Source organism: Bos grunniens, chromosome 9 (genome assembly GCF_055505025.1).
Source record: "Bos grunniens cultivar Pamir isolate PY7600 chromosome 9, Bosgru_T2T1.0, whole genome shotgun sequence".
Classification (NCBI taxonomy): Eukaryota; Metazoa; Chordata; class Mammalia; order Artiodactyla; family Bovidae; genus Bos; species Bos grunniens.
The window spans coordinates 51,505,456-51,577,544 of record NC_141173.1 but is presented as its reverse complement, the minus strand read 5'-3'; the positions used below and the strand labels follow the sequence as shown (position 1 = coordinate 51,577,544).

Sequence of the window (72,089 nt, the reverse complement as noted above, 5' to 3'; positions counted from 1 at the left end):
TATCTCCTTTAACCAGCACAGTCTCCCTGTGAGGTTGGTTTTGTTTTTAATCCCTATTTAACGGTTGAGGAAACAGGAGCCCAAAACAGTTCAATAGCTTGCTTCTGTCTGCCTCCAGAGCCTATAATCTTTTCACTAAATTGTGCTTGATTCCACCCTCGATCTGAAAGACAAATGCTGTAGGTAAGATTTCACTAGGAAGCATTTCAAGATCTCAGAAGTTAAGAGGCCAGGTCCTTGACTGGCAATAAATGCTCAGGAGAAAACCCCTTTCAAAGAGAGCTTTTCTTTTGTAAATTAAAAATCTTCTGAAAAATAATGAGTCCTGCCAAACCTACAAAGAGAGTCATTTCACCCAAAATTCACCTGAGTCTGTATTTCTATTTCAACAAATGATGGAAAATCAAAGATTCATATGAGATATGCTACATCACACCAACTAAAATTTGGAGTCTGAATTTCCCCTGGAGATGTGACGTGAATCTTTCCTCTGCCCCAAGTTTCCAGAATGACCCCAAGGAAAAGGGTGGCTGCTCTGAAGTGTGAGGGACAGCTTGGGTTGGTTCCACAGCTGACAGATGTCAAATCCCCCTCAAGAGATTGAGAAAAATCCACACAAATGTAAAGAAATAGAAATTGAACTCTTTGCATGCCTGGTTATAATGACTGATGCCTGGGGACTCTTTGACAAGGAAATTAAAAATCGTCTACGTTTCATGGTTTAGTGAAAGGAGCACTAACTTTTGAATTAAGGGTTGGCTGTGTGACCTTGAACAATCTGCTTAACCTCTCTGTGCTTCCGTATTTTCACTGACATTTCTCTTACTTGACGATATATAAGGATGCAGGTGGAAGGGCCTGGGATGTATGTTGCTCTCCCCGCCCGCGCAAATTCCTTATTCTCTCCTCTCAGAATAGCTTCCCCAGAGTCCTCTAAACCAGTTTTTCCCAAACACCAGTATGCAAAGAATCACTCAGAATGCTTTTTAAAGCAAACATTCCCTTGCTCTGCTGCAGTTGGTCAGAGGTGAGACTGAGACGCCTGCAGTCCCACAACTGGCCAACTGCTAAAACCCCACACTGAGGAACACTGCCCAAGTATCACCCATCCTGTGGCCAAAACACACTCAAATTGTACATCCCCAAATTAAATACATGACCCAACATTTCCTCCTTTGCAAATACAATCGATGCTACCTTTCAGCAGGTTCCACATCCAAAGACTCAACCAACCATGGATCGAATATACTCAGGGGGGAGAAAATTTCCAGAAAGTTCCAAGAAGCAAAACTAGAATTTGCTGTACACAGACAGCTATTTACATAACATTTACATTGTATTTACCATTATTTGCATAGCATTTATGTTGTATTAGGTATAATAACTAATCTAGAGATGATTTAAAATATACTGGAGGATGTGTGTAGGTTATATATAAATGCTATGCCACTTTATATAAGGGATTTGGGCATCTGAGGAATTCAGTATTAGGGTGGTCCTGCAACCAGTGCCCCCTGATGGATACCGAGGGATGACTCTCTACCTGTCTGCGTTGGTCAGGATACCCAGTAGTCCCTGTGTGCTTCATTCTGAAGAGTTTCCTGTGACATTCAGGCACACTGGCTGGCAGAATGTACTGCCAGTTCCATAGCACCCTCCCTGTCTGGCCAGATTTATGCCACCATCAGCTGCTTCCAAAAACTTAAATCATGCTTCAGACAGTCTGAGTAAAGGGGACCTTGAGGCAGAAAAAGTTAAGTGAGAAGTGGAAACATTTCATGACAATTAAAGTGTTTTGAAATGACTTTCACTTCTCCTAAGTATTTTAAAGAAATATTATTACCCACCTCAATGCCTGGGATGTTTTGCTGATATTGCTATTTAGGGAATATACATATAGCTGTTAGTGAAAGCCTAGCGTTATCTGGATCATCAAATTCCGTATCCAAAATGTGTGTTTCATTTTGGCCAAAGATGGTTGTGGTTATTTGCTTTACAAAAACAGCTGGTAAATTAACATAGTCAACCTCATGGACCTCCTCTTTCTTCCATTTCCCTCCTAACTGGCGAGAATGAAAATAAATAGTAGCAAGTCCACTACAAGCCCAGGAAGATGAGGCAGAAGAAGGGAGAGAATGTAGAATAGATTCCTCCTTATTACAAAAGCAACACGTATGGTGTTTCCGTGTGTGCAGCTGCAGAACAGGTACCAGTTACTTATATTTCCAGATCCTCATCTTGACTGGGGATTAAATCAGTACACTGAAACCAGCAGCATAAACCAAAAGGGACCATGTAAAATCTTGGCCATGGGTACCAGCACTTAAACCACTCACTTGTCCGCTGTTGAGCAATGCCCTCCATCGTTGATTGTTCTCAACTCCAAGAGATGTATAGGTCAGCAGATCAGCTGCTATGTGATGATTAACCTAGGACTCTAATCAGTGTCTCTGACAAGGAAATGCAGTGGTCCCATCATTGAAAACAAATAACCCTTGAAAGACTCTAAGCCACATAGAATCTGTCTCATAACTTACGATTTCTCCTCCTCTCTCCTCCCTCTTTCTCCTCTTTCTGCCCCCTTTTCTGTTTTTCTTCTTTTTCACACACACACTACTTTTCCAACAGAAATTCGTCTTGTTCCAAAATCAACACAACTACTTCTCTTTGTGTTCAACCCCAGTGCATTCTCATAGCCATTCCTGAAATAATATCCTAAAACGACAACTTGCTGCTGTAGGACAAAGGCACAGCATAAAAAGAAAATGAGGACTGAGCGCTCTTGAAAATTTCAGATGTCTGCTGAAGTAAGCCATCTATGCATCTTAGTCAAGCGCAGAGCTCCCCCTAATGGCCAGACCAGGAAGCGGGGGTGGGGGAAGGGAGCACCGGAAGTTTTATACTGTCCTGTATTTCGTTCAAAACAAAACAAGCCACTTCTCAAATGCTAATCTTGTTCAGGATAATCTTGCCTTCCTTTTACTCTTTCACCTCTACCCACACACCCCTACACCTTGCCCAGCAGGCTTGATCGGCGTTATAATCTCACTTGTCAAGGTCACCTGGCAATGACCGGGTGCCCCCCACCTCCCCTACTCCCCATCCCCCTTACCCCCACACCCCGTCCACCAATAAGGCTAGTGCCTGGGGCGCCGTGAAGAGCTTTCACATCGAACCAGGCTCTGAAGGCGGCTCCTTGTCATAAGTGCCAGACTGTCACGGTGGACTCTGGGGACCTGTTTGAAAAATTATGTTTTTGGTCCTGAATTAAAGGATTGCATTTCTCCTGAAGGCCAGCTGTTGGCTGACTCCAGTGCCAAGGAGACACTCTTCGAAGTGTCCTCCTGTGTTCCTTTAAACCGGTGCTAATCCTCTGGTTGAGAAGCAGCCAGCAAGTCTCTCACAGGGGTTTGCTTGCTCACTGATAGGGAGGACCCTGGTATCTGCTCTGCTCAGGAACACCTTGAGAACCTGGAACACGCAGAGCTCTCCCAACCCGGGACGATGGCTGTTTCCACATCAAAGGAAAATGAGTGTCATTTACTGAAGATGACAGAAGCCTCCGAGTCACTCAAAGTCTCATCCCAAGCAGAAGAAATGAGGCTATGGCCCCCAGCCAACCCTTCTTGGCCTTCATCCTCCTTTAGACTTGACTCCAGTCAGGTCTGAGGGACCTGAGTCCTGCCCCAGCAACCCCACATCCCGTGCTCCGTGACTGGGTGTTATCCACAAGCCCCTTCTCCACTCAGCTCCTCATAGAACATTTAAAACAGTCACCTGCTTCCAGACTCGCCTCCAGTATACAACACCAGGAAGGCACAAATCCTGAGGTACAAACTAGAGGCCAATGAGCCTGACCACATCAGGTTGGCCAGGAAGGCCATGCCGTGTTTCCAGAAATTCTGAAAGAATGATCAACATTTTAAAAATCAGGATATTTCAGACATTGAATGTGAAAGTGATAGTTGCTCAGTCACGTCGGACTCTTTGCAACCCCATGGACTGTAACCTGCCAGGCTCCTCTGTCCATGGAATTCTCCAGGCAAGAATACCGGAGTGGGTAGCCATTCCCTTCTCCAGGGTATCTTCTGGACCCAGGGATCAAACCCTGGTCTTCTGCATTGGAGACAGATTCTTTACTGTCTGAGCCACCATTAATCTTTCTTAAAAGGAAGGCAAATGGCTGCCTGGACCCCAGGCCTACGCACTCACAGGTGCCAAGCCTCAGCTGGGTACCTGCTCCTGTCCAGCCCTCCCCAGTCAGCAGTCCATTCACAAGCTACTGGTCTGGCCCCTGAGGCATTGTGTTTGCAACTATGAATTAATCAGATATATAACACATTAACACAGATTAGTTTATTTGGCATCTCTCCCAGGTAATATCTTAACCCAGCTAAAATGCCTAAGAAGTGGTTCTAATGAAATCTGATCATGGGAGGGTCAAGGCGGGTGGAAATATCCTGGCTTCACAAGGCTTTTCAGCACGCTTCCAGTTTCTCAGTGACAGTTGCATGTATGCCACAGCTCCAGCATAGGATCCACTTTGTACTATCTGGTTGATTTGCTCAAATTAGTTCCACAGGAGAACAAATAATAGAGAGCATAGAGTAACCTTACATCTCTTTTGGAACAAAGCAGTCCATGCATAAATAAATACAAATTTTTGAGATGGGCCTGAAAATAAACTCAGGTACAGGTCCTAAAAGAAATCCAAATAATTCATTCGTGTCTTTTTTTGTGTTTTCCTTCCAATTGGTTTTTAAAGGAATTCATATTCATGGAATAAACTCAAAGATGTTGTCTTCAGGCAAATGCTGTGCTTTCAGCTAAGAAAAAGAATCTGGGCAGGCCAGGAGTTAACAGAATGTCAGTCACTGGGTTCAAGGACAGACAGCCAAGTTAAAATTTTCAGAGTAAGAAGAATTTTGAAAATTATGTTGGAAGAGAAACTGCAAGACTACTGTTCTATGTTTTGGGTTTTTTTAAATAAGGGTTTGGTTGGGTGGATTTATTTACTCAGTCAATAGAAATAAAGAGGTAAATACAGACATAGATATGTACTGTGTAGGAAATATAAGTCCTACTTAAGAAGCTATGGCCTGTGGAATCTACCAAAATGTATCGTATCCCTATAAGTCTCCAGCCCAGAACTCAGCACCCTAGGGATCAGCTTAAATACTCAATGCCTGACTGTGTCCATGAAGCCAGGCTTCTCAGCCTATTATTAGTCTACAGCTTGCCCTATTTTACCTGAAGGACTTTTCCAATTAGAATGTTGTAATCGGAAGTTAATCAGGCAGAACATTCATAATACTGTCTATAATTTTACCAGAAAAAAATATATTTATTCTAGATATTAGATTTTTTTCAGTCTCTCTACTTTTCACAGCTTTATAGCACTGAGTTTTGAGTTTTTAAGTTAAATTCAAATTTTTAAAATAGTAAAATGCTATAAAATATTTTTTCATAAAAAATACTAGAAAGGCATTTTTTATTTTTTAAATACTTTTTTTGAATCCTCATCTTAGGTAAAACCTTCATTTTATCAGAATATTTTTTGTAATTTTATCCAAAATAGGTGAAAACACTAAAAATTGTTCATTAGAAATGTAATTTTTTAAAAGGTTGAATAATTCAGCTTCTACACTTTCCAAGACAGTTACGGCATATATAATGAGCACTCATAGTTATAAAAGAAATCTTAAAAACACTTAAAGAGAGTAAAATCTTTGACAATACCAGAAACTTACAATGAGTGTCTACTCAACACTCATTTCACAGATGAAGAAGCTGAAGCAGTGTATGCTAGAGTGAATTGTCTAAAAAGTTACTCCTTTTCTTAGAAGTAAAACCAGGGATAATTTCCGGTCTGTGATGCCCATCATTCCAGGCATCCTTCTTTGATTAGTGAGTGAAGATTCAACCATGTTGAATGTTCTACACTAAGTTAAGGTGACCAGGAGAGTTAATAAAGCAAATATGCCCCCCCCCCCCCGACAATGAACCCTGGTCCTTCTTATAATAAGAATTCACTGACCAAACCCAACATCATTCTAGAAACAGGAACACTTGTTTACCCAACTGATATTTATTGCCATACTTACCAGCATGCACAGGGCCCTTGACTAGGATCTGAAAGAATGACCAAAAAATGTAAAATTCTTCCCTCTCCTCCTGAAGCTTACAATCCTTAAAGCTTACTTCTCATTAAAGGAAATAAGAAGTAATGTGCTAAATAATTAGTAAACATTGCAAAAAATCACAACGAAGCACAGGTAGGACAAAGTGTCACAGACTTAACTAAAGAATAAGGCCAAATGAAGATAGGGTGGATCAGAAATGCCCTTCAGCCAAGGGGGAGCTTGCCTTAGATGCTATTAAACCCTGAAGGTGACACCAGTTGGGTCATATGGACCCTCACTGGGGCCCTAGCCTGGACAGAGACCCTCTTTTTCAGCCAGGGAGTTTCTTTTCAACCTTCTGAGTCAAACAGCCAAAAAATGAAACCAAAGCTAAGATCAAGCAGGGCAAGATTTATTCAAGGACCAGAGCATAGAGAAGCGGGAACTTAGTTCAGAAAATCAAGTTCTCAGCCAGAGTGCAATTAAGGCAAGGTTTTAAAGGCAAGGTTAATGAAAGGGAGGCAAATGTATTGGATTTCTGGGAATAGGCACAGTTCTTCCTGAAACTGGGGTGCCACCTCTTTTCTGCCTTTGTATGGTCCTTTGGCATCTGGGTCAGGAGTGGGTCAAACCCTCATGGCATGGCGGGGAGAGATCTTACTATTACAGTGAGATGGTAATGGGCTGCAGGGCAACCTCTGTCCTGCTTCTGAAGCTGAACCCAGCTTGCACCAACTTTCTTCTGGTTAGATTCTCTGATTCTTGTGCTGTGAACAGGATGGAGGATCTGGCTAGTTGTGGTTTTCTGCAAGTTTCCCCAGGGGGAGGGGCAGGGGTACAGTTTGGGGGCAATAGCCTTGGTCACAAAGGGATGCCAGGGTGAGAGGGAGCAGGAATAAGAAGGGAGGGAAAAGCAGACCTTCAAAAGGCACCCCTGTGCCATAAAAATATCTTTGATGAATCTGCTTTATCCCTTAAATTCACCGCTGTAAACAACTGCAGGCTCTTAACAGAATCATAAAACAACTCCTAACCTTGACCCTTAGCGGTCTCTGGTCTTCTTGTCACCTCTCCTCCCTTGCATACACAGAAAGCAGTGCCCTCATAGCCCCATTAGGTACCAGTCAGGCCTCTGAGTATTAACAGAGCATAGAACTGTGAGACTGGTAGCATGTTTTCTGGTACAGTTTAGTGCTCAGATCCAAATTAGTGTTCCTGGTTATAGACAACTGTCCAGTTACCCTTGGGGGCTGGGGGAGAGGCTTGATTTATAGGAGAGCCCCTCCCTTGGAAAGCCGCTTTGGTCCCTCTGCACTGGCATAGAGGAACCTGTGGAACCTCCACTGTGGTGTCTGGGTCCCCCTGGGCCAACTCCACAGCCCCTTGCAAAGAAAATGGCACCATTCAGTGATACCTGACCATGTGACAGGCCCTGCGTCTATACAAGCTCACTTAATCCTCAAAGCAACACTGCAAGGTGAATCTCATCCTCTTTGTTTACCACCTACAGAAACAAGGCTCTTGGATATATACACTACCATGTGTAAAATAGACAGCTACTGGGAAGCTGCTGTACAGCATGGGGAACTCAGCTTGGTGCTCTGTGATGACCTAGAAGGGTGGGATGGGGCAGGGGGTGGAAGGGAGGTTCAAAGAGGGAGGTGATATATGTATATAGCTGAGTCACTTCATTGTATAACAGAAACTAACACAACATTGTAAAGCAATTATACACCAATCTTAAAAATAATTTTAAAATGAAAATTGAAAAAATAAACAAGTCTCTCAGAGCTAATCAGCCCAGTGTTGCACCAGAAGTGAGTGTTAAGGCTGGAATGTAAGGTCAGGTGGCCCTGAGCACCAAGGCCCAGGCTTTGCACAAGCATCACAGTCTCCCTGGGGATCCCTCAAGGTGGAAAGGCAGCTAGAGCAGCCCCTTTATGTCAGAGCTCGGCCCTTCACTAAAAGGGAAGGGGACTGGTGTCAGTGAGTGGCTGAGTGATTTAGGAGTTGAGATTCCTGCTGATTCCAGTGACAGCTGGACCCAGACCAGGCCTGACACACTGTGAAGTCTTGAAGGTGAGACCTATGTCATTGTTCAGCCCCCTGTGGCACTTGGGGCGGACATTTCTGGTCCATTTACCAACTTCAGTAGTTGTACAAGATAATGACTCATCTCCCAAAATGTATTTTTTTGTATACTTATATATTACATAATCCTTTCAACTTGCCTTTTTCTTGTTTCTCTTTTTTTACTGGAATGGGACAAAATGAAAGCATTAGTTGTTCAGTCATATCCAACTCTTTGCAACCACATGGACTGTAGCCTGCCAGGCTCCTCTGTCCATAGAATTCTCCAGATAAAAATTCTAGTGCGGGTAGGCATTACCTTCCGGACCCAGGGATCCAACTCGGATCTCCTACATTGAAGGCAAATTCTTCACCATCTGAGTCACCAGTGATGGAATGGGACAAGATGATGGTAACTGGCTGAAATCTGACTTCAAGACCACTGTCCAGAAGGTCGCATCTGGTGTTACAGGTGCTGTAAACAAGTAGTGCCTGGCAATTTCTGGCGTAATAGAGCTGTGTGGTAGAAGGCAGGGCACATCGGTCATTTATAGAGTCTGTCCTGAGCAGAACGTTCTTTCTTTCCTTGGGATGGATCTGTAAATTCAATATGGCTTCTGGTTCAAGCTTTCCTGGCCACTCCTCACTGTCACCAGGCAGATGCTGTGGACACCAGCGCACAGTCTGATATCAGAGCAATCTCATGGTAAAGGGGAAACTGCCATCACAACAGAACTTTCCTTGTTCTGTGTACTTTTAGATCAGTTTCTTCCTTTCTCCCAAATCCATCACAAAGGAAATGAAAGTCCATGTATTATGAAAGAGATAACAACAATATTCTACAGATTAAAAACTAATTAAAAAAAATGATGACAAACTAGTTACAGCTTAACTTTCCTCACAGAGATACATGTGAAAACTTACAAAGTCTGACCCTCAACTGTGCCCCCTTTATGTTTCTAATATCCTACTCATAAAAATCTCTGAAGACCGAGACCCCATGTAGGTATAGTTACTGCTATTTCAGATACAACCTGTAATAAAGTTAATCAGGCACACATTTAACAACATACATGTGGTGATTGTTATGGCACTGCATCGTAATTGGACATTAAGACTAAATGGTTCACATAAATTATAGAAAAATGGAAAAGTCACATTACTCCTTCCTCAATACCACTGGTTCCTAAATGCCTGGGTGCAGACCACCTGTGTCCACATCACAGGGGAGGGCTTTTGAAATTATAAATCCCTGATCCCCCACCCTACCCCCAGAGAGTGGGTACATTCAGCACATTTGGCCTACAGAGAAGCTCTTCACCACACCAAGACTGTCAAGTTCAAATGTCTCCACAAACAAGGCAAGTAAATTTGTGTACAGGACCATGTCCTTTAACCAAAGCAGTTGTGTGTCTGCTAAGTATTTCTTCCCAAAGGCATTTCCATTAAGAACATCTGTAGTACTCTGAGCCACCTCTGCCATCCCTCCTTCACTTCTCACCCCCTAGAAAACAAGTCTGTGTACTGAATTGAAGCTGACAGTTTGCATCCTCCATGGACTATACCACAGTGCCCGTATCTTAAGAATTTACTCTTCTTGGTACATGAAGCAGAGATGATATACACGAAAAGGATCTTCTGCTATATATGCCCATGCCCTTCACTTGCTGCAGCTAATTCTAAATCATTGTTAACTACACACATTCATTCATTTCTTCATTCAGTAAGTTCTTACTGGGCATCTAATATATTTCAGGCACCTGCCTCAACACTGGAAACACAAAAATTAAAGAAGACAAGTAGCTCACAGTTTGGAGGGCTAGATTTCAGAGTGATTCTAATGGTCACAATGGCATGAAAATATTCCTTTAAATCCAAGTGCAAGAACTGATTTCTCACCGTCCAAAAGCTGAGGATACAGATCTCTCAGAGAACCTATTTTGAAGGGTCTCCCTGCCACACTCCCATTCCCCACCTCCCGCAACCCCATCTCCCACATCCCAACGTCGACAGAGGACAGGCTGACATCTGAAGCTCCGTGGCTCTCTGAAGCAGACATTACCTCATGCTACATGGCTCTCTTGTTCACAGTGGCACTAGGAGAAATGGGGCTTCCAGGACATTCCATCCTGCCAGCCATCTGATGATGTATTTGAAATGCCTGTTTCTGGGCTGTCTAATGAATGACATTTATAAGGTGTCCTTCTCTTCCCCGAATCAAAAGATACTGAAATTTCTTTTATCTTGTGCTCTCCCAGCCCGTGTTCAGTGTTTATATGGCCGAAATCTTGAGCAAGTCACTCAATTCCATTTCTGTGCTCACTGTTTCGCTACAGAAATGCAAACTCCCCTGGGTAATTCCAAGCAGTTTCTTTACCCAGAGATCATCTCTGGCCACAGAGCAGCTCAGCTGCAACCTGCGTTGTGTGCACTGCATAATACTGTAACATTTTCAGAGTCAGGGAAGATTTATTCAGTGATCAACTGCCTCAGCATCCTGAATCACTCCAGAGACAGTCTGTTAAAGAGGGGACCAAGAGGGAGCTGAAAATGTAAGCAAGAAGTGAAATAATCCTCTCTCCCTTTTAACCCCTTAAGCCCTGATAAGGAAATAACATTCATTTTTTTATATGCATAGTGGAAAATTTCTAAAAGTAAATACCTCAAATTATGGAATGCTTCCCTGGAGGAGAGCATGTCAACCCCACTCCAGTATTCTTGCCTGGAGAATCCCACAGACAGAGGAGCCTGGCAGGCTACAGTTCATGGGGTCACAAAGAGTCGAAAACAACTGAAGTGACTTAGCATGCATGCATTCATGGAGTGCTTATCTGTAGAAGGTAAAATTAAAGGTGATATTTATTGTCTTCTTTTTTCATAATATATACTCTCTACAATAAACTTTAATTCTATAGTAAGAAAAATATTTTAAGGTACATACACTATTCTTCAAAAAGATCTTCCAAGAGAAAAAAAAAACAAAACACATCATTAGCTATCTTAGGAACTAGGTCAGAATTTGGAAGACTAGTACACTATTTACCAAAACAATTAGAGTGATTACATATAACCAAACAGTAAAGGCTTCCAGAGCTTTTAATATTTGAAATCAATATAAGCCAGGAATTGCTAATAATTTTTATTTAACACTACACACTAGACAAAAGCTGCTTCAACTTTTTTTTCCCAATTTGCTTAGAAATTCAGAATGAAAGACGTCCTCAGAGGGTGAAAAAAACTAAAGTGTCATGTCCATAACTCTAATACCCTTCAAAGTGAATATCTAATCTGCCCTGCGAACTCTATGACAGGGATGAGCAAAAGTGGCCTGGTTGCTAATTGAATGAAAGCCAAAAGGGCAGATGATGGAATTCTCCACCTATCCCAGTCTATCTACTTTTTGGATCACACAGGTTTGCTGAAGGAAAGAGCGAGCCACAACTTGAATGATCTTTGAACTCAAGATCAAGGTGAAATAGATCTCTTAGAAGTACGGGCACATCTTCCTTCTGATGGCCTACAGTCAGTCTGTACTGTGCACAACTACTTCTACAGAATTCAGTTTGTTAAAGAAAGCAAATTTACTTGGTAGGTCAGCTGGGGCATTTGCTTACGTAATGGCAGGATTTTTCACTTTTTTGTCATTTGACCTCACATGCACACAGCCAAGACCAAAATGAAGCTTAGAATGAACACCAGAAAAGACAGCTACTAATGGACCAGGCTGGGCAAAGAGCAAGCAAAGGGCATTCTGAATAAAGACCACCAACTGACTAAAAGGAAGAGGGTGGATTTCAGATGGTGATAAATCCTTTAAATGAACAGATATCGTCAGACAAACAAACATATATGAAAAGCCATTACAATAACACTCATCATAACATCCATGCTAGAAAACAATCATTCACAAATGGCAGATATTGTTCAAACTTGTAATATGAAGGATAATCATTTGTTACTTAAAATTTAAAAAAAAATCTCACTATAAAAAAACAGAAAGAAAGAAAAAAGAACCACTGAATGAGCCTGGGTCCTTATTGTCAACTATAATAGAAATTAAATTTAAACCTATCTATGGATTTCAAATTAATTATTTTCACCAGAGTCATAATAGCAGAAATAACTGACTAGCTTTTATATAGAATAAAACGCACTCTGTTTAATTAATTTGCCATTGGTTTTTACCAGGTAGGTATTAGCCGGTGTTTGGTCTTTAATCATGATGTACATACATCAACTTACTCGGAAAGTTCAAAACATCAAAGTCAAGGTTTAAATTTTTTTCCTGGCAGTTGTTACAAAAAATAAAAATAAAAAAGAGTTGAAAATTTGTTTAAAAATACACACACACACACAATGCAGGTCAACGGGAGAAATCTTCATTTCCAGAGAATTATTTTATTTTGACTGAATATATTCTTTCATCAGTGCAATTTTCTCTTTAACCATCCTGGGAAACACCCTTCCCACGATGAACAAACTGCAGTATCTCCCGATCTCGACAGCCGCGCCAAGGCCGACACTCAAAAACCATCGTGCCCTCTGAAAAAGGGTTCAGTGAAGATGTGAAAGTTAGATTTGTACATTCACGTGGTTTTAGATTTTTTTTTAATCCCTTTAAAGGTATGTTTCACCCATGTTATCAGATTAACATTATTTTATGTTTTTCTAATCATATCCCATGATGAATTTGAGCACCAATTCAAGATTTAAAAAAAAAAAAAAACTTTTATTAAAGAAAAAACAGGAAAAAATAGAAAGAGAGAAGGAAGGTATTGCTTAAGAAAAACTCACAGAGGGTCCAGCCTCCCTAGCATTTCAAATTCTATCAAATGGTAACATGGAAATGTTTGCCAGAACAATCCACATCCTTCTCTGAAATCATAGGAGGCTGTCACTGATGACAAAAAGGTCCCTCTCTCCCCACCCCTCTCTCTCTCACACACGAAACAAATGAGAGATGTCACCATGAACAATCCCAACGGCTATGCATTTATTCATTTCTAAATGCTATATAATTTCATTTTAAGGACAATTAAATATGCATTTGCATTAATGAATATGTGCTCTTGTGTGATGCGTACAAGCCAGGAACACTGCAGAGGTTTGCCACCAAATGTACTATCAAATCAGATCAAATTTACGCCTGCAAAGACAGTCTTGATTTTTCTAGATCTTCCTTAGAAATTCCTACTCCATCAAGGTGTAGATGTGGTGTTTTCTTGTGTATTTTCTAATTCTTGTCCAAAGCAAGCTAATTTGGGCACACTTCCTTCTTCTGTTTGCTCAGTTGTGATTCTAACTTCCCTGTAAGCCTGTTAATAAATAATACATTGTCTTGTCAGCTTTAGCAAATATGTGTAGGTTAAAATGTTTCCTCTTCTTTCCATTAGCCCATCTGGCCACCATCTCATCCAGCAACAACACACAGCACTGTGAAACGGCTCTGAGCAGGGTCCTCAACAGAGAGGCACTGCGGCCTTTCACTGTTGGGATGGCAGCATTGGCTGACCCGTGGCATCGCCCTCAGTGAAGTGAAAACCATTTCACTAGCTGTCTTTTCAACTGTGACAGGCCTTAGTCAAAAAACCAGTGAGTGTGACCTGCCAATCACAGGAGTGAGAGGCCCAAGGGCCATATGTCACCCGATTCTGCAGCCCCTTCTGACTCTCGGTCTAAGTAATTCCCAGTCAGCCGGCTCCTCTCACCCAAGAACTGCAGAAACCAGAGTTTTTCCATCTACACTTGTAACATGTTTAGTCACGGACTTGGGTGACTTAAAATGTGAAAATTATTTCCCTTGCAGTATCTGTCATTGGTTGAGACATGTGGTTATTGGTCTGCTAGATCCACAATTCCCCAGAAAAGGGTGTAGATCCAAATCTGAGAGAGGAGCAGAATCTGTGTGGTATTGGTGGTAATTTGCCCATTGGTGGTGCTAGGGGTAAAGAATCTGCTTGCCAATGCAGAAGATGAAGAGATGTGGATTTCATCCCTGGGTTGGGAAGATCTCCTAGAGAAGGGCATGGTAACCCACTCCACTATTCTTGTCTGGAGAATCGCATGGACAGAGGAGCCTGGCGGGCTACAGTCCATGGCGTAGCACAGGGCTGGACATGATGAGCACACACATGCACACTCCAGGGACTGTGGCCTGGGAGCTGGACCACGTGCCTCCGTGCCCGGAAATCAGCCTGTTAGGATGCTAGGCCCCCACTCAGAGTATCAAAGCCTCTCATCACTATTCCAGCTCCAAGCCTCAAATGAGAAAATGAAGTAAAAATACAAAAATGTAAAAAGCAATACACTCACATTATTACTGCTTTTACAACCAACAATAATAACCTCAGACTCCACTTTTGCAAGGCAGTACCTGCCTGGCATGCTTTTTGCAAACTGAAAGACAATGCCTGGGTTTAAAGAAAACTTGGGCCTTGATCACCAAAGGGATTTTGACAGCTGCTCCCCACACATATTATCCTGCTCCTCAGATTCACCCCTCAATCTGACACCCTAAAACTGTCCACCAAAATCACCTGGAAAGTTTATCAAAATACAGATCGCTAGGCCCCCACCTAAGGAGTTTCTGAATCAGCCGACCCAGGGTCAGACCTGAGAACTGCATTTCTAACAAATTCCTAAGTGATATTGGCCTTGCTGGTCTGGAGACCACTCTTCAAGAATCATGTCTATAAAGAAAAAGAATTAAATTTAGACTTTTAAAAAGAGGTATGGGACATATAAAAATAAGTGAGTTATATGAAGGAAATGTTGGTGATGGGAAGAAGGGAATCCCAAATGATTATATTAAAGAATTACCAGCCTGCTGTCATATATATATATATATATATATATATATATATATGACAATATGACAGATATATACAGATCCAGCGATTTTAATCTCATTCAGGGATGAGCTCACACAGAGGCTCTAAGTGATTCAGTTATTGGCCCAGTGTCATGGGGCTTGTTCAGCACTAACAGACTAGAACTGAAATTCAGTTCTGCTCCATTCTATGCTTTCCAGTGCAAAACATTGTCAGCAGTTAGGATCTTCACTGTTTTCGACACAGAAAGACATTTCACATTTGATCTCTTTAAGGAAAAGTGGTGCTCAGGTAGCCCACTGTAGTCACTTATGTTCAAATGGGAAGACAGAAGAGGAAGCCTCAAGAGATAAAATATGATCCAGAGATGTGCACATAGGTTTTCACAGAACAGCTAATTTATTAACCAGGTTAGGTGACTTAGTAGTCGGCCTGGCATTGATATTTAAAATCTTTCTTCGCTGTTTTGACTCCACCATCCAGGAGGTTCTGGAGGAACTTGATTCCCTATTTGATTTTCAGCAGCATCTGCCTTCACCACACGTTCCAGTTTGACTTGTCCTGGCAGAGATGAAGTCTGCATTTGCCCTGGAAGCCCGAGCCAGTTCCCAGGACAGCATGGAAACTACCATTCTCTTTTTAGGAACATCTCCACTTTAGGACTGCCTGGTAAACTGACCAGCTGCCACCTACTGCTGTTAAATCCCCTCTATTCTGGCCTAAGAGCACAGATCCTTTCCTCTCCCATTCATTGTGAAGATTTTGAAGAAGAGGGAAGAGGGGAGACCATTGTAACTGGGAGCTTGCGGATGGAGCCCTTCAGATGGAGGATGAAGGAAATAGACGCACATGAATTTGTTTTGAATTTAAAAACAATTAGAGGACAGGGGGCTCTTCCTAATATTATTCATTTAGTTGAGATCTTATTGTCCCGTGCCTTAATAGGCCCTTGATAAGTGTATTTTGAATTGGCTGAATTTTAATGACATATTCAGTTTGGATATTACTTCATTTCCTCGTCTGAAAGGAGAGGGTAAGAATCCACAGACATAAATGGAGATGTGGTGAATTTATTCAGGAGTCTGAATGAATTCCTTTCTGGCAGCGTACATAGATATGTATTGTGAAATATCATCTATATTAGTAGGGAGACAGTTCTAGAAAGATCTAGAAATAAGCATTTCTATGTATCTCCAATTAAGTCATTGCTACGGGTACCAGTAATGAAAACAACAATGCTGTCAGACTACTGTTTGGTTAGTAGAGATTTGCTATAGAATTGTTTACCTTTGTCTCACTGGACAGTTCCAGCTATAGAAGTACTGAGTTTTAAGCTTTTTTTAAATTCACCCTTTGGTCTTAGGAAAGATAGGAAGGTAAGGACGGGAGCCATCATGTGCTGGTAAATGTTGAACAACCAGCTCTCTGGGGATGGAGGTCGGGGGGCCTGACTTGTCATGTTTGCCAATTTCTGTGGTGTAAACAGTCTGCCATGGTCAGTTCAAAGCTGCCAGCAATTTAACAACTGACTTGCAAAATCCCTGACAAAAGTGGCTCTCAAGTGTGACACCACCACCACAGGGAGGAAACCACAGGTAGCAAAAGTGTCAGGATCTTCCGAAAAAATGTTGGGGTGAGAAGGGGGAAAAACTGTTCTATGAGTCAGGTAACCTGAATTACAGTTATTTGCAAACAGCCAGATAGGTAAACAGATCTGTTACACACAGAGCCAACTGAAAATGACACAGTGGACTGGACACGGAAAAAGTCCCTGGCGATTAGTTCACAAAGACTGAAGAGATGTCTCAGTTGTCCACGATCCTACCATAACATTGGCATGGATTGGTCGAAAGGTCAGGGTCTTCCAATCCCATGATTGCACAAATTCCACTCGTACACCGGTTTATCTCACCAAGCACTGTATGATTCAGGCACCTATGCTACCAAGACCTAAAGGGACAGTGTGGTATGATAAAAAGCACTAACCTAGGCTGAAAAGTCGGAAAGACCCAAATATGGTCTCTGTTACTCATTGAATGACTTTGGGAAAATCATGTTAACTTTTTTAAATTCCATTTGGCCAAATCTATAAAGTAAATAATTCCCTAAAGTTCCTTACAGCTCTAAGATCCTAGGCTTCCAAATGGAATTTTTTTTGTTGAGTTTGAAACTATGCCCACTGCAAAGTAGTGGTGGACATTAAAAACCTGCTTGAACTACAACCCAAGTGTCATTAGGGCTTTAGCACTGGATCTGAGCACACGATTTTGACACAACTCTGAGAACCCAAGTCAGGGACAGTGCATGAAGAGCTCTCCATATCAGCTCCTTGCCTTTTAATAATTTCAGTAATAGAGAAATTAGATTTGTCTCTGAACATCACACCCACCTGCTGCAGCTCCTGTTAGTGGCCTGAACCACAGACCATACAAATGCAATGCCTCTCCAGAGTCCACTTCACATGTCTAGGGCTTCCTTGCTACTTAGGATCCACGTGGGTTCTTTATCGGTGCAGACAACAGTCTTCTGCGGCATGACATGCTGATTTTATAAGATCAGCTGGAACAGCATTTTGTTACTCCAATTAAAAATTAAAATTGTTAAATATTCTGTACATATTGCAAATAACACTGTTCCACTCAATAAGTGATCCTTTCTTAAAACTGCTGTGAAGTTTTCCAGAAACTTCTATCTAATGAATTTTGTGTATATGTGTGTGAGAGAGAGACATACTAACAGAGATTCAGTTGTTGGGGATTGGAAAGCAGGTAGAAATAGGGTGTGAAGAGCGAGGTATGTGAGCCTGTGAGTCTATGTGTATATAGATACAGTCACAGAAAAGTGACCAACAAATGATTTTCAAAGAGGATTTGAGTCAGAATTCTAGCTTGCTCTGAACATTCAAACCCAGAGCCTTGATCTAGAGTTTCTCAGGTACTATTAATTTGCGATTTAAAACTGTAATTATTGAAGATTGATGGAGTATCTGGACCTTCCTGATTCAACATCAAACAAATCTCAAATTGATACTACTGAAAAAAATGAATGTAGACACCACATAGTGCATAATGATCAAGATTATGCTCCAACTAGCTAAGAAAAACCACAGAATGAGACAGGATACAAGAACACATAGGCGCTTGCCCGGTGGCTCAGTGGTAAAGAATCTCCCTGCAATGCAGGAGCCACAGAAGACATGGGTTCGATCCCTGGGTCAGGAAGATTCCCTGGAGAGGGCATGGCAATGCACTCTAATATTATTGCCTGGGAAATCCCATGGACAGAAGAGCCTCTTGGCCCATAGGGTCACAAAGAGTCAGGCACCACTGAAGCAGCTTAGCAGGCACAGCACGCACAAGAAAGCATGAGTGAGCGGAGTTGTAGGAAGGTGATATGGCCTCCATATAAAAGAACAGATTGCAAACTAAAATGCCGACTTCGGGGACTGTGTGCCATGTTTGACTTTCCTGGACCAACAACAGCAGGAAAAAAAAAAAAAACTCTAGCTTTGAGTCTTTGCGATTATTAATTTTTTTAAGAAAAAGAACTGCATTTAAATCAGGCCCTGAGCAGGTTGGCTGGACGCGCGGAAGCCTCGCTCAGCCCACAGATGTCCGTCGGCGCTGCCACATGGCAGGATCCGGCCGTGGGGGTCTCCGGAGCCCAGCACAGGACCCAGAACTTCTGATTTTGGTGCTGGATCCAAAACTCCCCATCCCTTTCCAGTTCATTTCAAACGCCTATTGTTTGCCATATTTATCTGCCATCACTGCTGTTTGTTAGCAAATGGAGAGAGAACTGCCAGGACTAAATTTCTGCCTGCCCTCAGAATAGTGCAAAGGCGCTACAGGAATTGCACGACAGATGGTCTTTGAATGATATACGGAACCTCTGCCCTTGGGCCCGCTTTGGAGGAGCCGTTTTGGATTGTTGCTCAGAAGAGTGAGAGGCTGTTGTGTGATATGTGATTATTCCATAATAATTTTAATTATTTTGCCTGTTTTCAAACAATAGTCTCAGCCTTTTTTAATTTTTACACTCACTGAGTTGTGACACGAGCATTCTTTTCTCTATGTTAGCAGGGATTAAAATCAAGCCCTGTATCCCTTCCCGTTTTTCAAATAATCCATGTTTAAATAAATTACCTCGGTCTGGAAAACCAAGTTACGTGGCGTCCTCCTGGCATACACACAAGCAAGGAAAAAAAAAAAAAAATTCCTTATTGTGGTGTCTGGTTTGAGATTGTCGCGGTAACAAGTTTCAAGAAAAGCTTGCTCTTTGCCTCTTTGGAGCAAGGCTCGGGCTAAGGGAGCTTCATTGACATGCGTGTGGGGATCCCATCGGATCTGCTCAAAGGTGCAGTCCGAAGCAGTCAGACGGCATCCGATGTGCATGTAAATGAAGCTCCCCAAGTGGGGTGTAGGCTTCTGGAGATGTGGAAAATACGCCATCTCCATCTCTTCCAAATCCAATAGAAACTTCCGAATGTTTTTCTGAAGCAGCAGGAGCCAACAAGAAGCAGATGCTAAACTTTCAAGGCATCTGAATGTATTTCTCTTTACTGGATAGATTTGTTGGCTGTGCACTGGCAGACGGGGTTCGGGGTTAGAACCCAGGCTTTTGGTTTCTCAGCTCAGTGGACAGGCGGCTGTCACCCTGCACATCCCAATGGTTCTGGCACTGGCCTCCAGCATTTACCTAAAGGAGAACGTCACTCTGGTAAATGCCAAGGCTGCCAGGGGCTGTCTCGAAGGATAAAATCCACAGTGACTGTAAACCACAGTTGAATCTGGGAATGAGTTAATATTCATAAGGTGGCCTTTTTACCCAACATAAGAATGTGTGACTTTACCTGGAGGTCGTCGCTTACTTAGGAAATTTTCCCCTCCAGCTGAATTCCATGTCCCCTAATAGGTAGTCCCACCCCTCAGCTGAGAGTCAAATCAAGCTTTGGATTATTTCCAAGCTGATTGTTCTGGCACCTTGGTAATAAGAAAGAAATTCTGCATTGTCCCCTTGGTCTCCAGCTAAGTGATACTGTTACCTCCAAAACAGGAATCTCTGGTGAGTGGGGTTACTAGAAAAGAGAAAACCCAAAACTCTGACCCTGCTGTTTGATAGAGAAATCCCCCATGGAGTCTTCAGTGCTTCCCAACAACTGTTGTTTTAATCCAATAACAGCAGCTCCTCTAACAGAGAGAAACTCAACTTCACTTAATACCCAAATGAAATTCAGATAACTCCCACTATGTTGACAAAAAGGATTGGGGAAACGAAATGTCCTCTGCTCTTTCCCAAGGAAGGCATGCCTTTGGTGAGACTCAGACAGCCCACCCTCCCAGAGAACAGCCTTCTTGCTTTCTCCCCGGCAAGGCAGGTGTGCAGAGACGTGCAGTTGTACGGAGCACACATTCTCAGAAAACAAACAAACAAAAAAAGTAAGTTAATGTTTGCCACCTCGAGGAGCCACAACTAGTCTTTTAAGACACGGAGTCTAACAAGGACTTCTCCAGCTTCTAGGGTGTGACTCCTTTTGTAAGAATGCTGTTGCTGACAATTTTCATCACGGATGTGTGATTGAAAGAAGGGCTCTGACAATACCAGCAATCATAGACAATATCCATCTGTGTTCTCTGCCTGTTTGAAATTGCAAAACTCCACTTCAAATGTATTTTTATGTTATCTTCAGTCATTAAGGTCAGGCCCTAGGCAGTGCAGTGTACATGTGTGCTCCTGTGTGAGCAGTTGTGTCTGACTCGTTGTGATCCCATGGACTGTAGCCCACCAGGTTCCTCTGTCCATGGAATTTTCCAGACAAGAATACTGCAGTGGGTTGTATTTTCCTACTCCAGGGGATCTTCCCGACCCAAGGATCAAACAAACATCTCTTGTGTCTCCCGCTTTGGTTGGCAGATTCTTTACCACCGTGCCACCTGTGAAGCATATACATTATCTCTAACACTTATAACAACCAGGAAGGTATTTATTGTCCTCTGGATATAATTCAGATGGAAAAAGTGTCTCATGTTGATCGAATGACTTAACAAAGGTAACTCAAAATAAGTAGCCAAGTCAAAATTTGAAATCACTATTTAATTCCAAGGACAATATTCTTTTCATTGATGTATGTATGTCACATATGTGCCATATCACACATGGTAAATAGCCTTGTGAGATGTAAATATCACCATATTTTGGATTCCTGAGGGAGGAAGTTATGTATACCCTTAGTACCTGACATGCTATGAATTCTAAACAAATACTTAGTCACTGGACTATTCCTTTATAGAAATACAATTCAAAACAAATGTTAGTCTTAATCATTTAGGCTTTATCTGCTATTTCTTTTTGGTCATTTCACATGATATTTACCCTGTGTGTGCTAAGTTACTTAAGGTATATGACACTATCACAAAGCTAGGAATGTGTGTGTGTGTGTGTGTGTGTGTGTGTGTGTGTGTGTGTGCGTATTTGCATGAGTGAGTCGCTTCAGTCATGTCTGACTCTTTCTGACCCTATGGACTTTAGCCCTCCAGGCTCCTCCGTCGATGGGATTCTCTAGGCAAGAATACTTGAGTGGGTTGCCATGCCCTCCCTCCAGGAGATCATCTCGACCCAGGGGTCTAGCCCACGTCTCTTACGTCTCTTGCACTGGCAGGCAGGTTCTTTACCACTAGGATGTTTACCCAGGATGGACCTAATTTCTGGAAAGTTTCCCTGGTTGAGCCAAAAGGATTCAACCAATCCAGGTTGACATGGAACAATTCCACGCAAGAGCAACTATCAGTACCTATTCCTGAAATAAAATCAACAAAAATCTAACAAACATCCACAACCAACTCAGTTCTTCTGACAAAGAAATATGGTAAATAAATAAATAAAAACATTGTTCTTAAATATGGAGAGTTCTAATAATTTGATTGATAAAAAAAAAAAAAGAGAGAGACGCTTTATTTGTTGACTCTGCAGGAGAATAAGGGGCAAATGATTCTACCTTCAAATCCCCAACTGCATCTTCTGCATCTTGTTCTTTGTAAGTAAATTTCCGTGTTTTTGTATCTAGCTCACCTGATTTATAAAATGCTATTTTAATATAAACACACATAATAAATATGATTATTTGCTTCAACCAACCACTTGAAGATTCCATTCAAGATCAAAAAATAAATAGGCTATTTATCAATAGCAATCACTGAAAGATTCCATTCAAGATCAAAAAATAAATAGGCTATTTATCAATAGTAAGATGACTATAACTGAAATATACATATATAATTTAAAAGAACAGCTATTCAAATATTAGCCATTTTGCCACGTTTCCTGAGAGCTTTTTTTTTAACATTAGCAGTCAAAAGAGTGACAGTCTGTCGGGACCCCAAGACCTCTATGGATGGCAAACTTAACAGTTAAAAGATTGCACAGAGTGCTTTTATTCTGACCCACATGAGAATTAGGCTCAAGCATAAAGGAAAAATAAATGGGAATTAGAGGGCAACTCACAGAGGCATTTCAGTTGGGGAAAAAATACCACCATTAAGTCCCAAATGCAATTTATGAATACAGCATTTGAATTTTTTAATTGTTTTTACCAAAAAAAAAAAAAATGAGGTTAATGGAATTACATTGGAACCAGCCATTCGATCATGTACAATTTAGCTGACTAACATCTCTGTACATCCAGTCCTGAGCTCCTGATCATATCTGTAATCTTGCCAAACTTTGAGTCCAATAAGAGAAATCTTTTTCCTTTCTGTTTTTTCTCCCCCTGGGTAGGAATGGAAGAGGCTGGTGATTTCAAGTACTCCATGTTTCACGGTCAAACAGGATCAATTTGATACAGCTGCCAGGGACATATGAAGCAGAAAGGGGGCCCTGGAGGTCATCTGTGCTGGTAGTTTTCAAATCAACTAGAGCCACTTTGAAACTATCACCACATTTGTCTACTCTTCTCTCTCCAATGGCTTAATATGCATTCCACAGGGAACCAGAGAAGAGGAAGTCTTCTTGGATAAGATGCCAGACAAGTGAGGCTACATATCTCTGAAACAGATAATAAAAGATTATTATTACTATTTCCAATAATAAAATTATTATTTTATATCAGAAACCCATGAACACATACTTCTGTAGGACAATTTTTAATGTTTGCAATAGACAATCAAAGTAGACCTCCCAAAGGCTTTCGCCTGAGACCAAATACCCATGCCCAATCTGTTTTCAAAGTTCTACACATACAGCATTCCTAAGAGTGAAAGAAATTAGATCCATAGGATGAAAAGGGTCATTCATTTTTTCATTCATTCATTCATCACATGTTAAATTTCAGATACGTCGAGCAGTGGGAATTCAGTGTCTATCCTCAAAAACAAATACTATCTAGTGAAGAGAAAAAAATGTGATAACAGTTATGGTTCAAAACAAGAGTGGATATGTAACAAAATTTCTGCTGGTTTGACCATCTGTCTGCTTCATCACCGAAACTCCCCACACTGAGCCTCCAAACATTTCCTCTCCTATCAGACACGGCTGTTTTTGCCACTCCCCCAGTGGAACAAAGGTGTCCCCTGCCACTCTGCCAGAGCTACTTCTGTGACCAAAGCAGAGCACACTGCTCCTCCATATTGTTATTATCTTTGCCATTTTTCCCTTGTCCAAAGTCTCCTTGGTCAAGGCTGGCCTATAGTCTTGCAGATTAAGAAGATACAACCCACTCCTGTTTGTGTTTCACCATGTCATAGACCCTCGGAGAAGGCAATGGCACCCCACTCCAGTACTCTTGCCTGGAAAATCCCATGGATGGAGGAGCTTGGAGGGCTGCAGTCCATGGGGTCGCTAAGAGTCCGACACGACTGAGCGACTTCACTTTCACTTTTCACTTTCATGCATTGGAGAAGGAAATGGCAACCCACTCCAGTGTTCTTGCCTGGAGAATCCCAGGGATGGGGGAGCCTGGTGGCTGCCGTCTATGGGGTCACACAGAGTCGGACACGACTGAAGTGACTTAGCAGCAGCATGTCATAGACCCTAAAGAAATTTTACAGAACTTAGTGAAGTAGCACTTGCAGACCTGTAGGGTTCAGACCCATCAGAATGAAGCCAGCATGAGTTTGGCCAGGAGACAAATCCAAGCCTCCAAGAGGCTCCTTGACCTTGCTGGAAGGCCTTGAGCCAGGCTACCTCTCTGGCTGTGCAGACATCACCAGACCTGCCTGAATCTTGAGAAAGGACAGAGTGTGACTTCTTTTCCCAAAAGTTTCCTTAGCCTTAATGGCAGCACATTTCTATGGGGTTTCTCCCAGCAGATCACAGATACATCTTGACAAGTGTGACTCCTACTTGGGCTCTAGTGAGGATAACACCAGTGGAGATGTGGAGGAATGGAGCCCTGAGCTGCAGAGCCCAGGAAGGGCAGCTGGATCTGAAAAGGTCACTGAGGAGATCACATTTGAAAGATGTGCTGTACTCCATTAGTCAGACCATCATTGTGTACATTGGAGGATGGAATCTCAGGAAAGTAAAGGAACAAACAATTCAAAGGCTTAAAGGAATGAAAAAAGTACAGTGTGGATGAAAAAATAATACATGCTTGCTTGCTGAAGTACAATATTTGGTGTTAGGAGGAAAGAAGCAAGACAGGAGCCTGGAAACCAGGAAGGGTTTGATCACAGAGTTTTATATGCTACATGAAAGAATCTGTTTTATCCTCTCTTGGGTTTTGTGGGTTTTGTTTTGTTTTTTTTGGCAAACCTTTGAAGACCTGAGCTGGATAATTATTTGATCATATTTACCCAGCGGAAAGATCACTGTGTTAATAGTGTAGAAGGTGGTGTTGATGCTAGCTGAAACTACAATACTTTGGCCACCTAATGTAAAGAGCCAACTCATTGGAAAATACCTTGATGCTGGGAAAGACTGGGGGCAGGAGGAGAAGAGGGTGACAGAGGATGAGATGGTTGGATGACATCACCAACTCAATGGACATGAGTTTGAGCAAACTCCAAGAGATAGGGAAGGACAGGGAAGCCTGGCATGCTGCAGTCCATGAGGTCGCAAAGAGTCAGACATGACTGAGTGACTAAACAACAACAAGACTAGAATAAAAAGAGTCAGGAAGGTCTATTTGGAAGAGGCTCTAATTTTCAGGCAGGAGGCCATGAGATATTGTAGCAGACAGACTACTAAGATGGCCCCAAGATTCCTACCCAAAGGTACCCATGAAACCCCCTTCCCTTGAGTGTGAGAGAGGACTAAAAATATGATGGGTATCACTTTTGTGATATGCCAAAGGTGAAAGAATCATACAGATGTGATTGAAGTCCCTAATCAGTTGACTGTGAGTCAATCAAAGGAGACACTATCCTGCAGGGAACCAATCTAACCAGGTGAGCCCTCAAAAGAGCATTTAGAGGTCAGAGACTGGAACCATCAGGGATATCCACTTGCTGGCCTTGAGGAAACAAGCCACTCTATTCTGAGCAGGCCTATGAAAGGATCACATGGTGAGGATCTGGAGGAGCCCCTAGGAGATAGGAGGCAGCAAGATAAAATCCTGACCCATATAAACTATGAGATAATAAATGTGTGTTGTCTTTATTGTCTTAATCATCTAAACATGTGGCAATTTTGTGTAGCAATATGAAAAAAAAATACAGATATAGATATCAGGAGGCAAATAAGTAATATATTCAGAAGAAAGACCTGAAAGGAAGTAGAGTGTGAGCCGATGTGAGTGAAAGAATAACTCAGAAGTTGCTAACTGGGATGGTAGGCAACCAGTTTTATTTTGAACATGTTGAGCTTTCTATAGCTTGCTATAGGGCATTCAGGCAGCCAGGTCTAGAATTCAGTTGTATAAAAGGCCCTAATGCCAAAGGAAAGTCAAGGGTTAAGCCCGGTAAATAGACCACATCTGAAGGGTGGTAGCCAAAGTCTGGAGCCCAGGGAGGCAGAGTAACCATGGTGACCAACGAACATGGAGGCTGGGAGCAGGCAGGTGGAAGGGGCCAGAGGAAGCTGCCTGCAGGTCTCTCAGGGACTCCACATACTCACGTGACTGCTCCAGGGGGTCTTGTTCTATGTTGCTGTCATCATCATTTTTAAGAAACAAATCAAATCAGGCAGGGCCATGGTTAGATTGTGATCACCAGGGCACATGTAAGGAGAAAGGAAAGAAGACTTAAGATGAAGCGCTCTCAGATGCATTGATGTTCAGATGACAGGAAGGGGATGGGGAGCTGGCCATGAGACTCAGAAGGAGGGGCCGGGGATGGAGGAGGAGAAGGAAGAGAAACAGCTTTTCCTGAAAAAAAAAAAAAAAAACAGGAAAGGGGAAAGATCGTAATGGCCATGCTCAGCAGTCTTGAAAGCCACCGTACAAGAGGAGGCCTGAGGACACCCAAGGGGAAACAGTATGAATGAAATTTAATGTGAGCAGAGGTTTAAATTTGAGTCCAGTGGCCACTCTATGGCCAGCTTCTTACTCTCCTCATCTGTAAAATGAGTAAAATACCTGTCGGGCTTCCTGCACAGGGTTAGGAATTCTCCCCCCCCTTCCATTCTGGCTCATAAAGGCTTGAATGTAAAGAAGCCAGTCCTTCCCACCTCTTCCAGCCTGAGGAGACTGGACCTCAATTTCCAACTGCCCTGAACTGCTCTGTCAGGTTCAAGCTAATTCCTTTCTGAAAGGAGAGACATGGAGACAAATATGCTTGTGGACCATCTCTAATTGCCAACAAGCACAAGAAGTCAAATTGTAGACAAAGGGAACTTCACTTCTCTTTATTATTTTTTTAATTTGCATTGGAGTAGAGTAGATTTACAATGATGTGTTAGTTTCAGATGTACAACAAACTGAATCAGCTATACATAACCATATATCCACTCCTCTTTAGATTCTTTTCCCATATAGGCCATTAGGAGTACTGAGGAGAGGGAACCTCACTCCCCTTTAAGGACATAATGCCTATTTGTTTACTTGGCACTTGCTTTATTGGAAAACAGCTGAGAATCCAGGCACACAAAAAAAGACCTCTTACAGCCACCATCTACACCATAGAACCCACCCTCATTAGCTAGCTTTATCAGAAAGGATTTCCTAGGGTTCTTACTTGAGGCCTACTTTTCTTATTTGGAAATTCTAACAGGCTTGGTGATATGGTCCCTAAATAAGCAGCCCAATAAGACCAGAAAATTAAAAGAAGACTGGAAGAGACACATCGATAACAGTAACAAGTGACGGCTGATGGCTTAACAGCAAGAATGGAAACATGGGGGAAATAACTACAGAAAGCAAACGAAAGAAGTAAAAATCACAGCAGTTTAGGATCATTTAGTGCAGAACAAAAACATTCCACATAATACAACAGATCCTGGAGGGCATTGGAGCTCAGCATGGTATAAGCCATCATTAAAAAAAGTTAAATTATACTTGCTAAAGTCTAAAAGGCAGAGACATTCATAATATACAATAAGAGGAGACTTATGGCCTGATCCATTTATTCTTTAGATGTCATTTCTTGAGGAGCAGCTATGTTCCCAGCAATATGCCAGGCACAGAAACATAAAGGAGCAGGAATGAGGTGGTGGCTGGCTTGAGTGGCCCACAGTTACCTGGGAAGCTCAGCTATTCTGAGAAAAATCAGTCTCTGCAAGGTGTCCTTTCCAGAGCCCTTGGAACATTTATTAAAATATCAAGGTTTTTGGAAAACCTGAACAATTCACACTTACCTCATTGGCAAAACCAAGTATGCTTTATCTAAAATGAATTGACTACTTTTGTTGAAAAACAAGAAGAAAATCTGAATATGATTCTCCTAGTCTAATGGCTACCTACCCTATGGTTGTATATAAAAAACATCTTCGGGAGCTGTGATAGTTTTTAACAATAGTCAGGCAGGAGTGCTTTTGTTCACTCAGAGTGCATGTTATTTGTTTTATGTCATTAATGCAAACCCCAAAAGTGTTGATGCTAAAACCAAGAGGTAGCTTAGACCCAGGGTGAAAGAACCTGGCTCTTTCTGATCAGTATCTTGTTCTGGTTTTTGGAATCCCACAAAATAAAATCTAAACCAATGTTTCCAAACTATAGGCAGACCAGTTGTATTAGAATTCCAGACTTCTGGGCCCCACCACAGATCTAGTGGGATAGAATCTCCGTATTTTTTGAAACCTCTCTGGGTAACACTGACATGCAGCCAAAACCTCCTATAGCTTTAATAGTCTATTGTTTTCAGTGTGTCTTACACCAAATTAATAAAAGACAATTTCCCCATAAATACTGTAGTCCAAATTCAATGAAAAGAAAATCCCAAATGTTCTACATTAGACTTTAATCTTATAGGTGAACAGAAAAGAAAAAATTAACAAGAGAAGTTAAATTCATGGTATTTTTTTGTAATTTTGAGGTTTACAGTTTAGAAAAGTGAGGATCTAAGCTAAAAAGTTTCAAATACAATTATATTTTGGCTACATCATCTTTCTATTATCATGCATGTGCCCTCAGGGTATTAATAATAAAGTCAAAGGGAAACTGAAACTCTTGCTGGAAAAATAGAATTTCAAAAAAAGCTTGTCAGTCTTTAGAAATAATACCAAGACTGTCTTTGGTGCTGTTTAAGTTTTCTGCCTTTGCAAGCCCAGATATAATATGAGGATGAAACAAGAAACATGTAGAAACCAGAGATAGTCTCATTACATAGAGTTTAGTTACCCTGTGGAATGAAACTGGTTAGGGAGAGTGACATTATATGTAATTAAGATGTCCAGGGTTCATTGGAGCCCCAGGAAACAGATGCAAAATATATAACTATTAATAACAATGATTAAATAACAACAATAGATGTCCTTGTGTTATTAAATACCAGAGATGTGGTTTTTTTATGCTAAGTCACTGGAACTTGAAAATCTCCTGGGACCAAATGTTTACCTCCAAGCTGGATGGTCAAATGATTCCGCATATGCTTTCTGCCTCTGTCAAGGGGGAAAAAAAGTCTTCCCTACTCTCCTTTCTCATCAGGAACAAATTGAAAGACTTAAAGGCTTAGGATGGAGAAGGAAATGGCAACCCACTGCAGTATTCTTGCTTGGGAAATCCCATGAACAGAGGAGCCTATTGGGCTACAGTCCATGGGGTCCCAAAGAGTCGGATACAACTTAACGACTAAACCACTACCACCATAGACAGGAAGCTGTGGTAACCAGGGTACACACTGGTTTTTGGCAGCCAGAAAATCTAGACTGTCCTTTCCTGGCTTGGTATAAATTTTGTAGAAGCTCTCCCTGGGCATTTAGTGTGATGAACTAATTGGCAAATCCACATGTACCCTCTATACACAGAACATTGTTTGGGGAGCCAAGGGAGATAGATATTTTAACACTACACGAGCCAGGATTCTGTCCTCAAGGAAATCAAAATATAGCTGGGGAAAAAAATCCACAAACATCAATTAGGGGATTGTATGCCATAATTCATGATTAAGTAATAAATTAATGTCATAGCTGTTCAAAAAAGGAAAATTAAAATGAGAATAAGTGGAAAGACTTCATGGAATTCGTGCACTTGGGCTTTGAAGGATGCTACCAGAACTAATCTCAGGTGGTTATGCAAGGAGAAGAATGGGCACTTGTACATAGAATTACATGTATGTAAAATGACCTCTGGGAGAAGGCAATGGCACTCCACTCCAGTACTCTTGCCTGGAAAATCCCATGGACAGAGGAGCCTGGTGGGCTGCAGTCCATGGGGTCGCTAAGAGTCGGACACGACTGAGCGACTTCACTTTCATTTTTCACTTTCATGCATTGGAGAAGCAAATGGCAACCCACTCCAGTGTTCTTGCCTGGAGAATCCCAGGGATGGGGGAGCCTGGTGGGCTGCCATCTATGGGGTCGCACTGACTGAAGCGACTTAGCAGCAGCAGCAGCAGCAAAATGACCTCTATGGTTTTCTTTTTCCCTCTTTTTATTTTTCTTTATTAATTAAAAAAGGGAAACTTTTTGTCCATGGCCATGAGCTCAAAATGTATATAAAATGGAAATTGATGATTTAACAAATTTAGTGACATGTTCTTTAGAAAATCTTCAGTTCTTCCTAGATTTTGAGAAAAAAGCAAATTTGAAATAGTAAGTAGGAAAAAAGTGGGAGACTTAACCATACTCTCCCCATCCCCTCCACCCAAATTACCCCAGAATGCATCCATCATGGTTCCTAGAATGTAATTTACTGATCCTAATCTCCTATTTTAAGAAGGAAAAAAGGAAGAAAAGTTAAAAGAGGGGAAATTACCAGGGGAAAAGTTCATTTTATTCATTCATTTGTTTATTTGAGAATTTTTTATCGAGCAACTACAACTGCCTTAGGTACTAGAGACACAGCTGTGAATGAAAGAAATAAAATTTCTACAATTTTGGGCTTTTGTGCCAATGGGGAAAAAAATTCGCCATTTTATGATTTTTAAAGAGAATGAGATGAACAAAGCTTTGAATATAGCTTAGGTCCAACTCCCCATGGATTAGTGAAAGTCAAACTAGGTTTTCTTTTTTTAATCTATGCCATAGGTCACCTCTCTGACAATGAGTATCCATATGTAGCCTTCATCTGCTCCTTCTTTTTCAGGCACACCCCTCCTTGTGCTTCTACTAACAGTTAGCAATCTCTCTTCTGCTCTCTGGAACTGGCCTTCTGCAGCTCCTTCTCCATCTCTCTCACCTGGGATAGTTTTCTTTTCCTCGGTTTCCTCAAACTCCAAAAGCTCATACACCTAGGCAACTATGAAACCCGTAAGTCAGTTATGTGATTTTTTTCCTTCAGACCAAGGGTCTGAGGAACTAAGAACTAAGGTTCTTGTTTGCCACTCAGGACCAGCTCCCACCCTGGGCAGGAGTCACAAATGACATTGCTGACTCATGGCCTAGGGGACCTTCGGGGACTAGAAACAGGTATTCTGGTTTGTGAGCTTGTTCTTTTAAAAGAGAAACAGAAAACCCTTTTCTTTTCCTTAATGAATTATTCTAGTTTTGCTCTGAGACCGCAGCTCTGTTTTATTTTCAGTTGTCTTTTTCCATAACTCCTTTTAGAAATAAAAATGGGAAACGTTATCTAGCCCCTAGGAAGAAATATGTACATACATTCAAAAAGCAGTTTCATGCAACCTTAATAACCTGAATTCTATTTCCCTTTCCGTACATGATGGATGAAATTACTTTGATTATGCTGGCTTTCCAATTACTCATTCATGCCAAGAAAGCTAGCCCTTGAAACCTAGTCACCTTGTTTATTTCTTTCCCACCTTGCCCTTCACAATCAGAAAATCAAAGAGCACTGGAGCCGGAAGGAGCTTCGTGATCCCCAAAGGAAGGATTAAACTTAAAAGTCATACATATTGATTGACCTGAGTTTTCTAAAATTAAACCTAAGTAACTATTTCAATACCAATTTTTAAGCTGTAAAAACTGACTTGGAGTTAGAGTTTTGAGTCATATGAAAGGCTTTGTAAATATATAACCTGGTTGCCAAAGGGTTTCTACTTAATATACCAGGAAAAGATTTATTCCCCTGTGTTCACTTTATTCCTTAATCCAAATCAGTGATTTTCAAATTGTGCTCATTTGAAGTCTGAGGGTCTCTTCCACATGAAAGTGAAGGGAGACCAGTTTCGGAAGTTCTATGCACTCTGCCCTGCTATGCCCAGAGACCCTCCCCTTTTTCGCTCTTAGAGTTGGGTTCAAAAGTACAGGTTCATGTAAATAACACTTTCTGCTACTAACCAAAAAGGAAAATAATTTTTTAATGTTTATTTTAATTTCTTTTTTTATTTATTTGGCTGCGTCCAGTCTTAGGTGTGGCATGCAGGATCTTTCCATCTTTGTTGTGGGATCTTTTTTTTTTTTTTAATTGTTGTTGGTTGTTGTTTAGTCCCTCGGTTGTGTCTGCCTCTTTACAACCCCATGGACTGCAGCATGCCAGGCTTCCCTGTCCATCACCATCTCCCAGAGCTTCCTCAAACTCATGTCCATCGAGTCGGTGATGCCATCCAACCATCTCAACCTCTGTCATCCCCTTCTCCTCCTGCCTTCAATCTTTCCCAGCATCAGGGTCTTTTCCAACGAGTCAGCTTTTCACATTCGGTGGCCAAAGTATTGGAGTTTTGTTTTTTTTAATTGTGGCACATGAACTCTTTAGTTGCAGCATGTGAATCCAGTTCCCTGACCAGCGATTGAACTCGGGCCCCCTGCGTTGGGAGCATGGAGCTTAGCCACGGGACTACCAGGTAAGTCCCCAAGCAAAATAAATTTTAAAAATAAATGAACTTCCATAAGTAATGGTACACAAATAAATACAAAAAGTCAACCATAATTATTTTCTCACAGACACTTAGACGTGCTAGCAATTGGTCCTGGAGTCAGCAGTGGGCTGGCCTTCTAGTATATGATTCTAGTATATGACTAGATCTTCACTACCATGAACCAGGGCTCCCCACCAAGTGCCCCAGGAGTCAACTCCAAAGCCACAGGCATCCTGGATACTTAGATACAGCTCTGCTAATATGCTTGTAGTTTATAGTTGCTAGTACAATTATTCATTCAACAAACACATAAGGAAGGACTCAAACACAGAGCCATGATGCCCAGAAGCAACACATTTTTAGTCCCACAGGAAGACAGATAAGCAAAATTTATAATTAACTTATAGTATGTAAAAACAGGATATAAAAAGCAAAATTTATAATTATAGTGCATAAAAACAGGATGTAAAAAGCAAAATTTATAATTAACTTATAGTACGTAAAAACAGGATGACCATTATTTTATTTATTTGGCTGTACTGGGTCTTAGTTGCAGCAGGTGGTGCGTTAGCTGTGACATGTGGGATCTAGTTCCCTGACCAGGGATTGATCACAGCTCCCCCTGCATTGGCAGCACAGAGTCTTAGCCACTGGACCACCAGGGAAATCCCTGACCATTATTTTAATAGGGGAAGTACAAGGTGTGTGAAAGCTAAGAGCCACACCCTAGAGATCAGGGTGAAGCCTGGCAGCATGTCAGGTGACAGCACAAAATACGAAGCAGGGAGGGGGAAGATTTGGCTGGATAGGCAAGCAAGAGCCACATGAAGGGTCATGCCACTCGGAGGATTTCATTGATCTATCCTGTAGGAAATGGAAAGCCAGTAAGCCATTCACCTCACTTTATTGAACAATAGATAATTTCTTCATTTGCCTAGCCATTCTTTCTTTTTTTTTTCTCTCCTTTATCCCATTCATGTCAACAAATATTATCTGAGTCCCAACTCTGGGCCAATCACTGCTCCAGCCATAAAGAAACTTCGGAGTCATCTGAATCCTCTGAGACTCCAGGTCTGCTGCCACACACCCCCAGTCAGGCTTTTCGGGCTCAGCCACCCCTTGGGTGTCTGCTCCAACTGCCCAGTCATTCCTTTGGCATTTCGTATGGGGATTTTCCACCTAGAATCAGCAATGGAATTTTTTAAACTGCAGAACTAGATAACATAAGTAAGGAAAAGAGTTAAAAAGGAGGCTCTTGAAAACATTTAAAATAGCTGCTCAGCATTGAAAATCAGCTTACGGGATGGCAAATGCAAATGTGAGCTCAGACAGGCCCAGCTCAGTTCTGCAAATCCTTTGGTAATGAAAATAGATCCGTACTTTAATTTTTCAAACCATAAACCTCCCCGAAGCAAGTAAGAAAAGAGAGAGAACATAAGGGAAATGTTCTACAAAGAAAGTGGATTTTGCATTTGATGTGTGGATGGAACTCAGTCAGGACAGAAGTCCCAGACACTGTGCAGCAGGCTCAGTCATGGCTGGTACCCTAGGGTCCAGTTCCAATTGGAACCATCTCTTTCCAAAGTCCAGGATCATCTTATCTCCCTCCCACCCCCACCTATCACATCAAACCCTGCTATCTGGCAAGGAGACAGGACCTTCATGAACACTAAGGTATAAATGATTGATAACAGCTTTAAAATGCCATTTCTTCTATAGGGCATTTGCATTTTAACAGAGTCCAAAGTCTCAAGCCAAAGGGAAACTCCTCTGAGTGTGAACATATGAAAATAGTTTGCGATGGTTTTGGGGTTTTTTTTGTTTTTTTTTTTTTTTTGGCTCTTTCTCCACAGACTCAAAAGTTACCTGGCAGAAAGTAGATGCTTGATCATTCAACAAGGGAGAAATTGAGATTTATAAGCCACTGAGTTCATACCTAGTGCATTTTCTTGGCAGAAAAATAAAACAAGGGGCAGTGCACGTGGCGTGTCCGGTGCGGGACTCCTGCCCAGCCCCCAGTGGCCCCTTAGCGGGCTTCACAGTGAGTCTTGAAGTGCCGCACCTCGTTGTGGATCCTTTCTCTTGAATTCCAAAAGGATTTCCCACACACTCTGACGACATATCTCAGCAGCGGCTCTGCATCCACTGAGCCCTCACCAAGGAGTCTTGAACTCAGCACCTGCCCCGACTCCCCGCGGAGGGGTGAAGTGGGAGGGGTTTTTCCTGAGTTGGTCTCTCTCTCAGCCCTACAAGAAGGGTGATAATCGTTCTGGTTTCTGCTCCCCTATTGCTTCAGATTCTCTTTACACTGGTTAGCTAATCCCTTATTGTCCCAAGCCTCTATTAAAATCAGTAATTCTTTATATTAAGCTTTCTTTGTTTATGTAAAGTGCTTTTTTGTTGCCTTGAACTTGATGTTACTGACCTCTGCTCCCCTCCCCCACCCTTTTCCCTCCTCCCCTGGCTTAAAGACATTGTCCCTTCTGCCAGGAGATTCAGACAAAGCCAGAACATCTAGTTTTAAGGCTCTTGTCCAAATTTCTGACATATAAAATCACCAAAATACACTGCCTCAAGGCAATGTTTCTGAGTGTATTACCTTCCTCAAGGTTTATAAGCTGAAATAAACTCAAATATCCCAAATTTCAAGACATGAGGATGTAAACATACTTAGATCAGTTCTTTGCCTTTCCTAGGTTGCAGAAAATCTAGAAAAATAATGTAGGTAGAGTAGGAAAGAGGTAGGAAAACAAAACAAGAAGCCAAAGTTTATCTGCCGGGTATATGCTGAGGAACTAGAGAAATGAGGAAGACAGAAGAACAAAGCATCCTAAATGTTGAAGAAAGTCATGATAGAGAGAGAGAGAGATTTAGAAACAGAGAGATTTGGAGATTTAGAAATTTTCAAGGAAATCTTAATAAGTAGTATTCTGAATAATAAACGTAATCTCTCTTTAGTCCTTCAAGAGATACAAGCACAGTTGAAATTACTTTTGCTTATAGTTGCTGAATGAAGCACAAGCTGGAATCAAGATTCCTTGGAGAAATACCAATAACCTCAGATACGCAGATAACACCACCCTTATGGCAGAAAGTGAAGAAGAACTAAAGAGCTTCTTGATGAAAGTGAAAAAGGAGAGTGAAAAAGTTGGCTTAAAACTCAGCATTCTTAAAACTAAGATTATGGCATCTGGTCCTATCATTTCATGGCAAATAGATGGGGAAACAATGGAAACGGTGACAGACTTTATTTGGGGGGGCTCCAAAATCACTGCAGATGGTGACTGCAGCCTTGAAATTAAAAGACTCTTACTCCTTGGAAGAAAAGTTATGACCAACCTAGACAGCATATTAAAAAGTAGAGACATCACTTTGCCAACAAAGGTCCATCTAGTCAAAGATATAGTTTTTCCAGTAGTCATAAATGGATGTGAGAGTTGGACCATAAAGAAAGCTCAGTGCCGAAGAATCAGTGCTTTTGAACTGTGGTGTTAGAGAAGATCCTTGGACTGCAAGGAGATCCAACCAGTCAATCCTAAAGGAAATCAGTCCTGAATATTCATTGGAAGGGCTGATGCTGAAGCTGAAACTTCAATACTTTAGCCACCTGATGCGAAGAACTGACTCATTTGAAAAGACCTTGATGCTGGGAAAGATTGAAGGCAGGAGGAGAAGGGGATGACAGAGGATGAGATGGTTGGATGGCATCACAGACGCGATGGACATGAGTTTGAGTAGGCTCCAGGAGTTGGTGATGGGCAGGGAAGCCTATCGTGCTGCAGTCCATGGGGTCACAAAGAGTCAGACACGACTGAGTGACTGAACTGACTGATGGTTGCTAGACTGTTTCTTAAAGTACAAAGCAAGTCACATGGGTTCCTGTTATATTCAGTAGTCTAGCCAATGTTGTTCTAAAACTTCAAAATGCTTATTCTTTCCAATAGCCCTACAAGAGTGCCCTAAAATTCTACTTCTGAAACCAGGAGATTAAATTTCCTAATGGTGATTATATTCAACCTTCATCATCTGAGCCAAAATACCTATAAATCCCTCCAGAAGAAGGGCCTACTTTCCAACCATGGTGTCTGTGTATGCCAGTCAGGGATGGATGGCCACTGTTTTTATATGTCAGCAGGAAAATCTCTCTCTCGAGTTTTGATGGCGTTCCTTCAATAAGACAAACTGCTTTCTCAGCTCACTGGTAAAGGGTCACTTAATAAAAAAGATCATCCTACATGCCAACACTGGGGAGTCATCCCCACATGCTAGAACTTGCCATTTACCCAATGAGCATGTTGGGATAATAATAACAGGATTTGTTCCACTTACTTTGTTTCTAAAGGTAGAGAGGGTGTGAACCATACATCCTCTGATGCTTTTGGCTTTTGGCTTTCCATATTTGCTTCCTGGCTTGGTACCCAAGCAAGTGTTCTCCCCACGACCTAAAAAAAGGTGGCATCTCTCCCTCTTTACTTCTGCTACCCCTCAATATCCACATAGTCCCAGCTTCAACCCAACATTAGAACTCTTTCAACCTGGTTCACCCAACACTGGGTTCTCTTATCTAAATCACATCTTTCTGGATCGCCCACAACAAGTTGTAGTCTTCGAACTACCTCTGCTGTATCGTATCACACAGCCTTAAAAGAAGATGATCCCTCCCTCTACTCTTCCTGACAAAGAGTAGCAGTTTGTCTTGTTTCTTATAATCCCATTAATCCACGATCTTCCTCACCTCTAGCATGGGCCAGGCCATTATTGTCAGGGCTTCCCAGGTGGCACAGTGGTAAAGAATCCACCTGCCAATGCAGGAGACACAAGAGATGCGGCTTCAATTCCTGGGTATAGAAGATCAACACACTCCCATATTCTTGCCTGGAAAATCCCATGGACAGAGAAGACTGGCAGGCTAAGTCCATGGGGTTGTGAAGAGTTAGATAAGACTAAGAGACTGAGCACACACAGGCCATTCTTGTCAATTCCCTGCTGTGTCATTTTAACCCAAAAGCTCTCATTTTACATCATCATTACGATATGTCCATTTCCCCAAAACCTCTTCACCACAATAAGTATATAGGTCATTCTCAGGGTGTTATTACCAAACTGCTCCTGCCTTTCTCCATATCAGAAGATAAGAAAGGGCTACAAGGAAAGGAAGAATAAGTCAATGCATTTTTTGGCCCTAACTCAGAGACTTCTGTAACAACCTCTCCTGACTGGCTGATGCAACATCCATACCTGATTTCTTGCTCCTTTGGTCCTTTCCACTATAGAACATGCAGTGAGTAAGTATGCACTTTTCTAGGCTTTTCTACAAGTAGGGCTAGCCATACAATATATGGTCTGCCCAATAAGATGTAGAAGAAGTCTGCCAAGGTGAGAACAGTCCTGGGAAAGTTTTGGGTTCCTGATAAGAGAGGCCAATATTGCTGGCCTCGCCCAATCCCCCATCTTTCTGCTTTGAAGGTGAGTACAGTAGCCAATGCTGGAGCAGCCATTTCGTGGCTCTATGGCAGCAAGTACAATGGAATGCTCATGGTGACATTATCAAGCTGTTGAACCAACTCTAGCCGCTGCCTGACTCTCTGGATCTTTGTTATGTGAGCCACTATGAATTGAGTTTACCGTCATGTACAGGCAAAAGCATTCCTAGTTACTATACAGGGTCACCAAATGTCTTTCCAGGGCTATCTTTACAAGTTTCTCATCCTTTTCCCATTTTGAGAAAGAGCCTTTATTTAACAGTCTTTATTTTCCTGAAGAATGAATTATCCTTTTTTCTATTTCAGCATGATACCACAGACAAGCACATTTTTAGATTTTGTGTGCTTAAGAATTTATTAATATCTATCACTACCTGACACTGTTATTTAACTACTGTAATTATATTTATTGTTAATCTGTTAAAGTTGTTGCCAAAATGTTGATTAATTTTACTATATGTCATAAATATACCTTACTCAAAATTAATACCATAATGTATATGTTACTTATACTTTATTGATAAAATATCACTATAGCATCATATTATATCATATGTTATCTACTTATTGCTTTTCTTTTTCACTAGAATAAAAACAGTGCCTAGAATAATGCCTACTACCAAGTAACCATACAGTAAATATTTATTGAATAAATAAATGAATCTTACTTTTAAAATACTTTCTTAAAATTAGTCTGTTTCAGGCAAAAAAAAAATTTAATGGGTGTGTTATTAAGGGGTCAGTTTAAATGAGGGGTCCAGCTTGACATCCTACAGAAGCAGCCTTTTAAACACTGGCAATTAGTTTTTTAAATAAATTACATTCTTTGTTATTTAAATTCCCCATAGGCAATTAGACTTCTGGTTTTAAAATGGGAGTCTGGTAAGATGTCACTTTAGTAGACTCCTGTTTCGACCATGGTCCTTCTTAAATCTGCATCGGGGCACAAAGTCAAATCACAACTTCTCTTCAGCCTCGGGGATCAGGAGCAAGATGCTGACCCACACTTTTGCCAGTTAGTTTCCAAATTCCTTTCAAAGATCCCTTTATGATGAGCATCATTTTAAAATGCATACCCTCTGTTTTCTTCTATCCATGATTAAAATAAAGTCTTCATGAAAAAATTTTAAGTCCTCTCTGTTGAAAAGCAAAAACAAGAGAGCGAGAGAGGGTTATCTGATAGCATGTGGTCTTTCCCAAGTTAAACAATGAATGTTAAAATTGCACCTGTTTCTCTTAAGGGCCCTTCCCACCTCTGGAAACTGAGCAGATCTTCCCGTGTGAATTCTGGCCACCCCAGAGGTCATCCAAAGAGGGTGGATGATGACTCTATCACCAGAGAGGGACTCTTCATGGCCAATGTTACATCAGTGAGTGGCTCTGCCTGCCAGTACAGGGCTCGAGTCAGCTCTGACCGTTATCCAGATTTTCCCAGTGAGGCACGGCTGACCACTTTCCAGAAGCCTGAAGGCTTCACTTGGTACATACAGGAAAAGCAGAGTACAGCATGACAAAATAAGTATACAATTCCCAGAGCTAAGTAGGTAAAGACCTTGAATTTGTTATTTATTGCTGCAGAACAAATTACCACAAACTTAGTAGCTCAGAGCACTTCACATTTACTATCACATAGTTTGGGTGGGTCAGGAATTTGGGCACAGCTTGGCTGGGTCCTCTACCTCAACAGATTGCCATCAGGTGTCAGTCAGAGCTGGAGTCTTATCTGAGGGCTCGACTGGGGAAGGATCCACGCCAACGCTCACGTGGTTGTTGGCAAGATTTAGCACCTTGCAGGCTGTTGGACTGAGGGCCTCAGTTCCTCGATGGCTCATCTGCCAGAAGTCTCCTTCAGTTCCAGGTGGGCCTCTCCATAAGTGGGATCACAATATGGCAACTTGCTTCATCAGACAGCAAGGGAGAGTCACACATACTCAGGCTTCGGTCTTCATCTTCTTTTCCCACACATTCAGTCACTGTGCCTTACTCATTCTAACACTGAAGTGTCTCTCAAGTCTGTCTCCCTCCACTCTAAATGCTAAAAATCAAGCACTCAGCATCTCTCTACAGAACTGTCTCAATAGCTTTCTAATGGGTCTCTCTGACCCAGTGGGGGAGCTAGTAAAAGTTTAACAACTGACTCTCTAGGGGGCCGGTACAACCCTGATTTGTAGAATCTGCTGAACTACGTGGTATAAATACTCCAATCCTGGCTCATTTCAAGCTACCAAAGTCACATCCCTGATGACAGAAGCTCAGTACACAGTATTATACACTGTTTACACTGTGCAGATATAGTATATACATAGATAACCTCGAGAGCTTAGATAATGGCAAAATAAGATAATTAGGAAGTGATATGCCCTGAGTATTTATTGTCTTTGTTTTCAAAATAACTTAATAGTAACTTTATATAATTTAATATTGAACAACATTCATATTCAATAACCTACTCAGAAAATTCCTGAACACCCAACAATTGGCTCTCACAGCTGATGATACATACCCCCGGAGCACACCACAGCCCAGCCTCTTGTCTCTGGACAAGCTGTTCTTCAAAGCACAGCAAACATCTTAACACACATCTGGTCATGTCACTGTCCCTGTTCGTTTTGGTGGTGTCTCATACCTACAGCTCTGACCATGAATCATCCTCTGACCACACCTATGGCTCCAACTGCATTTTAGGTCACAATTAAACATAATGGTAATAACAGCAGTAACAGAACCTAACAGTTATTGAACATTTACTCTGTACTATTTAGCATGCATGTATTACTTCATTTAATCTGTACAACCATCGTAGGAACTAGCCACTCTTAGTGTCCCCATTTTGTAGGTGAGAAAAATGAAGTGTGTTTCAGTGACCTGTAAAAGTTCACACATAGAGTAAGTAATGAAAGAAAGTGAAAGTCGCTCAGTTGGGTCCGACTCTTTGCGACCCCATGGACTGTACAACCCATGGAATTCTCCAGGCCAGAATACTGGAGTGGGTAGCCATTCCCTTCTCCAAGAGAGTTTCCTAACCCAGGGATCAAACCCAGGTCTCCCGCATTGCCCATGGATTCTTTACCAGCTGAGCCACCAGGGAAGTCTAATAATAAAATCCAGATTTTTAGGACTAAGCTTCATCAATCAATTACCATTCTCTAACCTGGAGGGTGACTTGACTAACTAATGGACTATCCCCATCTGCAGAGATGCTTGACTGCCATCCGTGGCTATACTAAGAGGATGCGACTTTTCTTTTCTTTTCTTTTTTTTAAGAAAAAATAACTTTCAGGGGAATATTCTTCTGATGGCTTTCATCATTGAACTTAGTAAAGCAATCTTAAAATTTCAAGAACAACAAAGCTCTTCACATGCATTGTGTTCTTCCCATCTTTCTCCAGTTGCATACTTTTTTCCTCTGTCTAAAATGCCGCATCTCCACTGAACCCAGCACCACATCAGCCTATTCTTCTCACACTGCTTCAGAGTATCTAGTTCAGTGGTAATCTAAATGGGGAGGCAAGAGACACTGAGAAGCTCAAGAATGTACAGCCAACACTGAGAGTCCAGGAACACTGGGATCAATGCTTGTTTGGGGCAATGAGATTTTTTTACCATCAAAAAAAAAATTTTAATCAGAAAATCATTTTATCCAAATGCCAAGGCACAGAAGAAATAGGTAAGGTGTCTTATGGTTGAAACAGTTGAAATGTATTTGTTAAAATGGGGTCTAGCTCACCATTCCTTCTTAAGTGAAGTCGCTCAGTCATGTCCGACTCTTTGTGACCCCGTGGACTGTAGCCTACCAGGCTCCTCCGTCCATGGGATTCTCCAGGCAAGAATACTTAAGCTACCATTAAATTAGATAGAATGAAAGTGACAAAGACAGGGAGAAAGAGAGAACAAGAGGGGAAGGAAGGGGAAGGAAAAAGAGGATGGAAGGAGAGAGCACAGAACGCAAAATATCATCCATCACTTAACTTGAAGACAGCTTGTTGCCAAGATCTGTGTGGCATGCAGAAGTCTAGAAAACTACAGTAGTTCCCCCTGTACCTGCAGGGGATACATTCCAAGAACCCCCAGCAGATGCCTGAAACTGCATATAGTACCAGACCCTATATATATAGGCTATATATACACTATGTTTTCTTCCTATAATATACACCTATGATAAAGTTTAATTTATAAATTATGCACAGTAAAAGATTGACAAGAACTAATAATAGAATAATTATAACAATATACTATAGTAAAAGTGATGTGAATGTGATTTCTCTCTCTAAACATCTTGGTCTGTACTCACCCTTCTTGTGATATGTGAGATGATAAAAAACCTGCCTAGTGAGATGAATGATGTAGGCATCATGATATAATGTTAGGTTACTATTGATCTTCTGACCCTATTTCAGAAGGAAGATCATCTGGCTCCAGTGATCCTGCATCCCTGAACTACAATGATGTTGATGCTTGGATGTCAGGAGCAAAAAATGTCAGTAGTTGGGGATCCCAGGTAGGACCCAGTGGGACAGAATGAGATTTCATCATGCTAATTAGAACAACACACAATTTAGACCTTCTGGACTTTTATGCTTAATATTTTGGGGCCACAGTTGACTTCAACTGAAACAGTGGACAGTGAAACTGAGAGAAAGACCCTATGGCCCTTTTAAGACCCTATGGCCCTTTGCCTGCCTACTGTCTGTAGAAAAACTTTAGCCAAAGAATAAGTTTAATCAGAGAAATGAGAAAATGCAGAAACATAGCAATACAGTCAAAGGAGACTAAATAAGAACAGTTTGGTCATGAAGCATAGACCTTTAGTTCCTTCTCAAGGGCTATAGAAAATATTCTGAGCCATATCCTGTGAGCTGTATTATAGATTCTGAAATGCTCACCAGTAAGAAGTTAACAACATGACGACTGGACTGTAGCCTTGACATGAGATGCCACGAGTCCAAGGATTGGCCTCAAAGAAATGGAACCAAACCAAAATCTCCTGTCTTAGCAGGTGGATTATTTGCCACTGAGCAACCAGGGAAGCCCTAGGAAACCCAGTTGTAATGGAAATAATAATCAAATGGCAGCCTATTTTTGAGCCTTTCGAGGGGTCTCTGCTTAGACGCACTTTACCTACATGATTGCACTTAACCTCCACTCTTCCTGATGAGGAGTAGCAGTTTGTCTTGTTTCTAATAATCCCATTAATACACTATCTTCCTCACCCCTTGCATGGAGCCAGGCCATTATTGTCAGGGCTTCCCAGGTGGCAGGTGACATCAAAGGCTCTTCTGGAGCAAACGGACCAACCAACCAGCCTCTAGGATTGCTGTCAGGCATTAGGTCCAAGTCACAATTTTTGGTGGCATAATTTGACCACCTGAGTCTATATAATTAGGAATCTTGTTTTACACAATTTTGACAGATTCTGTTGATAAGAGAAACAAAACTGAACAACAAAGCAAGCAGAAGGAGGCACACAGATCCTGGGAACCTCAGCAAGTTTGTCTCAGGCAGACAGGAAGCTAACAAACCAGGTATGTGAGTGTGTGTAACCATGAAAACTTTGAATTAGTTGCCAGACAGAGTAAGTGCCCTAAAACCAAGATACATTTTAAAATGCTTTTATTCCGAATATTTATTCATAGGTCAAGCCTCATTTTTCATTTCATTAATGCATTCATATTGCACCTGTTTTCCTCTCCCTTAGGTGCTTTACATATCCAAATGAACAAATACCAATTCACTCCAGGTTCCTTTGCAGCCTCTTAACTCTCGGCCTCTGACATTCCCTTTCCCTCCCTCCTTCCTTCACTGAATCCTGCTTTCTTGGACTTTCTCAATCCCCCATGCACGGTCCCACAATTACCACCCTTAACCTCTCCCACATGTCTCCTTTTGTTTGCCCTGAAAGACACCAGACTAGGAGTAATTTTCCTTTGATTTAAAATCCAAGCATAAGAAAAGCCTTATTGATTCAGTTTCAGCATCTGGTTGTAGGGAGAAGGTAGTAACAAGAATTTGTATTTCCAGGTGTGGTTTTTTTCTCAAGATGCTTTAAGCAACACTGTGTTTAAACAACCAGACTCAACTGATCAGTTTGAATAGTTAAATATATGAGTTCCAGTTCTCCACATTCTCTACAACACTTAGTATTGTCAATTTGTAAAATTTTAAGCATTCTCCTAATGGTTGGGAATAGCTCACGAAAGTATTATCTTGTATTTCTCTAATGGCTATTGAGGAGGATTTTTTTTATGCTTATTGGCTATTGAGATATTCCCTTTTGAAGAGGATTATTTGAACTTTTTGTCCATTTTTAATTGGATATTCTTTACCTACTGATTTGGAGAAATTTTAAAAATAAAGTCTAGGGGCTAATCCTTTGTCTAATATTTGTGATGTAATTATCTCTTCCATCTAATATAAATATGTCTCTGTTGCTTGTCATTTCACTTTCCTTCATGGTAAGAAAAGAGTCTTGATTTTAAAGAAGTCCATTTATCAACATTTCACTTTAAAGTTAGTTCTTTTTGTGTCTTATTTAAAGAATCTGCATATTCCTAGGTCTTAAAATATATTCTCCAATGTTATCTTCTAGAATATTTATTTCATATTAAGGAATATGATCCACCAAAAATTGATTTTTGTGTACAGCCTGAGATAAGGGCCAAAGTCTTTTTTTCCCCATATTTATATCCAATTGATCTAGCACAATTTATCGAAGAAGGAAAACGGCCATTGGCACTGTACTGCCGTGGCACATTGGTCATAAAGCCAGTGGCCAGGGATGTATATGAGTCTGGTTTTGGACTTTCTATACTGTTCCTTTAGTTAATTTGTCTGTCCTTGGGCCAACAGTGTTAATTATGGTGGCTTTCTAAGAAGTTTTGATATCTGAAAGTCTACAGCCTCCAATTTCATTCTTCAAGATTGTCTTCACTACTTTTAACTTTTGAATTTACATATAAATTTTAGAATCAATTTGTCATTTTCCATTTTTAAAAACCTGTCAGAATTTTATTAACATGTCATTAGATTGATAGCTCAGTCTGGGGAGAACTGACGTCTTTTTCATATTGTGCCTCTAATCCAGAGATGTTACAGTCCTCCATTTACCGAAGTCTTTAATTTCTGTCAATTATATTTTATAGTTTTCTGTATAGAAGCCTTGTATTTGTTATATATTCCCTGACTATTTAATATATTTGCTGCTGCTGCTAAGTCACTTCAGTCGTGTCCGACTCTGTGCCACCCCACAGATGGCAGCCCACCAGGCTCCTCCGTCCCTGAGATCCTTCAGGCAAGAATATTGGAGTGGGTTGCCATTTCCCTCTCCAGTGCATGCATGCATGCTAAGTCACTTCAGTTGTGTCCAATTCTGTGTGACCCTATGGACAGCAGCCCACCAGGCTCCTCTGTCCACAGGACTCTCTAGGCAAGAATACTGGAGTGGGTTGCCATTTAATGTATTTGATGTTAGTATAACTGGCATCTTTTTAAAACTTTACTTTCTAATTTGGTGTGGCTGATATAAGTAAATACAATTGATATTTGTATGCTGACTTTATTGTATACAATAGCCTGACTAAACTACCCATTAATTCTAACAGTTCATTTGTAGATGTTTTGGAACCTCTTTATACACAATCATATCATCTGCAAACAAAAACTTTTATTTCTTCCTGTATAATACTTACATATGTTGTTTCATTGTCTTATCTCATTGCACTGCCTAAGAATCTCAATATAATAATGATTAAAAGTAGTGGTAACAGACATCCTTGTCTCATTCCTGATATCAGGGCAAATACTTTCACTATTTAATCATTAAGAATAAAGTTTGCTGTTGATCTAGCAGGGAAGGAACTTTGATTCCTTTTGTAATTAAGAAGGTTACTTTTTAATCCCAGCTTGCTAAGGACTTTTTTATAAGTTGGTATTGAATTTTATCAAATGTGGTTTCTTCATTCATTGAGGTGATCTTTTCTTTTCCCCTTCACTCTGTTAAAATTTCTGCTTAATTCCACTATGATCAGAGAATATACTCTGTATGATTTTGGTTTTTTCAAATTTGTTGAGACATATTTTATGACCCAGCATATGTTCTGCTTTGATAAATATTCCACATTCACTTGAAAAGAAAGTGTATACCTGCAGGCATTCCATACAATAGTCTATATATGCAGTGAGGTAAATTTTGTGGATCATGCTGTTCACATTTTTTATGTGCTTACCTAAATTTTGTCTGAAAATCAATAGCAGAAAAATAATTATAAAATCACCAAATGTTTGGAAGTTAAGCAATATAATACTAATTAATCCATGAATCAGAAATATTCATAATAAAACTTAGGTAAAACAGCTTAGAGAAAAATTTATAACTTTAATGCTTTTCTTGGAAGAAAAGTAAAGCTTAAATTTTTTATTGTTTTTATTTCCCTTTTAAGTTGGCTTTTTTAACATTATGAAATGTCTTTTTATTTGTAACAGTACTTCTCAGCTGAGGACATTTGGTAAGGTCTAGAGATAACTTTCGGAGAAGGCAATGGCACCCCACTCCAGTACCCTTGCCTAGAAAGTCCCATGGACAGAGGAGCCTGGTAGGCTGCAGTCCATGGGGTCGCTAAGAGTCAAATATGACTGAGTGTCTTCATTTTCACTTTTCACTTTCATGCATTGGAGAAGGAAATGGCAATCCACTCCAGTGTTCTTGCCTGGAGAATCCCAGGGATGGGGGAGCCTCGTGGGCTGCCATCTATGGGGTCACACAGAGTCGGACACAACTGAAGCGACTTAGCAGCAGTAGCAGCAGAGATAACTTTGGTTGCCACAATTTGGGGTGGTGGGTGCTATAGATGTCTAATGAGTAGGAACCAGGGATGCTTGCTGATAAGCATCCTACAGTGCACAGGACAGCCCTCCCCTGCCTCCAACAAAGAATTATCTAGTCCAAAGCTCAGTAGTGCTGACGAACTGAGTAACCAAACCCTGTTCTATAGTGTGACTTCTTGCCTTAAAATCTACTTTATCTGATATTAATTTAATTAATATCCATATGGGATCTTTTTTTTTTTTGCCTGAGGAATTCTCTTTATTATTCCTTTTGGTGTTCATATTCTAGAGATTAATTTCATCAGCTTTTGTTTATCTCAAAATGTCATTTTTTATTTTACCTTCATTTTAAACAATGTTTTCTTGGTAGAAAATTCGAGGTTGACAGTCACTTTCTTCTGCCATTTAACAGATGCCATTCTATATTTATCTAGGTTATCTTAGTTCTCACAAAAGTCAGGTGTTACTCATATTTTTGCTCCTGGGCATGTTTCTTTTCTTTCTGACTCCGTTTAAATTTTTATTTTTGATTTTGTCTTTTCTTTAGTTTGTTATGATACGTCTAAGTATGGTTTCTTTGCATTTATCCTAATTATAATACATTGAACTTCTGTGTCTGTGGTTTGATGTCACATGGATTTATAAAAATTGTCAATATTTTTTTTCTATTTATTTTAATTGGAAGCTAATTACTTTACAACATTGTGGTGGTTTTTGCCATACATTCACATGAGTCAGCCATGGGTGTACATGTGTTCCCCATCCTGAACCCCCTTCCCACCTGCCTCCCCATCCCATTCCTCAAGGACATCCCAGTGCACCAGCCCTGAGCACCCTGCCTCATGCATCGAACCTGGACTGCCAATCCGTTTCACATATGATAATATACATGTTTCAAGGCTATCAACCAATATATTTTCAAACCTTACTTCAGACCCATTTTCTCTCTTTTTGTTTTCTAGGACCTCAGGTACATACATTTAGATACATATATACATACATTTCGGAGAAGGCAATGGCACCCCACTCCAGTACTCTTGCCTGGAGACTCCCTTGGACAGAGGAGCCTGGTGGGCCGCAGTCCGTGGGGTCGCTAAGGGTCAGACACGACTGAGCGACTTCACTTTAACTTTTCACCTTCATGCATTGGAGAAGGAAATGGTGACCCACTCCAGTGTTCTTGCCTGGAGAATCCCAGGGACGGCGGAGCCTGGTGGGCTTCCATCTATGGGGTCACACAGAGTCGGACACGACTGAAGCGACTTAGAGGTAGCGGTAGCGGTATACATACATTTAGGTACATACATTAGCTTTTCGTCATTTCTATATATATCTTATATTACATACTTTCTCTGTCTGTGTATCAATCTGGATATTTTCTACTAACCTGTCTTCCAGTTCAATAATCCTCTTTAATATGAGTTCTAATCTGCTATTAAACTCATCTTTGAATTATTAAGTTATTGTAATTGCAGTTATAAAACTCCTATTTGATTCATTTATATAGGTTCTTGTTCTCTGGTGAAATTTTCCATTGTTTCCTCTATTTTATTAAGGACATTAATCACAGTTGTTTTAAACTATGCCTGTGTCTGAGAACTGCAATATCTGAATCACCTGTGAGTCTGTCTCTTCTGTAGATTTTCCTTGGGTTTTCTTTTTTCTTGTTTGTTGTTGTTCGGGATTTTTGTTTGTCTTTTATTTTGTTTTGTTTTCAGTCCTTTGATCCTGTTTCCTAATATGCCTGATAATCTCATGTTTTAATGTGTGAGAAATCCTGTCTGTGTATAATTCCACAGAGAATTTTTTTTTTTTCCTGGAAGACAGAGAACTGAGAGATCCTTCTGATCCAGTAAGGTGAGTCTATTTCTGGTTCCCCCTTGTCCCAGTGCTCGGTCCGCCAGGAGTCCCAAGTGAGAACTACAGCTCATTACCAGCTCCCCCCACACACACACCTTCCTGAATTCCAATTTAAGTCTCCTGAACACTGTGACAGGAGAAGGCAATGGCACCCCACTCCAGTACTCTTGCCTGGAAAATCCCATGGACAGAGGAGCCTGGTGGGCTGCAATCCATGGGGTCTCGAAGAGTCGGACATGACTGAGCGACTTCACTTTCACTTTTCACTTTCATGCATTGGAGAAGGAAATGGCAGCCCACTCCAGTGTTCTTGTCTGGAGAATCCCAGGGACAGGGGAGCCTGGTGGGCTGCCGTCTATGGGGTCGGACACGACTGAAGTGACTTAGCAGCAGCAGCAGCAGCAACACTGTGACATCACCCTCTCTGCTTAGCTTTTTAGACTCTTGTTTCTACTCTCTGCTTATTTTATCAGCATCTCATTCCAAGCATGTACTTCTTAGGATGTAACAAATGACTCAAGGAAAAACTACAGGCAGGATACTGGGATCAATATCCTACAGTACTCTTTCCTCTAAGATCTCACTCCTCAAGTCTTGGCTGCCTTAGCAATCTTGAACACCAGTGTTTGACTCCCAGCCTAATGAACCCACTTGGTACAAGGCTTTTGTCTAGACTTTGTGCCCTGAGCTATAATTGGCTGTGTTCCACACAGAAAAATTGATAGTGAACGTAAGACTTGCTTCAGTGCATTTTTCTTCTCATTGGAACTTTGATCTGTCAAGTCCTGCCTGCCTTGATTTCCCTTTGTTGCCTTCAAACATCTGTTTTACAGTTGCACTTAGCAGGAAGGTTAGTCTGATACTAGCTACTCCATCTTAATCGAAAGCACAAGTGGTAACTACTTTTTAATAGGCTATAAGCAATACAAAGTTAAGAACTAATTGGATTCATTAAATTATTTGGCTAATTAGACTAATAACTACCTTGAATTTCCACAGCACTATTCTTCCAAGGATTTCAAAGTACTTCCACACAGTAACAAAGGGCCATTACTAGTTCCCTCTAGCTCTAATTTGTAAACTTAAAACGGAGTAATGGAAGAAAATAACTTCAGTTCCCAGGTACATAGGTATCCCAAGAAATTAGATAAAACTGTACTAACATGCTGACTCCCAAAATCATTGAAGTGCTTTAAAATCCTAGGAAGTAGACTCCCCTCAAGTACACTGTGATTCATATTAAGCCTGTTACTCTCCATAACCTCTAGTGACCAAAAGCGATATGGAATGTATGTAGCTGGTACTAAGTGCTGGTTTGGATACTTCATCAAGCCAAGTGAATAGACTGCATTAAGACTACTCAAATATGCTTTTTAAAATATAATTATAGGCAAACGTGAGAGATAATGCTGGTTCTATTCCAGACCATCACAATAAAGCGAGTATCACAATAAAGTGGATCACAAAAAAATTTTTTTGGTGGGGAGGGGTGGTTCCCAGTGCGTAGAAAAGTTGTGTGGGACTTCCCTGGTGGTCCAGGGGCTCAGACTCCAAGCTCCCAAAGCAGAAGGCTGAGGTTTGATCCCTGGTCCAGGAAATAGATCCCCCATGCTACCGCTAAGAACTCACATGCCACAGCTAAGACCCAGTACAGTCAAATAAATAAATAATTTTTTAGGTTATGTTTACACTATACTGTAGTCTACTGGGTGCAATAACATTGGTGGTTTAGTCACTAAGTCGTGTCCAACTCTTGCGACCCCATGAACTGTAGCCCACCAGGCTCCTCTGTCCATGGGATTTTCCAGGCAAGAATACTGGAGTGGGTTGTCATTTCCTTCTCCAGGGCATCTTCCCAACCCAGCAATCGAACCCGGGTCTCCTGCATTGCAGGCAGATTCTTTACCAACTGAGCTATGTCTTTTTAAAATGTCCACAGCTTAATTTTTTTAAAAAAATACTTTATTGCTAGAAAAAATTCTATCCACCCTCTAACAATGAAGGGTGGCCACAAACCTTCAGTCTGTAAAAGAAACACAATATCTATGAAGCTTGATAAAGGAAAGCACAATAAAATGAAATATACCTATTGGAGTGAAATAATTTTCCATAAGATTTATAGGATAACAAATACTGCAGTTTAATTCAGAATTGGTTTTCTCATGTAAGCAATGCTATGACAATATTACAAACCATATTCTGTTTATCCTTTCAAGTTCACTGTACCAGTATCCTTTGAAGTGGTATTTTTTTCTATAAAGTTGCAGTTTTTTCCATGCCTTCTCTCTAGAATTGGCATTAAACCTGGACTTCTTACAAATTCTTTCCAGAGAAATATATTCAGCTTATAAAAAAAAATCTGAAGATCAAAAATAACCAAAAACCTCAATGGGGAGAAAAATTACTAAATAAGCAATAAGAGCCTGTGGACCTGAGCTCTATATCATAGCAAATAGTTACAAATGAAACACAAAGCACCCAATAGACACCCAATAAATATTTGATGATATTGATTTCTTGCATCCTACGATGAGTTTTTAGTGGGGCTTTGATAGTAATTGGGTACCTCATCTTAATACCTTGACACAAGGGAATTTGGAATAATCCATCATCACGCTTCCCCAAGATTCCCAATAACAAGCACCACAAGCTGGGTGAGAATAGGTTGACCTCATAAGGCCCCATGCAGCCCTGTGACTTGAGAATTAATAATAAATGGAGGCTGGCATTTTTATAGCCAATTTCTGCCCAGAATTGAAAGTATCTCATAGAGACTGGCTGGGCTTCTTACCTTTTCTTGAAAGACTAGGAAGAAAGAAATATGGCGATGTCCATTTTATAGCACAGAAATCAAATATTTCAATAAAGGTCACATAACATGCCCAGCTCAGCTAGGGCAAGTACCTGGGTGTCCCCAGTACCTGTCAAATGAGTTATTGACTAGTGTTAATTTCCTGCTTGCTGTTACTCCTACTACAGACCAAATCCTAACTACTAGACTGTTTCTAACAGTGATACCATCCTTATGTCTGCAAATGGACCACACTGGTATAACTCTTTTAATGCTCAGCTCACACCTATTTTGTCCCATTTATGAATAAGCAGTAAAGCAAAACTATATAAGTGGGAAAGAAAGGGTGAATTGGGCACTCATTTCCTTCTTGCATTTACCAAAAAAATTTGCCACCTTATTGTATATTTCTATGGGGTCGCACAGAGTCGGGCACGACTGAAGCGACTTAGCACGGCAGCAGCAGTAAGTTATTATCACCTGCAAAATGAAGGTAAAAGATAGGATAGGTAAAATAGGGCTTTTAGCACAGTAAGGTTAAAAAGGGCTTCCCAGGTGGCACTAGTGGTAAAGAACCCACCTGTCAATGCAGGAGACATAAAAGGTGTGGGTTCAATCCCTGGGTCAGGAAGATCCCTGGAGGAGGACATGGCAATCCACTTCAGTAGTCTTGCCTGGAGAATCCCATGGACAGAAGGGCCTGGCAGGATACAATCAATGGGGTCGCAAAGAGTCAGACACAACTGAAGCAACTTAACACACAACACACCCAAGGTTAAAAAAGAGTAGTTCAGATCCTAAACAACCACATGCTTCACAAAGCTTAAAAAATCTAAATGGAGAAGTTTTAGAAACTATATCAGTATCATTGGAGTTTATGCAATGAATAAATCAAATATTTATCACTTCTTGACTCCTGTATTATAACTGTTATTCACAATGAGAAAATCCATGGTTTATGGTGTAAACCAACTGCTACTTTTTAGATAAAGACATATAAGTCTATAAATTCAGTAATGCTGTTTCCACTGGTTAACAGCATGCAATATGCTGAACTTCCATTATAACCTTGAACCCATCTCACCAGTCTTGGGATAAAAGGAAAATTGTGTTGGGATGCATCAAACTGCCTCTTGAGAAATCTGTATGCAGGTCAGGAAGCAACAGTTAGAACTGAACATGGAACAACAGACTGATTCCCAATTGGGAAAGGAGTACATCAAGACTGTATATTGTCACCCTGCTTATTTGACTTATATGCAGAGTACATCATGAGAAACACTGGGCTGGAATAAGCACAAGCTGGAGTCAAGATTGCTGGAAGAAATATCAATAACCTCAGATATGCAGATGACACCACCCTTATGGCAGAAAGTGAAGAACTAAAGAGCCTCTTGATGAAAGTGAAAGAGGAGAGTCAAAAAGTTGGCTTAAAACTCAACATTCAGAAAACTAAGATCATGGCATCTAGTCCCATCACTTCATGGCAAATAGATGGGGAAACAGTGGAAACAGTGTCAGACTTTATTTTTCTGGGATCCAAAATCACTGCAGATGGTGACTGCAGCCATGAAATTAAAAGACTCTTACTCCTTGGAAGAATAAGCTATGACCAACCTAGACAGCACATTAAAAGGCAGAGACATTACTTTGCCAACAAAGGTCCATCTAGTCAAAGATATGGTTTTTCCAGTGGTCATGTATGGATATGAGAGTTGGACTATAAAGAAAGCTGAGCCCCGAAGAATTGATGCTTTTGAACTGTGGTGTTAGAGAAGACTCTTGAGAGTCCCTTGGACTGCAAGAAGATCCAACCAGTCCATCCTAAAGGAAATCAGTCCTGAATATTCATTGGAAGGACTGATGCTGAAGCTGAAACTCCCAATATTTTGGCCACCTGATGTGAAGAACTGACTAATTGGAAAAGACCCTGATGCTGGGAAAGATTGAGGGAGGGAGGAGAAGGGGACGGCAGAGGATGAGATGGCTGGATGGCATCACCAACTCAATGGACATGAGTTTGAGTGAACTCCGGGAGTTGGTGATGGACATGGAGGCCTGAAATGCTGCAGTCCATGGGGTCGCAAAGAGTTGGACATGACTGAGCAACCGAACTGAAGTGATTGAAACTGCCAGAAGGAGCAGCTCAAATACATCCCAATATCCAGCCAACACCTAGCAAATGTCTAAAGGTTGGTAAAGGTAAGTGTGGCTCAGTAGTAAAGAATCTACCTATCAATGCAGGAGATGTGGGAGACTCTGGTTCGACCCCTGGGTTAGGAAGATCCCCTGGAGGACGGCATGGCAACTCACTCCAGTATTCTTGCCTGAAGAATCCCATGGACAGAAGAGCCTGGCTAGCTACAGTCCATAGGGTCACAAAGAGTCAGAGACAACTGAGTGAATGAGCATGCACACACACACAAAGGTAAGTGTGCCCACTGGGAATAGATGTGGAAAATGGATTAGGGGAACACATCTGCTATAGGGCTTGCTTTATATTGTCTTGCTGATGTGAGTGGACTTCAACCTCCTTGTTCCTACAACCCTTTCCTATGTGAAGTTCGGCAGAAACTACAGCTATCAACCACCCTCCAAGGAAGACAGAGAGTCAGCAGGGAGGTAGAACACCAGCTCACCCCAGGGTTACTACTTTAGCCTGCTTGTTCCCCCTCTCTCCAAGAGTCTCCAACCCACTGTCCTGTCAGGAATCAGACTCCCAGTTACCTCTTCCTCTTTTTGTGACCAGCTCACTCATTCCCTCCAAAAAGGACTTTGCTCTAGATTAAACTCCTCACCTCCTAGATTAAACTGCTACCATTTCTCAGGTTGCATTCAGAATCAGAAAATCCAAGAAATATATTCACAGATGTTCCCTTGTTTATTTGTTGACTCTGTGTAATTTGTTTGCCCTAATTTGTTTTTGTCTACCTTGGGACTTCCCTTTTTAATTTCCCTTTCTCTGTTTACCCCTCTTTGTGGAGCAGCGGTCTGTTAAGCTGTGAGAGGCACACGCCAAATTAAAAAAAAAAAAATGCACTGCAGATTGTTTTAAGCATGGGCTGCCCCTTTGGGCCTGAAGGCCTTGCTTGAAGCCTGCACCTGCTCCTCCTCCTGAGACACAGGGCTCCTGATCTTTATCCCCTGCCTTTAAGCTGCCTGATTCCTATTATCCAAAGTCAAACAGCGTTCTCTACATTCACGCCTCCAGCACTTGGCATGAAATTAATAAGCCTGGCTGATATATTTCCCTGGAAGCCTGCCACTCTTTAACAGTGGTGTTAGATTAAAAATTTTGGCATGGTTAATGAACAGGGAAAAGCTGAAGCCAAAAGTTTCATGCAGCAATGCAAAGATTTGGGGGTTATGAAAAGAATACCAACTTTCCTCCTATTTTCTGAATGCCATCCTAATTACAGGGTTAGATAACAAACACAACTAGACAGTCAGCACTAGAAGAAAGAGGGCATTCTCAGGCTCTGCTCACATTTAGATTTTATCATCTGTCCTTTCAATCACATGGCCTTCTGTTAGACTGGGTTATCTGAAATTGTAATAATAGCTATTTGTGCTTGAAACAGGCCTCCCCATCCCAGGTCACTATTTTTCTCATTAAATGAGCACTGTGAATGGATTTCAGGCCACAAACTGATCTTCCTGAATTGAAAGTCAATCCAGTGAGAGGAGATGGTCTGGAGTTTCTTGGAGACCAGTGTCTCATTGTTGGAATTCTAGTCTTCACCATTCACGTCTATAAGCACACTCCCTAAATCATAAAAACACATCCCGCCCCCCACCACAGGGGAGACACTTGTTACCAAGGCCCATCACTTGGCCCCCTACCCTCCTCTCAACGTAGCACCATCTGTAGAGAATTAGCCTCACTCAGAAGATGTAAAATCCAGTAGGCGCATATGACCCATCCCATTGGATAAGCGTTTCTCAAGAGGTCTCACAAGGGTTTGGCAAAACCAATGCAGAATGCTATATGCCACACCAGGCCATCTCGGTGCAGATGGGGACAGGAACCTGAGCCACGAGGGCTCAGTTCCCAGATACCCCTCTCTACGTCTGAGCAGGCAATGCCACTGAGCCAGAAGCTTGAGGACATGAAGGGACCAGGATGCAGTAGGAGGCAGGAAAGAAGGAAGAAAAGGAAAATTCTTGCTGCTTAGCAGAAGCACACAAGAACACACTCTCCAGACTTTCCCATCTCCTGAAGAATGGCAGGGGAGTCACAGCAACGAGCACAAGTGCATGCCACCCCCTTCAGGAACTCTTGGTTCCGAGTCCCAGGGCCCAGCAAAGGTGGGACCTCAGAGCTCCCAATTCTTTGATCCAATTTGGAAAGCCAGGGCAAAGAGCTCAGAAAGGGTTGCTCAGGTGATCAAACACAAGGTTTATTTTTTATGTGCTCTGAAGGGGCAAGTAAAATCAAACTAAACCCATCTATGATCCATGGATAATACAAATCCAAGAGACTGTTATTTTTAGGTTTTGCTTTAGTTTCCCTGATCAATGGAATGGTCATAAGCAAAAGCTTCATGTCAAAATCACCAGCTTTGCTCAAAAATCTCATTTACAACTGAAAAAATAATCACCTAGAGGTGGATGCATGGGAATCACATCACCTCCGCTTGTGATGGCCAATGTGACAGCCATTCTGGCACAGATACCCTATGTAATCAAAGACCTGAAGGAGAAACTTCCCCCACACCATGAGCTGAAAAGAGGAAGTATGACTAACACTCTTCTCTTAGGTTACTGGGAGGCAAAAGGCTTTTACGGCATGTGAGGGATTCATCCGGAGACAGGAGTTGACCCTTGGTAGAGTCAAATCAATTTCATAGCAACCCATTACAACAAGCGTCTACTATATTCATTACTGCAGAATACTTCAAAGCTTTTTTGCAACATAAAGCAAGCATAAAGAGATCAAAGCTCCTGGACCACACATAATGCAGTTGAAAGTTGTCCCAACATGTTCTCTGCCTGCAAGACAAATAAGTTAAATATATTTGCAAATGTCAACTTTGTCCCTTTTAATGCCTCTTAAATCAGGTCAGTGAGTCTGTTTTGGAAACAGAAGTAGGATGACTCACAGATACTTGCTTGGCTCATTACTCGAGCTTAGACAACAAAGCAACTCAATTGTGAGCGCTCTGGAGTTGCCCTCCTATGGTCTGCATCCTTAGGACACTGTTACACTCTGACCGTCTAGATTTAAAGTCCTGATCTTTTGTTCAAGAACAGTACCCTGCTATAATACACACGCATCATTATCGTGAAACCTGAAAAAAAGTAAACCCATTTTAAAAATGCGTTTAACTCTTCTGGCGCTCAGGATAAATGCTGGTTTGCTCCTGTGGCTACACTGAGACTTTTGTCTTTCAAACAGAACTGGCCTTGAATACTAAATTCCTTTCAGAGTCAGATGAACCTTTGCAATAAATGATCTGTCCCACTTTAAAGACTGGTTCCAGTGTCCCCACATACCTATTTTGTCTTTGACCATCTGAACATATATCGCCCCTTGCTGATACCTTTCTTGGGGAGTCGTCACAATCTCCTATATATTGGGAGTCAAGGTGTGTGTTCTTTTTTTTCAATCTGTCTCAGTTCCTTGACTAGGGGATAAGTATATCAAGGGTAGATCCCATGTCCTTGAGGTGGACATTCCCACACATTTTCCTTTCCTGAGCAGGAGATATGTATCCTCATGCCAGCTTCTATACCAAAATCTTTAAGTTAATGTACATTGAATAATGAATACATGTTTCTAGTCAGCCCACTGCTTTGAGGACAAAAACCTTCTTTTCGTGATTCTTCGTGTTCTGAATAGCATGGACCTTCTGGAGTAACTGCCTACGCTGAAGGGAACACAAGGAGGATTTCAAGTGTACAGTAGATTCAAATAACTTAAAACAGGAACCGCAGAAGTACTACTGACGAGTTGAAAAATGCTTCAGGTCTCAAAGCATCACCTTGTATCTTTCCCGTCTCCTCACTAACCCAGTTTGCACAGTTTAGAAATACTCTGCAGTATCTTCCCAGGTATCCCATTCTTTGACATTATAAGCTTCTACCAAACAATCAACATGTACCAGCCAAGAGATTCAGGACAACCTTAGAAGGGCTATGGCATTGGGGACTCAGTCAATATCCCTACTAGGGTCCCAGGCTATGAATGGACATCTTGGACACTGTATTCATTTCCTGTTGCTCCTGTAACAATTACCACAAATTTATTATCTTAAGGTTCTGGATCTCAGAGGTTTAAAATGGGTCTAACAAGGCTAACACCAAGGTATCATTGGGGGTACATTCTTTATTGAGAATCTGAGGGATAATCCATTTTTTTGCTTTTCCCAGCTCCCAGAAGCCACCTGCATCCTTGGCTCATGGTCCTACCTCTGCATCTTCAAAGCCAACAACATTGGTCTAGCCCTCTCACTCTTCCTTCGCCCTGGTCCTCTCTCTTCTGTCTTCCTCTTCCACTAGTGAGAGCTCTTCTGATTATATTGAGTCTAGCTCATTCAGTGTACTCTTCCCAACTCAAGGTCGGCTAATTAGCAAACTTAATTCCACCTGCAACCTTAATTCTCTTTGCCATGTAACCTAGGGCTCGGGACATGGACAGCTTTATAGCCATCATTCTGTCCACCACAGGCAGGCAGAACAGGGGAGCAAAGTTCCCAATTCTTGGGAACCAGTGGTTTGGGATGGAAAATGGAAGGCCCACACTAGAGAATACTGTCTACAGAGAGCCCTCAACCAAAGGGCCAGTGCTGCCATCCATCCCAGGGAGGTCACGAGAGCACCCTCCCTCTAAGGCAGCTTCTCCTTTGAGGGAAGAGTGAGAAGGGTGAATGTATCCTCACCAATGGACTCCTCAAGTCTTCCCATGACACAGGTACTCCTGGGGGAAGGGGCACCACTTGACCCAGGGAGATGATGCAGACTTCACTTAGGAAATTATTTGGATGACTCTCAAAATACACCATGTACTCACTCCTCTCTCCACCTTTGCTGTTAGTGAAAGTGAAGTCATTCAGTCGTGTCCTCCTCTTTGGAGGAGCCTACCAGCCTCCTCCCTCCATGGGATTTTCCAGGCAAGAGTACTGGAGTGGGTGCCATTGCCTTCTCCTGCCATGCTGTTAGGCAGCCCTTATACCAAATCAATAATACAAAGACCCAACACACACACACACACACACACACACCTTTCTTATGTGCTTTTAGACTCAAATACAAAGTTAAATAGGAAGATAGTAACTCTTCCATCACAGTTTGCTGTTGCCTCCGCCTAGGGGTGCCAGTTTGGGTTGGTTAATGTCCTGTGACAAGCAGGGGTGAGATTCTTTATGGGCGGTGTTTATCTTCACCATATGTTTTCTAGTATTGACTGAGAGTGTTAATTGGTGTTTCAGGGGTCAGGAGGGAAAAGATCAAGGGCATTTAGGGAGAACGCACCCTCTAGCGTCCCTCTACCCTCAATTAGTGGGTTAACACGTGTCTAAATGTTCATAATTTGTGCTGATCTACTGCTTAGCCAGCAAATGGGTCCCACTTGGAATGTGCTGTATGTCAGCCTCAGAGTTTTCTTGTCTTCTCATTTACTTAGGAAAAAAAAGAAAGAGGTTTTTTTGTTTTTTGTTTTCATATTGTGGCTGCAAAATAAAAGTGAGTGTGACCACACTGACATTCACAGGTAATTGAAGGTCCAGGTGGCACCTGGATGTCCTGACTCCACCCCCTCCTCCCTGTTTCTCACCCCACATTCTCACCTGATTTCCTGGGCACCCATGGAAATCCCTTTCCAAGTCTATCAAGTGCTTCCCCTCTTCTCTTACAAACCCAAACCCACACCTCTCCAGAGAGCTTCCCAATACTTTTTGAATATCAACCTCACTGCAGATAAAGACATTCCACTTAAAACTACACAGAAAGACCAAATCTCCAAATGGAGATGATTCTAAGAACTGATAACACTCAATATAATAAGGCTGCTGACAGTGTGAATGAATAGGTGCTGTGGTTTGGAGGGTTTGAAGCCATGTAACTGGAGGGCAATTTGGACACAGTCATCAAGAGTCCTTCAAATGTTTATGTGCTTTGACTCTGTAATTCCTCTTTAGGAATCCATGTTAAGGAAATAAAGAGAAACGTAGCCAAAGTCTTACATGCAATGTTTCCCATCACTAAGTTACTTGAAATTGAAAAAAAAAAATTGGAAAAAAAGTACTATCATCTGAATGTTGTTTCTCCCTAAATTTCATAAGCTGAAATCCTAACCCTATAATATTAGTAGGTGGGCCTTTGGGAAGTGAATAGGTCATAAAGGTGGAACCCTCATGAATAAGATTAGTGCTCTTATACAAGAGGGTTCAGATAGATCCCTAGCCTCCTTCCATCAGGTCAGGATACAAAGTGAAGTTTGAAACCCAGAAGAAGGTTCTTCCCCAACCATACTGGCACCCTTACTTCAGACTTCCAGCCTCCAGAACTGTGAGCAATACACTTCTGCTATTTATAGGGCACCTTTCTATGGTATTTTGTTAAAGGAGCCTTAACAGACTACAACACAATGAATCCTAACAATGGAAAGGTAGTTAAATAAATAAAGCAGCCATTAAAAAATCATGTTTTAGAAAAATATTTAATGAGACAGGAAAATGACAAAAACATAATTTTAAGTAAAATAGCAGGATTGCTCCCATCACCAAATTTGCTTCATATACTGAATTACTAGTCAGGCTTTTTCCTAATATTTCTTATTATTCCTACTCTTCTTCTTGTGGTATTAATTACCTCAGGGAAGAGATGAGGTAGCAAAAAGTGGAAAACACAGGAGTCAGGTCTTGATTCAAATGCCTCTGCCCTATCTTAGGCGAAACAATTGGAAAGAGGTGACGTGAAGAAGCGCCAAGCCCCACACTTACCCCACCCTGTGCTCTGTCGCTTCAGCTGTGTCTGACTCTTTGTGATCCTATGGACTGTAGCCTGCCAGGCCCCTCTGTCCATGAGACTTCCCAGGCAACAATACTGGAGTGGGTTGCCATGCCCTCTTCCAGGGGATCTTCTGGACCTAGGGATCGAACTCGCATCACCTGCATTGGCAGGTGGATTCTTTACCACTGAGCCACTGGGGAAGCACTATCCTACCCCAGGGTTAGATATAAAGAACCTCTTCCCCAGATGAAGGAAGAGCTGAAGGAGATGCAGAGAAGTAAAGAGGTCCTACTGTATTCATATGGTGTGTGTGTGTGTGTGTGTGTGTGTGTGTTATGGGAGAGCATGAAGTATGATGACAGGCAGGGAAAAGTGGAGAGCAAAGGGAACCTGGGTCCTTCCTGAACAGAGCTCCAGAAACAGCAGAGTGAGAGTGCAGCCGAGTGCGGGAGAGTTCCCTGCACCCACAGAGGAAAGAGCCACACACCACGTCTAGGCTGAGTACTTTATCACACACACCCCAGTTCCCAGGAAAGCATGGAAGCAGCGGGACGAATCAGCGTCAGGAGTGGCAGGCAAGTCACAGGCCCTCTGATGGCCTCGTGAAGTCTCCTACCGCCCAGGGCAGCACCAAGAGCCATACGAAGCCGGGTGACCATGACAGCAGGAGAGTGGCTGAGAGACAGAGGCACCCACGTTCAGAGAACCAGAGCACATCCTTCAAGCATTACAACTGAACCAGCCCTTTGGTTCTTTCACCAAAGACTAGACCCAGAGTTCCCTCCCACCCTACACACCACTGTCAGGGATCCTGCAAAAGAGTCAAGTCTTAAACTTCTAACTGATGCACAGTCACCTCTCAGATCCCATATCTTGCCAAGACTGTCTGCTCTAACTCTCCTCGGATGAAGCCCTCCTCCAGGCAGACTACTGGGACAGGAGAAGGTTTTCCCACTGTCCAGCTTCTTTCCTCCTCTCTCATTAACACCCTGTTGCCCGCAGTTATCCTCCTACCAGCTCAGAAGTCCCCAGCAGGTCTTCAGCCCAGAGCCCAGACTTTACCTGGTTCCCAGACCACATGATAACCAGACCTGCCCAATGAATCCATCCACTTCCCTATCTCTGCGACAGAAACCCCATTTCAGACTGTCTCTCCTCACCTGGAGGATCTCTGCAATTCAAACTAGCCACTCTTCAAATTCCAAGTCAAGTCCCATTTTCCCTAGCAATATTTCCCTATCCTTTTAGTTCCCAAGGATCTCACCTTTCTTTGATTTCTATGGCACTTATTACCTAAAGCATTCCCTCAAATTCTTAACCACTTATGGACTCATATTTTTTGTCATAACTGAAGCCTATGTTGTCTCTATGGCTCAACCACCCAAGTCGGCCAAGTTCAGCAGTGGAGGAAGGGGTATGAGAAGGGATATGTCTTTCACACAAATTGCCCAATGACAAGAGCACAGGAAGTGCTCCTTAATGCATTCACTGCACATCCGTTCCTTTCCTACTCCTTCATTCCCAGCTGTAGGCAGAGCTAAAGAGAAATGGAGCAGGCTGCAGAAGGGGGCAATGGGCAGTACAAGGATCCTGGAAAGGATTCCCAACATATGGAAGAGTGCTTATTTCAGAACACACCTTAGGCCTCCCCCACGAAGAAATTTACTTAAACACTGCCCTTAAGACTACATTGGCAATAGAAAATAGACTTGTGGTTGACAGAGAGGGATGGGGAATGGTTGGATGGGGAGTTTGGGATTAGCAGATGCAAACTATTGTATATAGGATGGATAAACAACAAGGTCCTACTGTATAGCATAGGAAATCTATATTCAATATCCTGTGATAAGCCATAATGGAAAAGAATATGAAAGCACATGTGTGTATATACGTGTGTGTGTGTATATATATGTGTGTGTGTGTGCGTGCATAACTGAATCACTCTGCGGTACAGCAGAAATTAACACATGTAAATCAACTATATTTCAATAAAATAAATTTTAAAAATAAAATAAAAAATGAAAAGACTTCATTGGTGAGACTTAAATACCTAGACAATGTTAGTACCACCTATGCGCATTTCAGGTCTGGGATGGGGAGAAAAGCAAGGTTCTAAAGAAAAGAATATGAATTTAGGACTTCTTTGGTGAAGCAGCTTAAGCACAATTTACCAAATGATGGCCCACAGCAGAGGTCACAGAAGAGTGGTGTGTGTGTGTGTGTGTGTGTGTGTGTGTACACATGCATATTCACAGTCAAGAAAGCAAAGAACTGGCCCATCACATTTTACAAGAAAGCAAAGAACTGGCCCATCACATTTTACCAGAAACATTAAACAATTATGTGTTGAAACCAAAAAAGAAAAGCATACCCACCATATCAGAAAAGTAGATGAGGGATACAGAAAATTTACACACAGAGAAGTTCAACAAACATAGGGAAAGCATCCCAACTTTAATAGTAATCAGTCAAAAATCTCTTTCTCTCCTCCTTCCCTAAGGCCTAACAGTATCATAAATGGGAATCTCAACAAGCAAATTCAACTTATGTTTTCTTTCTATCTATTGTGTGTCAGACACTGGGTAGCAAGCAATTCAAAACCATCAACCAGTTCAAGCAAGAGAGGACATGCTCACCTCTACATGCCCATCACTGTGGAGGATGCGCTGGGGATAGGGAGACAGCATAAGCTAATCCAAGTGCCAGCATTAGGATCATGCAGTGCAGGTGATAACATTTGCTTCCAGCTCAAGTCATTCTTTCCTTCAGGTAAGCTATTTTCTCTTTTTTCTAATTTAACTTGACTACCAATACTACAAAAGTCCTCCCAAAGGGATTAAAAAAAAAAAAGGCTAAAAAGTTTTCACAAAAACTGTATATGGCTTTTACTTTTCACCAAAGTATTAAATTCTAAAACACAGAGGTTGTGTACAAAAGTGCTCAAGTTCAGGAGTGAAAATGAGCCATGTGCTTTGGCTGCTTGAGTTAAGTGAACCAGAGCTCAGTAGGCACTTCCCAGATGAAAAGTCAATTCACTTCAAAGAATTATCTCCCCTTTAATAAATCATAAACATTAGAGTAAGCCCCTTTGCACGAATCTGATGCATAATAATAATAATAATGATGATGATGGTGGTCATCTGGTCAACAGTGAGTTGCTATTCCTCACACAAAGGAGGAGAAAGACATCCAGGGCAGGATTCTGATCTCAGGTTTTCAACTACGGAGCTATTCTATTTTAAATATATTCTGTTTTACCTGGTTTTGCTTTCTCTGTCTCTCCTCATCAAGTAAAAAAAAAAATGCTAGGTGTTATTTTATCAGAAGCCCTAGGTCCTCTCATAAGGAAATAAGGGGCAGAAGTTCAGCTCCTCGGAGCTCCTCCTCACCTTGAGCACTCCCTTCGGCTGGTGAAGAATGTGACTGGAATCCAAAAGCCAGACGGCTGTCGGTGGAGATGGGCTCCAGCTCCCCGTGACTTCGGAGCATCATCAACCTCCAAGGTGAGACTCGGCCCTGAGAGAGCGCAGTGCTCTGTGAAAGACGTATGTGCTTGTGCTTGGCTATGACTCGGTCTGCTGCTTCTGCGTGGAAAGGGTACTTGGTTACATGGACTAATGCCACAGCCAATCAGCTCAGCTGGGAAATCTTCTGGAAAGGGGCTCAGGCCTCTGTTTCTCTTGTTCCCAAAGGCCAAGTCCTTGTGCCTGATGGCACAGTGAGGCCAAACAGTACTGAAATGTTGGTGTTTGGAACAGAGAAAGGCTTACTGCAGGCCATGCAAGGAAAATGGGTCACTCCCTGGTGGCTCAGTGGTTAAAGTGTCTGCCTCCAATGCAGGAGACCTGGGTTCAATCCTTGGGTCAGGAAGATCCTCTGGAGAAGGAAACAGTAACCCACTCCAGTATTCTTGCCTGGAGAATCCCATGGATGGAGAAGCCTGGTAGGCTACAGTCCACGGGGTCTCAAAGAGTCGGACACCACTGAGCGACTTCACTTTCTTTCTTGCCCCCCAAACCCCCAACTCCCCAGAAGTTTTCAGCAAAGTATTTTGAAAGGCCTGGTGAGGGAGGGGGGCTACATGATAAGCAATCCACTCATGCACAGTTCTCTGATTGGCTGAAGTAACGTGAGCAATCCTTAGGCTTCAGAAGGCCTGGGGGCTAAATGCTCCTGATCATCAAGTAGTTAATTTCTTCCATTTGGTGGTGGCTGTTAGCATCTGAAAAAAACTCCGGAAATATACATAAGATACTATCATCTAGTTACTTCAGAGAGGAGCTAAGGCAGAGGATATCGGGGTGGGGTCTGCCCTTGGACCGCCCTAAAGGGCAGTGGCCCCCAATTATTTTGGCACCAGGGACTGGTATCTTGGAAGACAATTTTTCCATAGACTTACTCGCCTGCCACTAATCTCCTGCTGTGCAGCCCTGTTCCTAACAGACCCCAGACTAGTACCAGCCTAGAACCTTGGGGTTAGGGACCCCTACCACAGGGTCCTGCTCAGTTTCAGGTTTCTGTGACTCTCTCCAAGTGAACAACACGCAACCCACCAATTCAGGGAAAGCCCAAATTAATTGATCCAATCGCTCGGCATCAAGGAGGCATAACTATGGTGTTCAAAAGCAGATACAGTCCAGAATCCTGAGTGGACCAAGACCTTGCCACAGTTGGCTCACTTTCAGCAGCCTAAGCTGTGAAACCTCCGATATACTTTTCAAAATTGCTTTTGGAAACTCGCGTTCCAGAGAGCATTCCCTCTGGCTCCATTTTTACACCAGCTCTTGATTGAGCCCTGACCAGGTGTCCGGCATTGTTCTGGGTACACTGGAGACAGTGATGGGGCAGGAGCCCTGCCTCTACAGAGCACGGTACCAAGAGAGATCAGTTTTTCTATTGGGGGCTACCTTTCAGTCTAGACATTTATTAATCATTCTTCTATCAGAGAGGAAGGAAAAAACCCTCAATCTCCCCTAGATCCTTTCTTTGGATGATCAATGAAAATATTTTGTAATTGAGAGCATCAGATGAAGACTCCTTTTTAAAAATCCTTCTACCTCTAATAAAGTGAGGAGGTAAAAGATATGGATAAGATAAGATTACCCAGGGAAAAGTTATTAGAAAATAAGTTGAAGGACCATATGTTGGCTGTTGATGGCTTTGTCTGGCTGCAGGTACACAGTCTGGGGGTGGGGTGGGGGGGCAGCTTCTAGAACCTGCTGTGAAGTCTCAGGGGTAGATGGCCTCTGCTCAAATAAGTTCAAGTTTTGTGCCTTTCTGAGTCTTCAGAACTGCACTACCAAATCTTCCTTTCTCTGGACCCTCATTCATGAAAATAAAATCATGAAAAAGAAAAGGACTCTGCCAAGAGAACCAGGAGAAGGAAACCATACACAAAGGTCATAAATGTTCCATGCACACCACGATCCCTGCACATCCTTCTCTGGCCTCCCAGAGCAACTACTGCCCTGCTTCTAGTACTGGCCACATCAGTCGCTTGTGAATATATACAGTCTTCACCCTTTAAAATGTGAGCTTCCCCTGAAGAGTTGTTGTTGTTTCCTAAGTCATGTCTAACTCTTGGCAACCTCTTGGACTGTAGCCCACCAGGCTCCTTCTGTCCATGGATTTCCCAGGCAAGAATACTGGAGTGGGCTGCCATTTCCTTCTCCAGGAGATCTTCCCAACTCAGGGATCAAACCCATGTCTCCTGCATTGGCGAGTGTGTTCTTCACCACTGAGCCACCAGGGAAGCCCTCCCCTGCAGAGAGGCAATGCCAAATTCACCTTTGTGAATACCCCAGAACAAGGCCAAACAAGCTGGTGGATGAGCGGGTTTTGCCTGGCACTGTACCAGGAATGTCCGGGACCCATAGGAAGAGCTGCCTCAGTCCCTCCCCCAGCAAGGATCTCCAGAAGGTGTGTGATCCCCCAGTCCTTGAGCAAGAGGGGAGTATAGCACAGAAGGAACAGGCTGCCCTTGAGACAACCCTGTCAGGAAGACCAGCTACATGATTTGCAGCATCTAAAGCAAAATGAAAAATGCAGTTTCCTCTATTAAAAAATTGTTAAGAATTTCAAGACTGGACAGCAGAAACCAAGTATGGGCCCCTATGAGGCTACACAGGTCCCACATTCATGAAGCCATCTCAGCTTGGCACCTTCTCTGCTTCCTCTACCCTTTATATTTACTCCTGCTGTAACACTGGGCTTCCATGGTGACTCAGAGGTAAAGAATCCACCTGTCAATGCCAGAGACAAGAGTTCCATCCCTGGATCAGGAAGATCTCCTGGAGAAGATCCCAGGAACGGGGGAGCTTGGTAGGCTGCCGTCTATGGGGTCGCACAGAGTTGGACACGACTGAAGCGACTTAGCAGCAGCAGCAGCCGGTATTTTTGCCTGGGGAATCCCATGGACAGAGGAGCCTGGTGGGCTATAGTCCATGGGATTGCAAAGAGTCAGACATGACTGAGAAACTAAACAACAATAGTTAAAACACTAACCTCTCAACTGAACATTTTTCTGCTGTTTTCCTACTTAACAGTGAGTCCTTTGAGGATAAACATTGTATTTTATTGATTTGTTTTCTCAACTTTTAATACAACACCTGACTGATAATTGGTGCTCAATAAACATGAATTTAATTCAGTGAAATGGAATAAATCAGTGGAACGGTATGCCTTTGATATATCTTCTGGTCTAGAGCTTTCAGAAGGTTTTGTGGTAAAAAGAGGTCTGGGGAACCGTGATTTGAAAAAAAATTGTGATTCAGTGACTGTGACTCTCTTACTGTTGAAAAGTAGGAATTTAATTTGTTTTTCTCTTTGGAAAGTAGATGCTTCTGCATCTCTGCACCTTCTCTTCCTTTCTGAGCTACAAGATAGGGCAGAAAGAACACTCTGGGAAGGAAGAAGATAGATCCATTACCTTTTCAAAATCTTTTAGTCTTTTGACTGTAAATGTTCATTTTAATCCTGAAAACCAATAATTTTATAAACAACAAGAATCTATGTATAGCACAGGAAACTATAGTCAATATCTTATAATTACCTACAATAGAAAAGAATATATATACATATATATCAGTTCAGTTCAGTTCAGCCACTCAGTCATGTCTGACTCTTTGCAACCCCATGAATCACAGCATGCCAGGCCTCTCTGTCCATCACCAACTCCCAGAGTTCACCCAGACTCACGTCCATCGAGTCAGTGATGCCATCCAGCCATCTCATCCTCTGTCGTCCCCTTCTCCTCCTGCCCCCAATCCCTCCCAGCATCAGAGTCTTTTCCAATGAGTCAACTCTTCGCATGAGGTGGCCAAAGTACTGGAGTTTCAGCTTTAGCATCATTCCTTCCAAAGAAATCCCAGGGCTGATCTCCTTTACAATGGACTGGTTGGATCTCCTTGCAGTCCAAGGGACTCTCAAGAGTCTTCTCCAACACCACAGTTCAAAAGCATCAATTCTTCAGCACTCAGCCTTCTTCACAGTCCAACTCTCACATCCATACATGACCACAGGAAAAACCATACCCTTGACTAGACGGACCTTTGTTGGTAAAGTAATATAGGCAGGCATATGCCTGTATATAGGCAAATAGACTTCACTGGTAGCTCAGTTGGTAAAGAATCCACCTGCAATGCAGGAGACCCTGGTTCAATCCCTGGGCTGGGAAGATCCCCTGGAGAAAGGATAGGCTACCCACTCCAGTATTCTTGGACTTCCATAGTTGCTCAGATGGTAAAGAATCTGCCTGTAATGCAGAAGACCTGGGTTCGATCCCTGGGTTGGGAAGATCCCCTGGAGGAGGGTACAGCAACTCACTCCAGTATTCTTGCCTGCTAAATTCCATGGAGAGAGGAGCCTGGTGGGCTATAGTCCATGGGGTCACAAAGAGTCGGACACAACTGGGCAACTAAGCACAGCATATACATACATATATATATATATATATTTCTGAATCACTTTGCCATACATCTGAAACTAATACATCATTGTAAATCAGCCACACTTCAATTAAAAAATATTTTAGGATGTTTTGCCTAATGGCTGCTTTTTTTTTTTTTTTTATTCTTCCAATTTTATTTTATTTTTAAACTTTACATAATTGTATTAGTTTTGCCAAATATCAAAATGAATCCGCCACAGGTATACATGTGTTCCCCATCCCGAACCCTCCTCCCTCCCCATACCATCCCTCTGGGCCGTCCCAGTGCACCAGCCCCAAGCATCCAGCATCATGCATCGAACCTGGACTGGCAACTCGTTTCCTACATGATATTTTACATGTTTCATTGCCATTCTCCCAAATCTTCCCACCCTCTCCCTCTCCCACAGAGTCCATAAGACTGTTCTATACATCAGTGTCTCTTTTGCTGTCTCGTACACCGGGTTATTGTTACCATCTTTCTAAATTCCATATATATGCGTTAGTATACTGTATTTATGTTTTTCCTTCTGGCTTACTTCACTCTGTATAATAGGCTCCAGTTTCATCCACCTCATTAGAACTGATTCAAATGTATTCTTTTTAATGGCTGAGTAATACTCCATTGTGTATATGTACCACCGCTTTCTTATCCATTCATCTGCTGATGGACATCTAGGTTGCTTCCATGTCTTGGCTATTATAAACAGTGCTGCGATGAACATTGGGGTACACGTGTCTCTTTCCCTTCTGGTTTCCTCAGTGTGTATGCCCAGCAGTGGGGTTGCTGGATCATAAGGCAGTTCTATTTCCAGTTTTTTAAGGAATCTCCACACTGTTCTCCATAGTGGCTGTACTAGTTTGCATTCCCACCAACAGTGTAGGAGGGTTCCCTTTTCTCCACACCCTCTCCAGCATTTATTATTTGTAGACTTTTGGATCGCAGCCATTCTGACTGGTGTGAAATGGTACCTCATAGTGGTTTTGATTTGCATTTCTCTGATAATGAGTGATGTTGAGCATCTTTTCATGTGTTTGTTAGCCATCTGTATGTCTTTTTTGGAGAAATGTCTATTTAGTTCTTTGGCCCATTTTTTGATTGGGTCGTTTATTTTTCTGGAGTTGAGCTGTAGGAGTTGCTTGTATATTTTTGAGATTAGTTGTTTGTCAGTTGCTTCATTTGCTATTATTTTCTCCCATTCTGAAGGCTGTCTTTTCACCTTGCTAATAGTTTCCTTTGATGTGCAGAAGCTTTTAAGGTTAATTAGGTCCCATTTGTTTATTTTTGCTTTTATTTCCAATATTCTGGGAGGTGGGTCATAGAGGATCCTGCTGTGATGTATGTCGGAGAGTGTTTTGCCTATGTTCTCCTCTAGGAGTTTTATAGTTTCTGGTCTTACGTTTAGATCTTTAATCCATTTTGAGTTTATTTTTGTGTATGGTGTTAGAAAGTGGTCCAGTTTCATTCTTTTACAAGTGGTTGACCAGATTTCCCAGCACCACTTGTTAAAGAGATTGTCTTTAATCCATTGTATATTCTTGCCTCCTTTGTCGAAGATAAGGTGTCTATATGTGCGTGGATTTATCTCTGGGCTTTCTATTTTATTCCATTGATCAATATTTCTGTCTTTGTGCCAGTACCATACTGTCTTGATAACTGTGGCTTTGTAGTAGAGCCTGAAGTCAGGTAGGTTGATTCCTCCAGTTCCATTCTTCTTTCTCAAGATCGCTTTGGCTATTCGAGGTTTTTTGTATTTCCATACAAATTGTGAAATTATTTGTTCTAGCTCTGTGAAGAATACTGTTGCAAGGATTCTTCAATATCCGCAAATCAATCAATGTAATACACCACATTAACAAATTGAAAAATAAAAACCATATGATTATCTCAATAGATGCAGAGAAAGCCTTTGACAAAATTCAACATCCATTTATGATAAAAACTCTCCAGAAAGCAGGAATAGAAGGAACATACCTCAACATAATAAAAGCTATATATGACAAACCCACTGCAAACATTATCCTCAATGGTGAAAAATTGAAAGCATTTCCTCTAAAGTCAGGAACAAGACAAGGGTGCCCACTTTCACCATTACTATTCAACATAGTTTTGGAAGTTTTGGCCACAGCAATCAGAGCAGAAAAAGAAATAAAAGGAATCCAAATTGGAAAAGAAGAAGTAAAACTCTCACTATTTGCAGATGACATGATCCTCTACATAGAAAACCCTAAAGAGTCCACCAGAAAATTACTAGAAATAATCAATGACTACAGTAAAGTTGCAGGATATAAAATCAACACACAGAAATCCCTTGCATTCCTATACACTAATAATGAGAAAACAGAAAGAGAAATTAAGGAAACAATTCCATTCACCATTGCAACGGAAAGAATAAAATACTTAGGAATATATCTACCTAAAGAAACTAAAGACCTATATATAGAAAACTATAAAACACTGGTGAAAGAAATCAAAGAGGACACTAATAGATGGAGAAATATACCATGTTCATGGATTGGAAGAATCAATATAGTGAAAATGAGTATACTACCCAAAGCAATTTATAGATTCAACGCAATCCCTATCAAGCTAATGGCTGCTTTTTAAGGGAGATTCCTTTCTAGAGCAATTCTGTGGTGTCTGCAGCATAGTGAGACTGGGATCAATATGATGCCCTGCTCTGCAATCCCTGATCTTTTCCTCTCCCTAATTGACTCTCAGAATCAGAGCTGTCCTAAGCACTCTTCAGCCAGGACTGGTTTGCTCTCAGTAGTACACTGGTATATTTTCATTTAAGCTTTAGTTAAATCGTGTCTGTTAAGGTGTCAGTGACCCATCTTGGCATCTAAAAGGTTAAGTTAATGTAAAAGTTAATTTCCTAAGGTCCTAAAGGACAAAACCCAGGCAATATGCAGGGGGTATGCATATGAACTCATTTCAGAAGAAGTGTGTTTGGATGGGACTATTCTGAGTGTGCTTGGATGGGACTAGGGTTTCCTTGATGGCTCAGCAGGTAAAGAATCCACCTCCAATGCAGGAGACGCAAGAGACACAGGTTTGACCCCTGGGTCAGGAATAGCCCCTGAAATAGAAAATGGCAACCCACTCCAGTATTCTTGCTTGGAAAATCCCATGGACAGAGGAGCCTGGTGGGCTATACTCCACAAGGTTGCAAGGAGTCAGACAAGACTGAATACTTGGCACATTCTGAGTGAACAGAATTGGGAAAAAAAGACTACCTTTGATCAATGAGAAAATGTTTATAAAATCAAGATAAGCCAACTCATTAAGTCTATTTATTTTGACTTTATTTTATGCTATCACATTGTCTAGAAATATAGGAGGTTAATGAGGAAATTATTCATATAGAAGAGCTGTCTAATAATGGAGGAGTTTTGATAAGGAATTCCAGAACTGGTCCCGCTCTGAGAAGTCTGTACTTATTAGTTCTCTACTACTGTATTAGTTTCCTATTGAGAAGCCTGTACTTATTAGTTCTCTACTACAGTATTAGTTTCCTATTGAGAAGTCTGTACTTATTAGTTCTCTACTACTATATTAGTTTCCTATTGCTGCTGTAACAAACCACTGCAAACTGGGCGGCTTAAAACAGCACAAATGTATTCTCTTGCAGTGCTGTAGGTCAGAGGTCTGACGCAAGTCTCACTGGGTTCAAACCTAGATGTCGGCTTAAAACAGCACAAATGTATTCTCTTGCAGTGCTGTAGGTCAGAGGTCTGACGCAAGTCTCACTGGGTTCAAACCTAGATGTCTGCAAGGCTGTATTCCTTTTAGAGACTCTAGAAGATGAATCCATTTCCTTGCCTTTTCCAGCTTCTAAAGGCCACCTGCATTCCTTAGCTTGTGGCCCCTTCCTTCATCTTTCAAAATGAACAATGTTGCCTCTCTCTGAACATTCTTCTGTAGTCACATTATTCTCTGCCCATAGCC

The 72,089-nt window shown here is 41.7% G+C and overlaps 1 long non-coding RNA gene across 3 annotated transcripts; it reads right to left on the bottom strand.

Moving 5' to 3' along the window:
- Positions 1 to 22,572: 22,572 nt before the first annotated feature.
- On the bottom strand, positions 22,573 to 63,949 carry LOC147365951 (uncharacterized). Of its 3 annotated transcripts, none has more exons than XR_015133082.1 (3): positions 63,600 to 63,949; positions 51,839 to 51,958; positions 22,573 to 23,062 (listed from the first exon to the last, which is right to left on the bottom strand). It is a non-coding gene; the product is annotated as an uncharacterized LOC147365951 (long non-coding RNA). The 3 variants fall into 3 exon arrangements; XR_015133081.1 differs by lacking the exon at positions 22,573 to 23,062 and adding an exon at positions 38,413 to 38,924; XR_015133083.1 differs by lacking the exon at positions 22,573 to 23,062 and adding an exon at positions 50,226 to 51,738.
- Positions 63,950 to 72,089: the final 8,140 nt, after the last annotated feature.